The sequence below is a fragment of the Heterodontus francisci genome, chromosome 12 (assembly GCF_036365525.1).
Source record: "Heterodontus francisci isolate sHetFra1 chromosome 12, sHetFra1.hap1, whole genome shotgun sequence".
Taxonomy (NCBI): domain Eukaryota; kingdom Metazoa; phylum Chordata; class Chondrichthyes; order Heterodontiformes; family Heterodontidae; genus Heterodontus; species Heterodontus francisci.
In genome coordinates, this window is record NC_090382.1 from 90,622,433 (window position 1) to 90,694,521 (window position 72,089).

The 72,089-nt window shown below is 42.0% G+C and overlaps 2 protein-coding genes and 1 non-coding gene across 4 annotated transcripts; 2 read left to right on the forward strand and 1 right to left on the reverse strand.

Moving 5' to 3' along the window:
- The first annotated feature begins 16,015 nt into the window (after nucleotides 1–16,015).
- On the forward strand, nucleotides 16,016–22,888 carry sowahab (sosondowah ankyrin repeat domain family member Ab). 2 transcript variants are annotated; one of them, XM_068043837.1, is made up of 2 exons: nucleotides 16,016–16,112; nucleotides 16,197–22,888. In XM_068043837.1, the coding sequence occupies exon 2, from the start codon at nucleotides 16,213–16,215 to the stop codon at nucleotides 18,040–18,042; it is 1,830 nt and encodes a 609-aa protein (XP_067899938.1). In that variant the 5' UTR covers nucleotides 16,016–16,112; nucleotides 16,197–16,212; the 3' UTR covers nucleotides 18,043–22,888. The 2 variants fall into 2 exon arrangements, with proteins under 2 accessions (XP_067899938.1, XP_067899939.1); XM_068043838.1 differs by having other exon boundaries at nucleotides 16,202–22,888.
- An 8,740-nt stretch (nucleotides 22,889–31,628) lies between these two features.
- Nucleotides 31,629–56,756, reverse strand: shroom1 (shroom family member 1). The gene is made up of 7 exons (XM_068043844.1): nucleotides 54,132–56,756; nucleotides 52,929–52,996; nucleotides 48,664–49,407; nucleotides 46,879–47,373; nucleotides 42,632–42,752; nucleotides 38,777–39,049; nucleotides 31,629–31,883 (listed from the first exon to the last, which is right to left on the reverse strand). The coding sequence occupies exons 1-7, from the start codon at nucleotides 56,754–56,756 to the stop codon at nucleotides 31,629–31,631; spliced, it is 4,581 nt and encodes a 1,526-aa protein (XP_067899945.1).
- A 1,598-nt stretch (nucleotides 56,757–58,354) lies between these two features.
- trnal-uaa (transfer RNA leucine (anticodon UAA)) lies at nucleotides 58,355–58,436 on the forward strand. The gene has a single exon. It is a non-coding gene; the product is annotated as a tRNA-Leu (tRNA).
- Nucleotides 58,437–72,089: the final 13,653 nt, after the last annotated feature.

Consider the following 72,089-nt stretch of genomic DNA (forward strand, 5'->3'; position numbering starts at 1 on the left):
TGATTGAACTCCAACAACCACAACCATCTTCCTTTGCGCTAGGTATGGCTCCAGCCAGCGGAGGGTTTTCCCCCTGATTCCCATTGACCTCAGTTTTGCTAGGGCTCCTTGATGCCATACCCGGTCAAATGCTGCCTTGATGTCAAGGGCAGTCACTCTCACCTCACCTCTTGGGTTCAGCTCTTTTGTCCATGTTTGAACCAAGGCTGTAATTATCACCTAATTATCACAGACTAGTCAGAGCACTAGAGATAAAAGTACAGTGGACTGATGCAATGCTTATATAAAAACAAATCTCCTGTGGCATACTCACTCTAGGTTAAAAGATGCACTGTTTTATAAGCACAGGAGCATTTAAAGCATGTAGCGCACAATGTACACATTGTGCTGCTAAATTGCAGCTGCATGTAACTTGGCTATAGGGTGTAATTGTGCCTCCTCAGTGAATTAGCAATTACAGATGAATTATCAATCCATCCTACAAATGAGAAATGAAACCAAGGTCCCAACTTGATGTTCCGGTAGTTCAGATTTGTTCTTGGGATGTGGGCAACACTGACAAAGTAGTAATTATTACTAATCTTTGGTTACCCTGAGGGTATTAAGAGTCAATTACATAGTTTCGGTCTGGAGGCACGTGCAGGGCAAATCAGGCAGGAACAACAGGTTCACTTCCCCAAAGAATATTCGGGAACTAGGTGGATCTTTGTGACAAAATGGAGGTTCTCATGATCATTTACCGCAAACCCACAAATTACCAGGTTTGTTGAATTAAATTTTTTTCAACATATTATGGTTTCATTTTGAACTTATGATCTTGAGATCATTGAGACTAGTTCAGTCCCATGACTACTGGGCTACCATATCTAGAATGCATAAAAGATTATAAAGCACTACTTGAAGAACAGGGAGTTCTCTTCATCCTGGACATTATTCCTTCCTCAGCTACCACTATCACGAAAAGCTGGTCATTCATTTAAATTGCTATTATGAGGGCATTGCTGTGCATCACTTGTCTGCTATATTTGCTTACATAACCACAGTATAGCACTTCAAAAATAATTAATTGAATCCAAAGTGCATAATCTAAACACAAGATATTTCTTTAATTTTTCTTTGGCAGATCCTAATGTCAATTCGAGGTGATACAGTTTTGTTCTCTTTTTTTCTACCTTTTTTTCAAGTGTCTACTTCATACTGACAGTAATATTCTCTTGCCAATTTAAATGTATTATAAAACAATCTTACCATCTTATCTCGGCTTATCAGCCCTGAAGGAACCTGACCAATAAGCTATCCACAATATTTCTGTCATCAGGAGTATGCCAGAGATTGGAAGCAGGGGCACAGGGTTCAGCACCAGTAGCGGTGTTAGAATTTGGTATCAGTAGGTGTAGTCTTAGAGCACCAGAATGGTTCCTGGAATCAGGCAGCCGTCAGGGCAGGCCCTTGGGTCTGACAGCATAATGAAGGCAGAATGAGAATTAATGACCTGGCCTACCACTGGCCTATATTGTGGAGATATCCAAGCTGTATCCCTGGGAACACATAACCCTGGCAATCCATTTGCATTCTTGTGTGGTAGTTTGCCCTCTGAAATTTGTGGGCCTGGAGGTTTGGTTGAGAGGAAACCCTAGAAGGCCCAAGGAGAATCTTTGCTTTTGAAATTCCTGCTCCCATTGGGGCATTAGGGCCTGTTGGGGGACCAATCAATCCCCACAGGGATTAACTATCTTTACCACATGAAGTTTTGGGGCTTTTACAAGGCATTAAGTAGGACATGCCATCTTTAACATTAGAAGATTGCAGTATTCTCAGAGGGTTGTAGGGCTGGAGAAGATTACAGAGATAGGGAGGGGTGAGGCCATGAAGGGACAACTACAGGGATAAGAATTTTAAAATTTGAGGTATTGGGAGCTAAAATAGGGCAGCGAGAGCAAAGGTAATGGGTAAAGGGAATTTGGTGTGGGATAGGATAAAGGTAGCAGAGTTTTGGATGAGTTTAAGCTTTGGAAGACAGAGTGTTGGAATAGGTGAGTTTGGAGATGATAAGGGCATAGCTGAGGATTTCAGTAGCAGATGGGCTGAGGCAGGGTTGCAAGGGTATTTTTCTTTTTCTTAATCAAAATTTATCAGGCACTTTTTCTGGAGTCAGTGGCCCTTTAATTTCTCTCACTGTGCAATTGTGCACTATGACCTCCAAATCTTGCAGTTTCAATTCAGTTTAGTATAATGAGCTGCTAAGGGATAACAAGCTACTTATCATTACTGACCTTGGACATCTTACATGATCAGGAATTAATCTCATTTTAAATATATTTCCAGCAATTGAGATCAACAGCAAAGCAACAAAAATATCACACTGTAAAAATATAAATACTTACTTTGCACAGCAAATGAAGTAATTGTTGGTGATATCAAATTTAAAGTGTAGCAAGACAAATGTTCTGGCATTTATGAGTATTGTCAATGGACAATGTTCCAGATATTATGATGTTTTAATGGTTGATAGTACCAAGAAAGAGCAATGACACATTTTTAGATAAACATGTTTCTTTATTAGCTGGCAACATAACAGGGAGCAACTAGTGCAATTACAGCCAGTATAAACTGACATTGCAGCAAATAGCTGCTTTGGCTGATAAAATTACTGAATTGTAGGGAAATTTTAAGTAGAGCCTTGGACTGGGCCAAATATATGCTCCAGTGACTGTGGGACAGCAGGTGATGGTTAACCCTTTGTTTAAGATACGGCATTCAAGTGTTCCAAGCAACAAAACTGGCAGGTGAAGCAATGTTTGACGTTTAGCTACTAATATTCAAGAAGCACGGACCTAATCGGGATACCAGCAGTGTCAGCTGAGGATAAAAGACAGAGAGAGAGGTGGGGGGAACAGCATGGAGCTGATAAGAGACACCGGCAGCGGTGGCAGAGCATAAGAGAGAGAGAGAGAAGCAGCAGCAGCAGCAGCGGGGAATAAAAGAGAGCAAGCAAGGGAACAGCGCAGACCTGATCGGAAACAGCAGGTAGGTGATTGATTGGTAAATATTAGTTTTTAAAAAAAACTAGGGCAGTGGTTTAAACTAGGACTGGGCAACTATACAGTAGTGTATTAAATTTATGGCTTAACTAGTTAAACTAATTAATAAAATTTCAATCAGGATAAGTAGAACAGTAAGTGAATTAAAAAGAGTATTAGCACAGCAGGTCTAGAGACATTAATTCATTAAAATTAATAGTTTAAGCAAGATATTAACTAGATTCTAAGTGAGGAAATAGAGATTTATTTAGATCATGGATGGGCAGCTGAGACCTGTTGCTGCACGTGGAAACTTCAGACTAGATTTAGTCGGGCTGGCGGTCTCCCAGTGCAGGCCAAAAAGGTGAGAGGAGCCCCGCCTCGCCCTTTGGGGGGAAAAAAATCAACAGGCACTTGGAAAGGTTTGAGTTAATTAAGGAGAACTAGCACGGATTTGTCAAAAGCAGATCACGCTTGACTAATCTAGTTGAAATTTTTGATGAAGTAATAGAGAAGGTTGATGAAGGGAAAGCAATGGATGTTGTCTATAAGGATTTTAAGAAAGTGTTTAACAAAGTACTACTTAAAAGGCCGGTTAACAAAAACTGAAACTCATGGAATAGGAGGGTTAGTGTCAGTTTGGATAAAATATTGGCTTAAGGACAGAAAACAGCAAGTCACGGTACATTTTTTTTCAGACTGGAGATGGTAGATAGGGGTGTTCCCCAAGCTTCATTGCTAAGACCACTATTTTTGGGGGATACATATAAATGACTTGGATATTGAAATACAAAGTAAAATTACAAAATTTGCCAATGATACCAAAGTTGGAGGTGTGGCAGACAGAGAGGATGATACTAATCCACTGTAACAGGACATGGATAGGCTAGCCCTAGAATGGGCAGAGGTTTTCACCGGGTGCTCCAGTTTCCTCCCACAGCCAAAGACTTGCAGGTTGATAGGTTAATAGGCCATTATAAATTGCCCCTAGTATAGGTAGGTGGTATGGGAATTGAGGGAAGGTGGGGATGTGAGAGGGTAATGGGATTAATGTAGGATTAGTATAAATGGGTGGTTGATGGTTGGCACAGACTCAGTGGGCCGAAGGGCCTGTTTCAGTGCTGTATCTCTAATTAATTAAATAAGTAAGTGTCAGATGGAATTTAAGACAGAAAAGTGTGAGGTGATGCATTTTGGCAGAAGGGATAGGGAGCGGCAATATAGACTATATGGCACAATTCTAAAGAGTGTACAGGGGCAGGGGGACCTGAGGGTTCTTGTGCATAGTTCTTTGAACATGGCAGGACACATTGAGACAATAGTTAGCAAAGCATATGTGATCTTGGGCTTCATAAATTGAGATATGGAGTATAAAAGCAGGGAGGTTACGCTGAACAATTAAAAAGCTCTGGTTAGGCCAATAACTAGAGTATTGCAACCAGATCTGGTCACCACACCTTAGGAAGGATGTGAAGGTCCTTGAAAGGTTGCAGAGGGAATTTACCAGTATGGTTCCAGGGATGATGGAATTTAGCTACACAGTTAGGTTGGAGAAGATAGGGTTGTTCTCCTTTAGCAAAGGAGATTGAGGGGATATTTGTTAGAGGTGTCCAAAATTATGACAGGTTTAGATAAGGTCGACAAAGAAAAGCTGTTTCCATTAGTTGATGGTACAAGGACTAGTGGACAGAGATTTAAGGTTTTGGGCAAGAGATGCAGTGGCGATGTGAGGAATTATTTTGTTGAGTATTGCTGAAAAAAGAGACATGCTGTTGAAGCTTTTCATCTTGCACCCACCAGGACAGATAGAAACATAGAAAATAGGAGCAGGAGTAGGCCATTCAGCCCTTCAAGCCTGCTCCGCCATTCATTATGATCATGGCTGATCATCCAACTCAGTAACTTGTTCCCACTTTCCTCCCGATATCCTTTGATACCTTTCGCCCCAAGAGCTATATCTAACTCCTTCTTTAAAACATACAATGTCTTGGCCTCAACTGCTTTCTGTGGTAGCAAATTTCACAGGCTCACCACTCTCTAGGTGAAGTAATTTCTCTTCATCCCAGTCCTGAAAGGTTTACCCCATATCCTTAGATTATGACCCTTGGTTCTGGACTCCCCCACCATCGGGAACATCCTTCCTGCATCTACCCTGTCAAGTCCTGTTAGAATTTTATTGGTTTCTATGAGATCCCCCCTCACTCTTCTGAACTCCAGCAAATATAATCCTAACCGACTCAATCTCTCCTCATACGTCAGTCCCGCCATCCCAGGAATCAGTCTGGTAAACCTTCGCTGCACTCCCTCTATAGCAAGAACATCCTTCCTCAGATAAGGAGACCAAAACGGCACACAATATTCCAGGTGTGGCCTCACCAAGTCCCTGTATAATTGCAGCAAGACATCCCTGCTCTGGTACTCGAATCCTCTCGCTATGAAGGCCAACATACCATTTGCTTTTTTTACCGCCTGTTGCACTTGCATGCTTACCTTCAGCGACTGGTGTACGAGAACACCCAGGTCTCGTTGCATATTCCCCTCTGTCAGTTTATAGCCGTTCAGATAATAATCTGCCTTCCTGTTTTTGCTACCAAAGCGGATAACCTCACATTTATCCACATTATACTGCATCTGCCATGCATTAGCCCACTCACTCAACTTGTCCAAATCACCCTGAAGCCTCTCTGCATCCTCCTCATAACTCATCCTTCCCACCCAGTTTTGTGTCTTCTGCAAATTTGGAGATATTACATTTAGTTCCCTAAATATATATTGTGAATAGCTGGGGTCCTAGCACCGATCCCTGTGGTACCCCACTCGTCACTGCCTGCCATTCGGAAAAAGACCCGTTTATTCCTACTCTTTGTTTCCTGTCTGCCAACCAATTTTCTATGCATCGCAATTCACTACCCTCAATCCCATGCGTTTTAATTTTACACGCTAATCTCTTATGTGAGACTTTGTCGAAAGCCTGCTGAAGTCCAAATAAACCACATCCACCGGCTCCCCCTCATCAACTCTACTAGTTACATCCTTGAAGAATTCCAGTAGATTTGTCAAGCATGATTTCCCTTTTGTAAATGCATGCTGACTCTGTCTGTTTCTACCACTGTTCTCCAAGTGCTCTGCTATAAAATCTCTGATAATGGACTCTAGAATTTTCCCCACTACCGATGTCAGGCTGACTGGTCTATAATTCCCTGTTTTCTCTCTACCTCCCTTTTTAAATAGTGGGGTTACATTAGCTGCCCTCCAATCTGTAGGAACTGTTCCAGAGTCTATAGAATCTTGGAAGATGACCACCAATGCACCCACTATTTTTAGGGCCACTTCCCTAAGTACTCTGGGATGTAGATTATCAGGCCCTGGGGATTTCTCGGCCTTCAATCCCATCAATTTCCCCAACACCATTTCTTTACTAATACCGATTTCCTTCAGTTCCTCCCTGTCACGAAACCCTGTGTTCCCCAACATTTCTGGTATGATATTTGTGTCCTCCTTTGTGAAGACAGAACCAAAGTATGCATTCAGCTGGTCAGCCATTTCTTTGTTCCCCATAATAAATTCCCCTGTTTCTGACTGTAAGGAACCTACATTTGTCTTCACAAATCTTTTTCTCTTCACATACCTATAGAAAGTTTTACGGTAAGTTTTTATGTTCCCCACAAGCTTACTCTTGTACTCTATTTCCCCCTTCTTAATCAATCCCTTGGACCTCCTTTGCTGAATTCTAAATTGCTCCCAATCCTCAGGTCTGTTTTTTCTGGTAAATTTGTAAGCCTCTTCCTTGGATCTAATGCTATCTCCAATTTCCCGTGTAAGGCCATGGTTTGGCTACCTTTCCCGTTTTACTTTTGTACCAGACAGGAATAAACAATTGTTGCAGTTCATCCATGCGCTCTTTGAATGCAAGAATGCCAAATTTCAAAGGGAGCAACAATTTATACTGCATGAGCAAAGACTGCTGATTGGTTGGGCTTATTGCAATCTCATAAATAGAGCCCAAGCCGTTTGCTCACCGTGCAAGCATGATGCCGAAATAGAGCGCATCAAAACTATCTTGTGGGATAATGGCTACCCTGATCAAGACATTGGCTCATTGTTTTTCTTTGCTCGAGTCGCGCTGAACAGGCTCCAGAAGCTGGCCGACCGCGTCTACCCTGAGGCACAGTGTGGCTTTCGTGCAGAGAGATCAACCGTTGACATGCTGTTCTCCCTTCGTCACCTACAGGAGAAATGCCGTGAACAACAGATGCCCCTCTACATTGCTTTCACTGATCTCACCAAAGCCTTTGACCTCGTCAGCAGACGTGGTCTCTTCAGACTACTAGAAAAGATTGGATGCCCACCAAAGCTACTAAGTATCATCACCTCATTCCATGACAATATGAAAGGCACAATTCAACATGGTGGCTCCTCATCAGAGCCCTTTCCTATCCTGAGTGGCGTGAAACAGGGCTGTGTTCTCGCACCTACACTTTTTGGGATTTTCTTCTCCCTGCTGCTCTCACATGCGTTCAAGTCCTCTGAAGAAGGAATTTTCCTCCACACAAGATCAGGGGGCAGGTTGTTCAACCTTGCCCGTCTAAAAGCGAAGTCCAAAGTACGGAAAGTCCTCAGCAGGGAACTCCTCTTTGCTGATGATGCTGCTTTAACATCTCACACTGAAGAGTGTCTGCAGAGTCTCATCGACAGGTTTGAGGCTGCCTGCAATGAATTTGGCCTAACCATCAGCCTCAAGAAAACAAACATCATGGGGCAGGATGTCAGAAATGCTCCATCCATCAATATTGGCGACCACGCTCTGGAAGTGGTTCAAGAGTTCACCTACCTAGGCTCAACTATCACCAGTAACCTGTCTCTAGATGCAGAAATCAACAAGCGCATGGGAAAGGCTTCCACTGCTATGTCCAGACTGACCAAGAGAGTGTGGGAAAATGGCGCACTGACACGGAACACAAAAGTCCGAGTGTATCAGGCCTGTGTCCTCAGTAACTTGCTCTATGGCAGCGAGGCCTGGACAACGTATGTCAGCCAAGAGCGACGTCTCAATTCATTCCATCTTCGCTGCCTCCGGAGAATACTTGGCATCAGGTGGCAGGACCGTATCTCCAACACAGAAGTCCTCGAGGCGGCCAACATCCCCAGCTTGTACACACTACTGAGTCAGCGGCGCTTGAGATGGCTTGGCCGTGTGAGCCGCATGGAAGATGGCAGGATCCCCAAAGACACATTGTACAGCGAGCTCGCCACTGGTATCAGACCCACCAGCCATCCATGTCTCCGCTTTAAAGACGTCTGCAAACGCGACATGAAATCCTGTGACATTGATCACAAGTCGTGGGAGTCAGTTGCCAGCGTTCGCCAGAGCTGGCGGGCAGCCATAAAGACGGGGCTAAAATGTGACGAGTCGAAGAGACTTAGTAGTTGGCAGGAAAAAAGACAGAGGCGCAAGGGGAGAGCCAACTGTGCAACAGCCCCGACAAACAAATTTCTCTGCAGCACCTGTGGAAGAGCCTGTCACTCTAGAATTGGCCTTTATAGCCACTCCAGGCGCTGCTTCACAAACCACTGACCACCTCCAGGCGCGTATCCATTGTCTCTCGAGATAAGGAGGCCCAAAAGAAAAAAAAAGAAAGATCAGATCATTGGCTCATTGTTTTTCACACATACTCATGAATGGGCCTAAGGCCACCACTTTTGGACTTGAAAATTTCCCAGTCTACCTCAAATTACCCTGGAAGGAAGGGTAAGGTATCTCAAAAATTTGAGCAACAGCTGAAGCAATAGCAACACAATTGGTATTTTCCACTAACAGGATCCTGCCATCAAGCCAAAAATGACATTCTGCCTACCACACAAATGAATAATATGGTATATGAATTCTAATGCCAGAACGATGCCAAGTACATAGACCCAATGACTGGTGGATCGTATCAAACAGCCGTCCTTTCGGCTATTCACAATAGGCAGAATACTGACCGTACTCAACCAGACTGTACTTGCAAAACTCAGAACACAATGTTTAACGTTAGATGTGATTCCACAATTGGACAATACTTACTGAACAATCCTGAGTGTGCCTGGAATTGCACTAACAACCAATTTAAGATTATCAGTCAGGCTCACAATGTGGCTCACTTACTCTTGGTAGCAGCTACATATAATCATATGCAGGGACCTGTTCTCTGCAGGCAAAAGAACAGATCCAGGCGTTGCACCTTTTTGAACTAAACAAAATGTGGGGGACAGTAGTTCCCTGGTGCATTCTCCATGTCAATGCCTTGACCAATCAGAGTCGTCTTGCCAACCAATCAGCACCCTTTTCTCGTGCAGTATAAATTGTTGCACCCTTTGAAATGTGGCATTCTTGCGTTTGTCCTGATGAGTGCAAGATGAAAAGCTTTGACAGCATGTCTCTTTTTTCAGCAATTCTCAAGTCCTATACTACCAAGCAATTATTTAATTTGTTATGCAGCGGTAATGACCTGGAAGTTGCTGCCTATGAAGATGGTGGAAGCGGAGGCGATGAGTGATTACAGAAGGAAATTGGATGGACACTTGAGGGGAGAAAATTTGCAAGACTATGGGGATAGAGCAGGGGAATGGGACTAATTAGATTGCTGTACTGAGAGCTGCGGTGGAGTAGTTGGGCCGAATGGCCTCCTTCTGTGCTGTAATGACTCTATAACTCTATGAAGAAGGAAAATAGTTTGCATTTATAAGATGCCTTTAACCTAGAAAAACGTCCCAACCAACTTCACCAAGACACCATCACACAAAAATGAACATAAGAAAACAAAGGAGATGCGAAGAGAGATGATGAAAAGTTTGGTTAAAGGAGGAAAAGGAGGTGGAGGGGAGACAGTCAGAAAAACAGAATGTTTGTGGAAGACTGCAAGAGATTATAGTGATAGGGGAGGGCAAGGCCATGAAAGGATTTAAATAAGAGGATGAGACATTCAAATTTGACATGTTGGAGGACGGGGAGCTTATGTAGGTCAGTAAGAATAGCAGTGATATGTGAGGAGGATGGCGTGAGACAGGAAACTGGTATCAGAGTTTTGGATGAGCTGAATCTTACGGAGGTTGGAAAATGAGAGCCAGTGAGGAGAGCATTGGAATAGTTGAATCTGGCGGTCACAAAGGCATTTGAGAATTTCAGCAACAGACAGGCTGAAGTAAGGGCAAACATTACAGAGGTGGAAGTAGGTAGGCTTAGTGATGGAGAATATATGGGTCCTGAAGTTTAGCTTAGGGTCAAGAAGGCTGAGATTGCAAACAATCTGGTCCAACCTGAGATAGTAGTTGGCGAGGGGGGTACGATTGATGGCAAGTTTGTGGCGGAGGCCAAACACAATTTGCTTCAGCCTTCTTAATGTTTAACTGGAGGAAATTGCAGCTCATCAGAAAGTCAGAAAATGCTCATCAGACAGAGCATTCTGACAACACAGAGGCAGTGAATGGGTTGAAAGAGGTGGTGGAATAGTAGAACCATGTGAAGGTGACTTGGCAAATATTGGAGTGAAACCAAATGAGGGAGAAGAAAAGTTGGAATGGAATAGGGTTGTTTCAGTGCTATGGCAGGGACAGAAACCTGTTTAGACAGATTCAAACATGGAGATGTAGAAAAGATAGAAATGGATTTGGGAGGTGACAACACATTCAAGAAATTTGAAGAGGAATGGGAGATTGGATATGGGACAGTAGTTTGCAAGGACAGAGAGTTTAATTGTGATTTCCTTGAGGAGGGGGATTACAATGGAAGTTTTGAAAGTAAGAGGAACAATACCTGAGGAACAGGAACCATTTACAAAATCAGTGAGCATGGGGGCCAGAAAGGGAATTTTGCTGGTCAACTGTTCAGTGGGAATGGGCTCAAGGGAACAGAAAGTGGGTCACATGGACATAATGAGCTGGGAGATGACATGAGGGGAGTTCGGTGACAAACTGGAGGAAGATGGAAATTCATGTCTAATGTAGGTGGGAGCCTGGGGGAGGTTTGGTTTGGTGGGCAAAGGGAAGGGGGAAGCAAAAGAGGCTGCTGAATGGATGCTTTTAATTTTAGTGATAAAGAAGCCCATGAGGTACTTGCATGTTGTTAGAGGTGAGGATGGAAGGGGCAGGATAAAGGGGTTTAATGAGGTGGTTGGTGGTGGAAAAAAGAAACTTGGAGTTATCTTTGCTCTTTGGAATGATCCTGGAGTAATGCACAGTTTTAGGAGAGGACAGCAGAGCCTAACAGCAAAGTTATTGAGACAGCAACAACGAAACATACACATACGAGGATTTCCTGTTCACTATCAGTAGAAAAATCATAAACGTATCGGTTAAACATGTGTTTATGATTTGCAACAAATACAAGATCTTCATGTTTAGTCAAGGAGCAAATGTCACAAAAATAAAGCCATCAGGACTCAAGTTAGCACAGTGGAGTTGTAAGATTTATTGGCCTACTGATCTGGCAGCTATTCTAGGATTAAATATGACAACTTTTTCCTTTTTTGAGGAAGTAAATTCCACTTGTCATTTTGTGTAGCATCAGAAATGCATGAACATTTGCTCTGCTGGTATATTTGGTGACTGTGTATCTCAATTTACTATAAAACCAAAAAGGGTATATCTTCATGAAATAATTTACAATGTAATTACACATAGCAACGTACTCCTTGTTTTTTTAAATTTAAGATATTGACCATAAACTTGATCATTACTTGCAAACTTGAGAACAGCCTTGTGAGTAATGTGTGTGAGTATCGAGGAACAGAGAAACACAAAAGTAAAAAGGAAAACAAGAAGTGAACACAGGTTTCTACCAGTAAATAATCATTAATGTGAGTGAAAAGCGACAGGCAGAAAGTATTTTCTTCAAGGAGGAATTATCATTCAAAAATTTGACTGGAAGGGTTTCCAACCACATAGAAAATGTGGACTGAAATTTAAGCCTAATGTGGTGTAGGGGGTTGCAAAGATGGATGGGGTTAAGGGCATGGAAGAACTTATAAAGGAGGATAAAGATTTTGGAGTTGTTGTGCTGGGGTTCAGGAGGTCAATGGAGATTGACAGGATTTGGGTGATGGATACACAGGACTTAGCGCAGGACTGAATACAGGTGCAGAGTTTTGAATGAAGTGGGCGTTATAGAAGGTGAAGCTTGGTTGGTCGGTGAAGCTAGTGCTGAAGTTGAGTGGAAATGTAATAAAAATGTGGATAAGGGTTCCAATGTGGGGAGGGGGGAAGTTAAGGTGGAAAGGAGTGATGCTTCTGTAGACATGACTAGGGCCACATATACTTAGTGTCATTAAACTCAACTAGTTTATAAATGGCAGAATGTTTTGGAAGCCACATTCCCATGGTGACAAAACACCTCTCCACAGATCAAAATATTAATCATTTGAGCATTGAACTGATTCACCCATTTAACTATTCTAGATTTCAGTTATTTTTAAATTTGAAAATTGAGCACTATTTTAGTTCTTGGAAATACAATTTGATTTGTGCTGTTACAGTCTCTGTAATAAGTACACAGGATACACATTTAACAACATCACATAGAATTACAGCCTAGAAACAGGCCATTCAGCCCATCTGGTCTTTGCTGGTGTTAATTATCCACAAGAGCCTCCTCCCACCCTATATCACCTAACCCTATAGAGCCATAGAGTCATACAGCACAGAAACAGGCCCTTCGGCCCATCGTATCCATGCCGGCCATCAAGCACCTATCTATTCTAATCCCATTTTCAAGCACTTGGCTCGTAGCCTTGTATGCTATGGTATTTCAAGTGTTCATCTAAATACTTCTCAAATGTTGTGAGGGTTCCTACCTCTACCACCCCTTCAGGCAGTGTGTTCCATATTCCAACCACCCTCTGGGTGAAATTTTTTTCCCTTAAATCCCCTCTAAACCTCCTATCCCTTACCTTAAATCTATGCCCCCTGTGGTTATTGATACCTCCGCTAAGGGAAAAAGTTTCTTCCTATCTACCCTATCTGTGCCGCTCATAATTTTGTATTCCTCAATCAGGTCTCCCCCTCAGCCTTCTCTGCTCTAAGGAAAGCCTCTCTTCATAGCTGAAATGCTCCAGCCCAGCCAATCTCCTCTGCACCCTCTCCAGTGCAATCACATCCTTCCTATAGTCTGGCGACCAGAACTGTATACAGTAATCCAGCTGTGGCCGAACTAGCGTTTTATACAACTCCATCATAACCTCCCTGCTCTTATATTCTATGCCTCGGCTAATGAAGACAAGTATCCCATATGCCTTCCTAAGCACCTTATCTACGGGTGCTGCTGCCTTCAGTGATCTATGGACAAGTATACCAAGGTCCCTCTGACCTTCTGTGCGTCCTAGGGTCCTACCATCCATTGTATATTCCCTTGCCTTGTTAGTCCTCTCAAAATGCATCACCTCACACTTTTCTGGACTAAATTCCATTTCCCACTACTCTGCCCATCTTACCATCTTGCCCATCTATATCGTCCTGTAATCTAAGGCTTTCCTCCTCACTATTTACAACACCACCAATTTTCGTGCCATTTGCGAACTTACTTATCATACCCCTGACTTTCACGTCTAAATCATTAATGTACACTACAAACAGCAAGGGTCCCAGCACTGATCCCTGCGGTACACCACCGGTCAGAGGCTTCCAATCGCAAAAACAACCCTCGACCATCACCCTCTGCCTCCTGCCTCGAAACCAATTATGGATCCAATTTGCCAAATTGCCCTGGATCCCATGGGATCTTACCTTCTTCACCAATCTCCCATGCGGGACCTTATCAAAAGCCTTATTGACTCCCACTGGTCTGATGTAGACTTTCCTACAAGTAGCTGCTTCCAGTCCACTTTGGCCAGATCCTGTTTTATCATATTGAAATCAGCCTTCCCCCAATACAGTACCTTTATTCCTGGTCCATCTTTGTCTTTTTCCATAACTACCTTAAATCTTACAGATTTATGGTCACTATCCCTGAAATGCTCCGCCAATGACACTTCTACCAATTGTCCGGCCTCATTCTCTAGGATTAGGTCCAGTAACGCCCCTTTTCTTGTAGGACTTTCTACATGCTGGCTCAAAAAGCTCTCCCTTGTGCACTTTCAGAATTCCGCCCCCTTTAAGCCTTTTGCACTAAGACTATCCCAGTTAATATTGGGGGAAGTTGAAATCCCCTACTATTATTACCCTATTATTCTTACACCTTTCTGAGATTTGCCTACATATCTGCTCCTCTGTCTCTCCCTGACTATTTGGAGGCCTGTAGTACACTCCCCACCAAGTGAAAGCCCCCTTTTTGTTATTAAGTTCTACCCATATGGCTTCATTTGAGGAACCTTCGATGATATCATCCCTCCTTACTGCAGTAACTGACTCCTTGAGCAATAGTGCAATGCCACCTCCTCTTTTACAACTCCCCCCCCCCCCCCCGTCATGCCTGAAGATTCTATATCCGAGAGTACTGAGCTGCCAGTCCTGCCCTTCCCTCAACCATGTCTCTGTGTTAGCAATAGTATCATATTCCCATGTGTTAATCAAAGCCCTCAATTCATCTACCTTACTTGTAAGACTCCTTGCATTAAAATACATGCAATCCAGCCTTGCATTATTCGCTTGTGCCTTAACAGGTCTATATTTGCTCTGCCTTCCAGAATGACTTAATTTCTCTTCTATATTTGGCTGTGCATCACTCCCTACTGAAACTCCACCCTGTATCCCATCCCCCTGCCAAATTAGTCTAAATACCCCCAATAGCACTAGCAAACCTCCCAGCAAGGAGGTCCCATTCCGGTTCAGATGCAATCCGTCCAACTTGTACAGGTCCCACCTTTGCCAGAAACAGACCGAGTGATCCAGGAAACTATCAGCATATCCTTCTGTTCCTTTCTTCCTCATGTACATATCCAGTTTCCCCTTAAATGAATCAACACTATTGGCTTCTTCAACTCCATGTGGTAGCAAGTTCCACATTCTAACCGCTCTCTTTTATTTTTCTCCTGAATACTTCATTGGTTTTATTAGCAATTATCTTATATTTATAACCACTGGCTCCGAACTCCTCCTCAAGGGGAAACACCTTTTTCAAGTCTATCCTATCAAACCCCTTCATAATTTTAAAGACCTCTAGTAGGTCATCCCTCAGTCTTCTCTCCCCTGGAGAAGTGAGCCCCAGTCTGTTCAGTCTTTTCTGATAGTTATTAAACTCACCCCTAATAGTGCTTTTAGAGTACAATAATCTCAAGCAAACGTAAATTGGTGACCGCTTTGGAGAACACCTCCGAGAAGTCCAAAGCATGACCCTGAGCTTCAGGTTGCTTGCCTTTTCAACCGCCCAGCTCTCATTTCTGGCCTTGGCCTGCTGCAGTGTTCTGGTGAACGTCAACACAAGCTCGAGGAGCAGCACCTCATCTTTCGATTAGGCACTTTACAGCATTGTGGACTCAACATTGAGTTCAACAATTTCAGAGCATGACTGGCCTTTTTATTCAATTTTTCTATTTTTTAAATTGTTTTATTTTTTAACCATATGCCTGTTTTTCATGTGGACAGAGCTACTCATTATTCTGCGATTAACACCCTCTGGACTAATGTTTTGGCTTATACTACAACATTAACACACTCTTTGCCTTTGTCCCACGACATCTCTTGTTATTTAATCTCTCCTGCCCTCTGCCCTATCATACACCTTCCCCTTTGTGTTCTCCCTTCCCCCTTGCTTAAAAACTAAGTGTTTTCTAACCTTTGCCAGTTCTGATGAAACGTCACACAGACCTGAAACGTTAACTCTGCTTCTCTCTCCACAGATGCTGCCTGACCTGCTGAGTATTCCCAGCATTTTCTGTCTTTATTTTATATACAATAATCTCAGTTTTGAAGTCCACCTAATCTGTTTAATTAAAGATTTCAGAACTACAAATCCCAGAGCCCTATTCCAAAGCAGTCTCCGCCCTTTGGCTCTCACTTGCACGTAATATATGAAAAAATCTCTGGCAAGTGAAGTCGTGTTCCGGAAATAACAGGTACGCGGGGATAGACAGAACTCGGAGGGCAGAAGGCAGCGTTTATCCAATCAATCTCATGACAGTTTTGGTGAGTAGGGCAGTGCACTCCCTGTACACAGAGAAGCGGGGCAATCCCGAGAAACTGCAACCCACAATTTTTGTCTTCCATTAGCGCAGGTGAAGGGAGAATGGAGCCACTTCTGAGCCAAGAGGTTGTGATTAAGTTCCTAGTGGGAGCTGGAGGCAAAATCAAGAACTCCGAACTGCTGTACAACTTCAGGAATGAGCTGGCACAAAACGATCCGCAGCGAAAGCGAGAAGCCCGGGAGCTCTTCAAAAGGCTGATTAATAATGTCGCGGTGGTGCACGAAGAGGAAGGGGTCAAGTTTGTGGTCTTGAAGAAAAAAATGCAGCACCTGATAACTGCTCAGCAGACTTTCTCTCCGGCTGGAGAGCAAGAAAAAGAGGAAGGAAAGGTAGCGACGTCGTTAGGAAAGGTCGAGAGTTTGGGGAACTTGGTGGAAGCTGGCGAGGCTCGGGGGAGCTTCCAGGAGCCGGGGGTTAGGCGCAATTCAGCCCCTTCTGCTCTGACACCTGCTGAGGTGAGATCACTGACCGGCTTGTCGGCTCAGCTGCAAAACGAGAGTAACGCTGACACCAAGGCCGTCCTCCCTGCTGCAAGACATGGTGATTCGGTGGGGCAGGAGTGGGAGAGCTCGACTGAATTGCAGAGTATGCACAGTGATAGCGATAGCCTTGAACAGATCATGGAGAAACAACGTTTGAAATCCGAGTATCTCCCCCTGGAACAGCAAGATCCTGCTGATGGCTTTTTGAGGGAGGGTGTTTCAGCCTCCTCCTGCCCAAACCTACCTGCAAAAATTAGACTTACAGGGGGTAATGCTGTGCTCACCAATGACATTCTCCAGCCTGAGCACTTGGATTCTCTTCCCCCTTCCCCAACAGACGACAGCGCTTTAAGTTTTGAACAAAAGATTGGAAACTATGAAGCCAAATCCAGTGATGTCAGTTCTCAAGGAGTTCCAAAGACCTCAACCCAGAAGCCCAAACCATACATGTACCCACTTCGCCTGCCTCCAGACTCCAGTAATTGTCACAGCCGCCAAGGAAATAAGGAGGATTTGGAAGATGATGATCAAATCAAAAATAGGTGCCCACCAGTTTCGGGTGACCAAGATGCCCCTAAGATACCCAAAATGAAAAGGAGTCAACCAACAGAGACGGGCTCTAGTTCACCCCATTTAAAGAGAGCTTCAAGGCTTTTGAAATTGCCTGAAGATGCTCGTTTCTCTGATCAAGTCCCCCTGGATCCTATTGAGCATGAATGGATCGTGAAAACTGCCTTGGGTCACTGGACTCAAGTGTCAGGGCTGCTGCTGAGAGACAGTTATTTAGCTGAGAAGAAGGACTTCATGTCTGGCTTCACAGCTGTCCACTGGGCAGCGAAATCTGGCAACAGTGAAATTATGTGTTGGATCATTGATACTGCCGAGGTTAATGGCATCAAGATGGACATCAACTCCAAAGCATATGGCGGTTACACTCCCCTGCACATAGCTGCTATACATGGCAAAGAAAATGTCATTGTTGAGCTGGTACAAAACTATGGAGCGAAAACAACTCTAAGGGACTACAGTGGCAAGAGGCCATATCATTACTTAAATAAAGTTCATTCCTTCAAAGTGAGGCAATTGTTGGGGGACCCAGAGACTTTCATTAGTGAATCTATTCCTCATAAAAGGGGTTCAAAGGTGGCTTCTTCCATCCTGAGCGGCACTAACACTCTTCTAGGTGCATTTGCTGATGATATAAACTTCCAGGAGTTTTCCAAATCACTGAAAAAACCAGCTCATCTAAGCAAGTTCTTTACTGCTCCAACTGGACACAAGAAAAGGGCTAAAATGCGCACGAACTTTGCTTCACTGAATGAAGAGGCAGAAGAAGAGAGAGAAGAGATTGTTCTGAAACGTCGACCTGTGACTGAAGTGTTCTTCTGACCTTGTTTTAAAGTAATTTTTAAAATGGACATAATGGATCAGTGAAGAGCTGCTGCTTCTAGTGCTGTGTTAACGTATTAGATGATCTCCAATTTTTGTGAGTCTAAATGTAATCCTATGCAATAAACAAGTTTTGAAAATTATTATAGTGCCGCTCTTTATGCATAGCAGCAGCTCGCAATAAACTTGTTTCATCTCTAGAAGTTTTTTAATGGACAATTGGATATCTATCTGTTACATGTGAAAATGTTACAGTAGAAATACTGCACATGTGGAATGTGGCTCACAATTCTGCTGGTTATAAGTGCTCTGTGTTGGTAAGCAAACACCAACAGGTTACAATGTAGCCCCACAAGTTGCAGTCACGGCATGGTGCTGCTGTTTCCTTATCCCATTGTGGCTACAGCTGTTTTTATTTGGGCGCATCTGCCATTGTTCTGAGGCTACACTGGGGAATTCCTCCCATCCTCCCAGCTTGCCCTTTAGTCCCAGTATGGCACTAACATGATTTCTGTTGTGGGCTTCCTGAAGCCCACACATTTGGCCTGGACCCAAGGTATTCAATTCCAGAATGATCTTACAGCTGGCCTGCCATTCCTTCTGGGGAACTTTTTTTGTTAAAACTTAAACATTTAGCTGATTAATGACCTGGGCTCCCTGCCGCAAAATCATTTGCAGCAGCATTAATGTGTCAAGGTGCTCTGGTGGCAAAGTGGTCAGGCACTCAATATTTAAATGATCATGTCCCCGCAGTTTGGGTTGGCAGGGGAGAGCAGAAGCCCCCCTGACCCCCACCCCCAACCCCGCCCTGCTGCATTTCCACCACCCTGTATGGTTTTGCGGAACTTGTAGCCTCCTATGTTTAAGGATCTTCAACTCAAGCCATAAAGAAATAGTGTTTATTTGATTATGGAGTGCGTTGTATTATTAGGGACACACCTGACTTGCACAGGTCCAAGGAGCTTAAGTGCAAGTTGCCAGTAGCCAAGCTTATGGATCCTAAGCATGCACAGAGATAACTGTTGGTGTTTGCTTGCCAGCACAGAGCACTTGTGAGCTTGTCCAGTTAGGACCACCCTACCCATTAGGTTTTTGCTTTCATGGTTATTCTGAGCTGACTGGGAATAAATCATCCCTTTGATGAGTCAGTGCCATAGAGTGTTGTGGATCAGCCTGGCTTGTGTTGAATTACTAAATTCCCTAGACAGCAATGATTGAATTCCAAGCTTTTTATTGTAAACTCTCATTTTGGAAGTACCTTAATCCCAACGAAGGATATATATTAGACAATAGAGAAGTGGAAATTAAAAATGGAACTTTTGCCTTTTATAGGGGTATGTATCATACCAAATACTTCTTTGAATGATTTGTTTGTATGTTTATCCATTCATAGTTCAGCCCAGTTTACTTCGGTCAGATTATTTCTCATGCCTTCAAAGTTTGCTTGACTTAAATTTAAAACCTTGGTTTTAAACCTCTCTCTCTCTCAAACCCAATGTCAAATTTAATCATATTATCATCGCTATTTGAAAGGTTCTCCCTTACTGTCAGATTATTCACTAACATTGGTTCATTACTCATTGCTAAATCCAGTATGTCCTGTTCCCTTGTTTTTGATACTTCTAGAAAATGAAGAATAACTAGAGTGCAAATTTCAAAAGCATTGTTCAAATAAAGTTTACTTTTTTTAACCATATGGCTTTGCATGTGTGAAAGAGAGCTACAGAGAGAAAGCCTCTTCAAATATGACAGTCAGTGCTTATTATATACCTGTGGCAGTTTTATTTGAATCCACTGAGAAAAGTGAAATTGTCAGTGCATAATTTGTTTTTGTACTCAAAATAACTTTCAATCAGGCATTTAAACAGGTTTATAACTAAAAAAGTTACAAGTAAATGTTTAAATAAAGTTTTTTTTACTTCAGAAAGCATATTAACCTGAAAAACAAAGGAAGCCACGATGGTAACATGAAGCATAGAATAGACTTAATCATGTTATTGTAAAGGGGAAGGAGGTCAAGAAATCTATATTTTTTACTATGGATGGGTTCTTATTTTCTCCAAACCATGGGAAGATGCTTTACCTTTCTTTGGTGTACAACTAAGAAAGAACTTGAAAGTATTCAGTATTCTGAGGAATCCAGCCTGTGTTCCCTATGCCACTGAACCTCAATATTGAAGTAGTCAATTGTTCATTGCATTGTACATAAGAGTTAAGACCAAGTATAGTCCTAGGGTGAAGCAGGATAAGTGTACTAGCAGGTGTAAAAATAATTAATTCCCATTTGAAGTCATGCATTCCTTTATTTAAATAGAAGCTATTGAGCAGAAAGTGTTTGAAGTTAAAGTAAAAATATTATATCAACACAGTTAACTGGTATTGATGCATTGATGATAATTAAGCTCAACAAAATATTTTGACACCACCACGAAAATTCAGCTTATCAAGTTACAGCTCCAGGCAAAAAGTATAAACTATACCCAAGCTTTCAAGCTGAAAACTAATGAAGGACTAAAATTCAAAAATGACAATTTAATGGCTAAATTGAATTGTGTTTATGTAAATTTTTGTGTGAAATTTATTGAACATTTTGGTTAAACCCTCATTTTAGCATTAAAGATGTAAGTTTCTGGAATCATTTTTAGCAACTGTGGGAATCCAGTGGTCAGATTATCATGATAAAATAAGAGACATAGGCTGGCATGCAGTATGACACCTTTAACATTGAAAAGGCCTATCACAGGAGTGGCTTTTTGATGTACTTTGGTGAAGCATTTTGCGATTTTTTTTTTTCTGCATCAAAGGTGCCATATAAATGCAAGAAGTTGTTGTAACAGGTACTGCAGGTTACTTAGATTTTTGATGAAATCCCAGCCCCTGGTTTCAAATATATGTAATAGATAAACAGATATTGGTTTAATGTTTAACATGCTTCAGGAGCAGGGATTCTTTAGTTTAAATCTATTGATGAAACTAGTCTTTACATGGAGGAAAGGAATGTCACACAACCTGCTTTTGGTTTCATATTTTTGGGAATGCTCATATTATTCTGCCTGTACAAACACCACCAAAACACATGATTGTAACCTGGAGAGCAGTCTTTTCTCTTTAGGGCTTTGCATTTCCAGTATTTGCATGTTTTTTCCCCCTCTCGATCTTGTCTCTCAAGGTATTATGTGTGTTGATCTGCCATAATGTGTCTGAGAGAACAACCAATGATGGCCAATAAATGCAGCCTTACTAATATTGCCCACATTCTGTGAACAAGTAATTTTAAAAATCACCTGATCCGTTTAACCAGTTTGCTGAAATTGCAAGTTTCACATGAAAGAGTCAGGAATGTTATGTTCAGAGCAGTAGACTGTAGTCAAGCACTGAGGAAGGTGTGCTCTACACATCTGACAAAAAAATGTTGAATGGTTAAACTAATAAAAGATCATGGCTCAATGCCAGCAAGTGAGTCAGTGACATCAAAAAATAGCCAATTACTATCAACCATCAGGCTCATGGAGTCACCAGAAGAAGCTCTGATACCTGTGATGCCTGCAGAAGAAATTGTCGCTCAATATTGTTTTTCTTCTCCAGTTTCCCTTCCAAATACCCTAACTTAACTGTCCTCTTCTGAAAGTGGCAGTTCATGATGGGGCACAGTTCCATTCGCATCTCTTTGCCAATCTTCCTGTATGAGACTTAATGATGACTATTAGACTGTGGGTGCCATCATGCCTGAGCCCACTCGTGTATTTCATGTACAGCAGGAAGCACTAGTTAGAGCTAAGGAATGGAAAGCAAGGCCAATTTCTCCCTCCCTAGGTCAGAGACACTGATGTCTGGATGCAGATTGGCTAATTTAGTTTGACTAGGAATCAAACTGGGCCTTTCTGAGTCTGCATAGCTCAGTGTCACTTCATGCATTGCATTCGTCCATTGAAACATTGAAAAACTGACTAAAATTTAGACGAGAGTTTTGTTGAACACGAGCACAAAGGCTACCAGTAAACAATGATGGCATCAAGCAAGGACTTTTCGATCAGGTAGAAGCAGGTAGAAGAAGTAGGCTGGAGCATTTCCAAGTTAGTTGATTATTCGCACCAGTCAGATCCAGGTAATATTGTTCCAGTTTCTCAATGGATGAAGCCAAACAGAATTTCTGAGCTTGATGAAAAACAAGAAATTATCACATTATGAATCACCATGACTGATGATTTGCTGCCACTGCAAGTCTTTGGCACAGGTAAAACAGCAGCCCACCATCCAAATTATGTTTCCTAATAATTGGTGTATTGCACATGGATAGAATGATTGGATCAATAAGACTATGATCAACAAACCTATAATGACTTCTTTATTCTGTACATCAATCAGAAGCAAGAACAATTAGAAAACTAAAATTAGTCAGCCATAGAAAATTTTGGTGCTTTAGCTGTTCCCAATACACAAAGAAGGGAAACCCGCCTGGACTTCCAAACTCTGACATATCTGGTGGGATCGCATTGGAAATTGTCAGAAATTGTGGGCCTACTGCTGCCCCACCGCACTGAGTGGGATTTCACCATCACTACCCTACACTAGAATAGGCAGAAAATAATCAAATTTGTGTTGTAACTAAAAATCTTAAATTACTGAATATATTGTAATAGCATGTACAGGTTTCACCTATTTAAAGGGCTTTTAGGCATAGTGATCGGACCTTGTTCACATCTGTGCACAAATCAGACCCCCAGGGAATTATAAGCAAAAGAGACTATGCAGTGGATTTAACAATAATTGCTCTCTAGCACAGACATGTATGTTAAGCGATATAGTGTTCAAAGCAGACCTCCCAGTTCACACTCATTTTACGATGACACCACATTTCTGAAAAATCAGATACACTACGTATTTATCTCATTATTGTGCATTTTCTATCAGATTAAATAAAAAGTATTTGACAAATGTTTTACTTTAGAACTTAATTGTTTCTTCCATTTGTTCTTTTTACTGGGTACTTGACTTTTTTTTTGTTTCCAAGCTGATTTCTTCAACCCTATTGATTATTTTCGGTTTCTTGGCTGTCAGTTTTTTAAAAAGTGCTTTAACTTGTGATTTGTGAATTTAGCTATCTAGCATCCACACAGGAAGCAAAGGATTGCTGTGGAACCATGAATAGCCCAGCATCTATACCAGCAGGAAAAACAACAGGCTGTATAATTTTAAGAAGCTCACCAGAGATATGGTTCCATTACATTCTTTTGCTCTCCATTGAAAGAAAGCAAGAGTTGGCTGCGATTGTACCCCTGGCAAGGTAGAGAGATAGAAGCAGATAAACAGTTAGCAAAGGAAGAAGAAAAGGAGGTCAAGGGTGGAGAAAGGATAGAGAGAAGAAAATTAGATTAAAATAAAATTAGATTAAAAGGTAACAAAACAGAGAAGACAAATATGTTGTTATATGTTAATACTGCACTCGAGGTTGGAGTATTGGTTCAGTTTTTATAGAGGGTGCCAGTGGAAACCGCATATATACTAACTGTTCATAGCTGTGAAGTTAGGGAAGCTAAGGCTCCACAATGGAATGAAATGGAAACCTCATTAACCTCCTACCTCTAGCGCAGATTTTAATAAATTATTTGACCTGCTTATTTTTAGCTGTTTTGAATGAATAAAATATAAATGATGGTTTTAACTTCCATAGCTTACTTTCTTTGGCAAGGCTTTGTACCAAATTGCTTTGATGCCAACGACCATCCTTCCCATTGTAAGGCTGCATGTGCCAGCTAATTTCCAATAGATTAGCTCCTCCTCTATGCATGCGGGTCACTCTAATTAGCTATGTCATTGAAGCTGCATGAGGAGACGAAATGTAGCTCTACTCAAGTGACGCAGCTACCTCCATGGTATGAGTTGCGATCCAATCCCAACTTCTCCTCTTCAGATTTTCTTTATCAAGCATGCCATCAGTTTGGCAGAAAAGTAGTTCTCAATCACCTCAAGTGCTATTGGATGATTCTCTCACTGGTTTACTTTCTCCCGGGATCTAAGTGTGTGCGTGTGCTTTCAGAGTTTTGCGTGTCTGTGTTTGTGTATGTGTGCTTTATGTTCTTCTGGACTGTCTGCAACATGTCCTCTGTCCCCACAGTTAGGTGCGTGAAGGTCTGGAATGAATCCACAATTTCACTCTGTAGCACAGTCGATGAGGAGAAACCTTTTTAATTATCAATACCATCACCAAAGCAATTGGAAACACTGACACATTCCACAGGCTTTATCAACATGGTTTTGTCTTCCACTTAAACAGCAGCACTTCATGATTCCATAGTTTTAGGGCCATTAAATAAAACCACGATAATTTTATCACGTCAGTTCGATGGTCTGGATTTTATCTTAAAACACAAATATACATATACTAAATTACACATCAGCGAATAACAAAAATAGTCTAGTAGGATCTCTTTCTGTCAGTCTAGAGCTAGAACTGAGAAACTTTAAAATATCATACTGAACTTTGTCTAACATAGGGATAATACAAACTCATACACGGTCCCAAAATGATTTGGAAATGATATATCATCACTACCAGTGTCTTATTTTTCTCATAGCAGTTTCTTCCATCCTCTCTTGAAGGCTCTCATTGCTGGATATAGTTTTAGAAGTGAAAGTTGTCCTTTGGTTTCTTGTTCAAGTTGGCATTATTGATGTGCAAGACACGACTGTATTGGAAAACTATTCAGCATATTGGGGGACATCAGTGCTGAAACTGACCTTGTTCTCACTTGACAGCTCCACACACAAATCAGCAGCCAATTCACTATCACCTATTTTATACTATTGCAGAAAGTCAAAATTATCCTGAGAACTTTTAGCAGGGCTTGCTGTATAGTGGACAAGAGTGGAAACTCTAATTAATGTTACTTTCTGTAAATCAGAGACCTAAGTCTCCTATTAGTACTCTAGCTGAAAGTACTTAACTATGGGGTTTAATACTGTCAATATGGTTTGATTGCTCAGTGACTAAACCCAATGAGGCTTTAGGCAAGACCCCCAGCATTCATTTCTGGTAAAATTGGTTTGTAGCAATGATAGAAGTTTGATAATGGTTCTTTACAGATAAATTGGTAAATGCACTGAAATCGCACCATGCAGCCAAAGAAGATTGCAGGCTTGATCACCAGCTGTGTTGTGTTAACAGCTCTAAGTTACAATATCAGCAATTGACTTCAGCACCCCTGAATCAGTGAAAAGTAAATTCATCGATGTTTCTATCTCTTGACTGCTGCCCTGTGTGTACCCGCTGCCAGAAAGTGGATGTCAGATGGGAACAGAAGAGGCCCAGCTATGTGATATTTTTCCTTTCTCCCTGCCAAAGGAAAATCACCCACCCCATTTACTGTTTGGCACGTGAAGAATGATTTTTCCTAGTTGCCCAAATATGTGGCTGACCATTGAACTCCATGCAGAGACCCAAAATTACTTACCATTGTCATTGTTGCCTTGCTGCACAATAAACCCATCTCCAATGAAGGAAGCTTAAAAGCAGTGTTTGGTGTCACTGGTCCTTGAGAATCCACAGGCAACATGGAACCAAAAATACTAAACTGTAACAAGTAAATAATAAAACATAATGTAACCTGCTTACAATAACTGTGTCATAATAACTTAATTGTACTTTCTTCACATTGTTAAAGAATGCCCACTTCGGTAAGGTATTAGAGTACAACCAGTGCTTGTGAAACTATACCCCAGTACCTTCAGGACAGAATGGGAGAAAATGTGGAGGAAAGAGTGAAGAAAGTACAATTAAGTTATAGAACACAATTATTATAAGCAGGTTACATTATGCTTTGTTATTTACTTCTTACATTTTTATTATTTTTGGCTCCACATTGCCTGTGGATTCTCCAGAACCAGTGATGCCAAATACTGCTTCATGTTTCCCTTATTGGAGATGGGGTTATTGTGCAGCAAGACAATAATGACAATGGTAGATAATGTCAGGCCTCTGCATGGGCTTCAATGCTCAGACATATATTGGGCATCTTTGGAAAAATCATTCTGCACCTGATGGTACATTTGAATGTTGTGGACTGAAGGGAGTAAACCCCAATGTTGTACCAAACATGCTGAATCAATAAGCTAATTATTTAATTGTCTTTGAAATACACCTTCCACTGACTGACAAAGAAGGCTGTGTCTGTTAAAGGGGCACAGCCTTCTTCAAATAATATGCCTTTTTAAACTCATTTTCACAAGAAAAAATGATTGACTTAGACTTTGTGTCAGCATGTATCATAACTTGAAAAAGATCACCCTATCACTTGCAAGCGCCATCATGACAGAAAATGGTGAATGGTTTTCCAGCTCTTGTTGGTCAGAATAAGGAGAGTCCCTTTAAGAAAATGTTGCTTAGTGCTGAAATATATGGACACAAAATGTACTTTTACATATATATTACAAAGTACAATACTTAATTTATGACAGTATGATCGCACAGTATTAGAAGATAAAGCAAGAACAATAATTACTATATACAACTTTTTTACATTGATATAAAGAATAATAGATATTCAAAAGTAATTACAAGCCAATAAACTGACTGATGAAAGCAAAACTAAAGCAGTTTATAACCTTTATCAAAACTCTAAGATGAGGTTACAGCTTTAAAATCATTGAGTTGTTTTTAATAAACTGAAGTTCATGAGTGTGTTTGATATATCCTTTAAATTAAAACATTTGGATTTGGGGATACATGGCACAATTTCAGCATTTGCTTCTGATGTGACACTTGAACGTGTAGTAAGGACTGAGAAAGATAATAATAGACTTCAAGAGGACATAGGCTAGTGGAATGAGCAAACACATGGTAGATGAAATTCAACTCAGAACTGTGTGAGGTGATATATTTTGGTAGGAAGATTGAGGAGAGAAATACATGCTGAATGGTAGAATTTTAAGGGGGGGGGGGGGGGGGGATGCAAGAAGAGAGACCCAGGGGTGTTTATGCACAAATATTTAAAGGTGGCAGGACAGGTTAACAAAACAGTAAATAATGCATATGGGATTCTGGGCTTTATAAATAGAGGCATAGAGTACAAAAGCCAGAAAGTTATGCTGAACCTACACAAAACATTAGTTTGGCCACAGCTGGAGCATTGTATCCAATTCTGGGCACCACACTGTAGGAAGGATGCGAAGGCTTTGGAAAGGGTACAGAACAGATTTACTAGAATGGTTCCAGGGATGAAGGATTGGAGTTACATGGATAGACAGTATTAAAAGATAAAGCAAGAACAATAATTACTATATACAACTTTTTTACATTGATATAAAGAATAATAGATATTCAAAAGTAATTACAAGCCAATAAACTGACTGATGAAAGCAAAACTAAAGCAGTTTATAACCTTTATCAAAACTCTAAGATGAGGTTACAGCTTTAAAATCATTGAGTTGTTTTTAATAAACTGAAGTTCATGAGTGTGTTTGATATATCCTTTAAATTAAAACATTTGGATTTGGGGATACATGGCACAATTTCAGCATTTGCTTCTGATGTGACACTTGAACGTGTAGTAAGGACTGAGAAAGATAATAATAGACTTCAAGAGGACATAGGCTAGTGGAATGAGCAAACACATGGTAGATGAAATTCAACTCAGAACTGTGTGAGGTGATATATTTTGGTAGGAAGATTGAGGAGAGAAATACATGCTGAATGGTAGAATTTTAAGGGGGGGGGGGGGATGCAAGAAGAGAGACCCAGGGGTGTTTATGCACAAATATTTAAAGGTGGCAGGACAGGTTAACAAAACAGTAAATAATGCATATGGGATTCTGGGCTTTATAAATAGAGGCATAGAGTACAAAAGCCAGAAAGTTATGCTGAACCTACACAAAACATTAGTTTGGCCACAGCTGGAGCATTGTATCCAATTCTGGGCACCACACTGTAGGAAGGATGCGAAGGCTTTGGAAAGGGTACAGAACAGATTTACTAGAATGGTTCCAGGGATGAAGGATTGGAGTTACATGGATAGACTGGAGAAACTAGGGATGTTTCTAAAGCAGAGAAGGTGAAGAGGAGATATGATATAGAGGTGTTCAAAATCATAAAGGATTTAGGTAAAGTAAATAAGAGAAAATGTTTTCAATGGATACGGGGTTGATAACCAGAAGGCATAGATTTAAGGTGATTGACAAAAGACATGAGGAAAAACTTGTTTATGCAATGAGTAGTTAGGATTTAGAATGCATTGCCTGATGGCGTGGAAGATACAGATTCTTTAGTAGCCTTCAAAAGGATAAAAAAATTGCAGCGATATGGGGTAATTATGGGGAAGTGGGACTAACTGAATTGCTCTTTGAAAGAGCTAACATGACCTCCTTCTGTGCTGTACGATTCTAGAATTCTGTGATCCACTAAACATTAGATTTCTGCTGTCTGCGAGATTTCACATTCGCACTGGACGGCATCTCCACAGTAACAAAGGAATATGCCTTTCTTTGCGGGCCTGAAAAGTGCCTACAGTTTACTAATGACATCGTCACAGCAGCAGACTTGACCATTATTTTCAGACTTCATGTCTCATTCATCTGAATAGGTTGTAAGTGTGCTGAGTTTAAAATGAGGCTCTATCTGGAGCTTTAAGTACTTTTTCCAACTTTCAGAGCAGTAAAGTAAACATATGTTCTGAACATGTGGGTGGAACCATGTCATTACAAACTCCCTTTAATAAAAAAAACTTTCCCCTCCCACCACCACTTCTGGCAGAAGTTCTATAACTGTTGAGCGACGGGTTCAAATCATGAGGTTTAAGAATTCTTGGTAAAAAGAACTACTTTGCTGCTGGTACCCCGCGATGTTATACTATATAAATGACCCAGAATTGGAGGCACAGATGATACAAAAATAGTAAGTGTGGTAAAGTATGAAAAGGATTGTGGATGACGTCAGGAGGATACAGATTCATTAGTAGATTGGGCATGCATGTTTGATGACATTTAGAGGAGAAATATGGGGTGAACATGTTTGGAGGGAGAATAGGGAGAAGACATATATACTAAATAGTAAAACTTTCAAAGGTGCAGAGCAGCAGAAAGACTTATGGGTTCAGATATACAGATGGGAGGACAAGTTAATAACGCTGAAAAAAAAACCATGAGTTTCTAGGTCTTATTAATAGGCATATATAGGTCCTCATGATTTCTGAATGGTAGCAAGAAGACCAATCTTGGGACACAACATCCTTTGCCTGACTGCACCTGCATTATTGGCCATATTGGTAAAGAGAATTTTGCAGGCATTCTGGACAGCCACCAAAAATAGACATTAGGTCCCTTACATATGCAGGTTATTGAAATGAGGCCTGCAGATAAATTTTGGGCCAGTTTTCAGATTCTTAGTTGGCACACACACTGCCTACACAGCCGTGTTCCTGGTCGTGAAAACAGGCCCAGACAAGTTTCTACTGCATAGAATATAAAAGCAAAGAGGTAATGCTCAGACTAATCAAATCATTGGTTAGGCTGCAGTTAGTATATTATGTCATATTTTGGAGGCCTTACTTTAGCAAAGGTGTCAAGGCTATGAAGAGTGTGCAGAAGAGATTCACTAAAACAATATCACGGATGAGAGACTTTAGTTATAAGGGCAGATTAGAGCTACAGTGGCTTTTTCCATTAGGAGAAGGAAGGTTAAAAGGAGATCTGGTAGAGCTGTTCAAAATCATAAAGAGTTTTGATAAGATACATCGGGTCAAAATGTGGAATTGATTTTCAACCAGAGCTGGTTTCGGGCCGTTGGAGAGAGGCAGGATGCGTGTGAATTGCAAGCCTAAGTTTTAAGCTCAATTTCAACTCCTGCGCCTCATTTTCAATGTGGCTGCTCCACTTCCGAAGAGGATGCAGAGCAGTTGCCAGCAGGGAAAGTGACGGGGAGGGAGTCTTGGGAGGGTCTCTCAGGCAGAAAGGGAATAGTCCAATGCAGAGCAGGCCAAGACATTCCTTGTGAAAATGTAACCATTTTACCCGAAGACTCGAAAAGGAAATAAACCAATTTAGATGTCACAACACAAATATCTGAGGGATTCAACTAGATTAGAAGATGAAAAGGAAATAGGTGAAGGGTGGGGTAGAGTGGTGGTTGAACTTTGACATGTCCTTACTCCTGCTGTTGGTCAGGCTAGTAAATGGGGTACAGGAGTGCAGATGGTTGTGGTCAGACCACTTGGATGGAAGAAAGGCAATTCCCCCAGCAAAAGAAAAAAAATTGGAAGGTTGGCCAACACAGTAGCACTTTCAGACTGGCTATAAAACAGCCTTACTATCTGTTGGCTGAATGAGTGGTTAGAGGGAGGAGCCATCCAGAAAATTACTATATTATAAAAATTAATAAGAAAATAAGTATCAGCCAGTGAAGAATTCAGAAGAGTTCTGGGCATGGAAATATTGTATAGACGTGCACCTATTATATGTTAATAAGCTATATTGTGATTGTGTATTAAAGGGGAATTAATTGGGCAGGAAATCAACCTAAAAAGAGTCAGGTATCAAAATGATGACATGCATGAGCATTGCAAAGGCAAGCTGTGATGAACTTTTACGTTTTTGCAATGAAAACAGTTTCACATGATTATGAGTGAAATTGGCCCACATTTTGTGGTGGTAATAATGATATTTGCTGTCATTACACCACTGAAACCAACAACTTCTGGAGTCCATGCGTGCGAAGTTAAGAAGCTATTGACAGTGATTCTACGCTTCTCCAAAGGTGCACTTTTGAAGTCCCTGCAAACTGTAATCAATTGGAAATCATTGAACTGACAAGAACTTCCCTTTTTAGGCTATTAGTCTCGCTGTAAAAACCCTTGAGAAAGTTAACCTTGTTGAGATGTGACTGGGTTTTTAACGCATACCAAGTTCATAATTACTGCTGAACAACCTCTCTGGCACTAAAAGATAATTCTATATGTGTGGAACATCAAGTTTCTCCATTTTGATAAAAATTCCATATTTTAAAAAGTTAGTTTACGGTATTTCAGCTTCTACCTTAATGCATGTGTAAATCCCAATCTTTATTTTAGTCTGTAAAATTATATTAAAAAATGAAGGATAATCGGTGCATTTTACGTCCTGTTTGCTGTCTACGTGATTGGGTCCTTACATGAGTGTTATTGGATGCCTAGCGATCCCCTTGACTTGGCACCAGATTCAAATTAACATTGAGAAAGCTGGAATTCACACCACAGAGATCACTAGATCTTTGTGGGCAGCTTTCTTCAAAGTCAGTGCTGTCACTTCACTGTTGACTACAAAATCTGGGCTCTTGTGTTTCATGATTATCAACTTAAAAGCTTTTAATTGACCGGGAGCAAGAATGTGCTATTATTAGCTATTACTACAGCATAGCTCCAATTCACTGTATTTAATTATCTATTTAAGTTATTTCAGGTGCAAAAAATAAGAAATGTACAGTTAACATTTGCTGATTTTGGAATGATTGTTTTAATCTACCTTGTAACCTGGATTACTTAATCTATTTTAAACTATAGTGGGGGTCTTTTTGGGAAACCAAAGATTCAGGGTTTTTTCTAAAAAAAGAAGCCAAAATGAAATCACATCTGAAGCGTGTTTTCGAGAAATTCCAGGTGTTCCTCAGTCAGTCTGAGATTCTCTTCAAGTTCTTTTTGCTTGATTGGTAAAGCTTTTCTCATTTGGACAAAGTGTTGACAGTGCTGAAGCTGCTTCTCAGTGAGGTAGTTTGTTAGGATACCGAAGATCACCCGTTCCCGGTGGTCTTGATGTTCCTTCAGTCCTCTGGCGTCTTCATGTTGGCGGGAGAGGGTCCGGTGCCTTTCATTTAATGATTGCTAAACAAAAAGAACATGCATCGTAACTAGCACAAACCTTCTCAGGCACTGGCTGCAGTAATTTTATAAGGGCAGAAGCATTATACCATGTGAAACAGAAAATATTATTCTGCCTTTAAAGAGCAGTTGTCTTAAAGTATGATGTCTCATCTAAAAGGTGGCACTGCTGCCAATGCAGTACTCCTTCAGCACTGCACTGATTCAGAATATTTACCAAACATATTGCTGTCAGAAGTTTGATAGTAGTTCACTGGGATTTTGGAAAATGGTGGGAGTTCCATGGGTATAGTAGCACTGTGAAGGGAGATCCAGGGCTTTGCAGAAGAGTGGGTTACAAATGTGAGGTTGAGCTGATGATGGAGTTTTTCTGGGGTATGGAGGATGTAATGACACTAGGTGGGTTACCAGGGTATAGCAACACCATGTGATGGAATCACAGGATTTTTCCTCTGTGCAATGGTTCTGGCAATATTGAAAAGGGACATCTCAGATTCTTTTGGCAGTGGGGAAGGCACTGGGTCGTGGTCAAACTTGGTGAGGGATTCTCAGGGTTTGGATGTGGGGATGTCCAGTATTTGCTCACCATGCTCTTTTAAAAAAAATATATAGTGCTATGGAATCTTTTATATCTACCTGAAATGATAGACTTGTTTCAATGTCTCGTCCAAAAATGATTATGCCATACTCTCTCTTAATACTGTTTTAAAGCTTGAATATTTACCAATATCAGCATTTTGTAACTTTACCCACAAAGTCAATGATCTGTATTCTGAAATCTTCAAGTCTTAAATATAGTTTCTTCCACATGTGCAGCATATTACACATCACAGTTATAAAATTCAGGAATCTTTCAACTAAATCCCTACACCTTCATGGGTAACTAATGGGCTGGCCAATGTGAGAAAGACCAGAATGGCAATGAATGAATTTGAATTTGGTTTGTTTTACTTAGTCTTGTCATCAGATTTTCTGGAGATCAGCTGAATAAACTTATCATAAAAGGTTGAATAAAGGACTCAGATTTTCTCAGCCAGCATTTTCAAATTTGGCAATAAGCTCTAATATGCATGAATCAAATCAGCTGATGAGTTCTAAGCAGCCTAAGAATTTGCTACTTTAAGGTGACCTTTTTGTTCATTCTTGCCCTGGAATGTTAATCACTTCTCTAAGCAATTGCTGCAACATATTTGAGCTATTTTCTTCACTAAGATTCAGCATTGTACTGTTCAATAGACTAGGGGAATCAACACAGTCAGTTGGATCTGATGATGAAATAGGAGCTTGTGCTGATTCAGCTTGAATATCACTTTCAACGCTGTCAAAACATTCTAGAAGTGTAATGGCAATTTTCTCAGAAATAGATGACAAACCATTCGATACCATCAGAAAATATCTATATTGCTCCTCTTTATCACTTTCACTTTTTAAAATATACTTTGCAGTTCCAGGTAATTGAGGCTGAAGCATGTTTTTGATTCAGCTAGAATGCAAGCACTTACATGCAAAAGTAAAAGTCATTTCTTAATAATTTAACAAGAAATGTTCCTCATGCCCATCCATTTTTGCAGCAATGATCGATTTATTCAGTTGGTGGGGTGTATGCCATTTGACTCAATAACTCCTTTTATACCTTCACTAAAATGTTATTTTAATCTTTTATGTTATATCACAGTACCGAAATGGCTCATATCAAAATTACAAATGACAATTTGTGTGTCTATGATAAAGGTAAACTATACATCCTTGTTCTTCTCAACCTGACTACAGCCTTTAACATGATTCACCACACAACCTTCTCCAATGCCTCTCAATTGTCATCCAGCTTGGTGGAACTGTACTCACCTGGTTCCATTCTTATCTAATGTTGGTTAGGCCGCATTTGGAGTACTGTGTGCAGTTCTGGTCGCCGCACTACAGGAAAGATGTGATTAAACTAGAGAGGGTGCAGAAAAGATTCACAAGGATGTTGCCTGGTTTGGAGGGCTTGAGTTATAGAGAGAGATTGGATAGGCTGGGTCTGTTTTTCCTGGAGCGAAGGAGGCTGAGAGGGGACATGATAGAGGTATATAAAATTATGAGAGGCATAGATAGGGTAGATAGCCACAGTCTGTTTCCCATGGTAGGGTTGACTAAAATGAGAGGGCATAGATTTAAGGTGAGAGGGAGGAGTTTAAAGGGGATCAAAGGGGTAAATTTTTCACACAAAGAATAGTGGGTATCTGGAATAAGCTGCATGAGGAGGTGGTGGAGGCAGGAACAGTAGTGACATTTAAGAGGCATCTGGACAGGTACTTGAATGAGCAAGGCATAGAGGGATATGGAATTAATGCAGGCAGGTGGGATTAGTATAGATACGCATTATGGTCGGCATGGATGCGGTGGGCCGAAGGGCCTGTTTCTATGCTGTACGACTCTATGACTCTATGTAATCGCCAGAGTGTCACGTGCAATGGCTTCTCTTCCTGCTCCCACACTGTTACCTCTGGTGTTCCTCAAGGATCTATCCTTGGCCCCTCCTATTTCTCATCCACATGCTGCTCCTCAGCGACATCATCTGAAAACAGCGTTAGTATTCACATGCACACTGATGACGTCCAGCTGTATCTCACCAATACCTCTCCTGACTCCTCCACTGTTGCTAAATTGACAGAATGATATTCAGTACTGGATGAACAGAAATTTCCTCCAATTAAATATTGGGACACCGAACCCATTGCTTTTGGACCCCACTCCAAACTCTGTTCTGTAGCTACTGACTCCATCCTGCTCCCTGACAATTATCTGAGACTAAACCAGACTGTTCACAAACTTGGTGCCATATTTAACCCCAAGATGAGCTTCCAACTACATAATTATACCATCACTAAGACTGCCCAGTTCCACCTCCGTAACATTGCCCAGTCACACCCCTGCCGCAGCTCATCTGCTGCTGAAACCCTCATTCATGCCTTTATTACTTCTAGACATGACTATTCCAATGCACTCCTGGCTGGTCTCCCACATTCAACCCTCCATAAACTTGAGGTCATCCAAACCTCTACTGCCATGTCCTAACTAGAGTTCTGTTCAACTATCACCCATGAGTTCACTGAGCTTCATTGACTCACAGTCAAGCATTGTCTTGATTTTAAAATTCTCATCCTTATCTTCAAATCCTTTCATGGCCTCATCCCTCCCTAACTCTGTAATCTCCTCCAGACCTACAAGCCTCTGAGATGTCTGCACTCATCTAATTCTGGCTTCTTGAGTATCCCTGATTTTAATTATTCCACCATTAATGTCTTCAGCTGCCTAGCTCATAAATTCTGGAATTCCCTTCCTGCACTTCTCTGCCTCTCTACCTTGCTTTCCTCCTTTAACACGCTCCTTTAAACTTACCTTTTTGACCAAGCTTTTGGTCATTGATCTAATATCTCCTTATGTGGCTTGGTGTCATATTTTGTTTTATAACACTCACATGAAGCACCTTGGGTTGTTTTATTATGTCAAAGGTGCTATATAAATATAAGTTGTTGTTATATCTGCAATTTGTGTCATATCAGGATAAGTGCTACTGCCACTTGCATGCATGAAACAATGAAAGTCCTACATTTTTCACATCTGCCAAATATTCATCAATTCTGCTCTACACTCATATTATTTTTGGGAAGCTAAAACATTGACCCTAAAGTTATTACTAATTTAGGTCCTGTGGCAACAGAGCATCAAGTCTAACAACAACAACGGGTTCGATTCTGGGTACTGCCTGTGCGGAGTTTGCAAGTTCTCCCTGTGACCGCGTGGGTTTTCGCCGGGTGCTCCGGTTTCCTCCCACAGCCAAAGACTTGCACGTTGATAGGTAAATTGGCCATTGTAAATTGCCCCTAGTGTAGGTAGGGATTATGGGATTACTGCAGGGTTAGTATAAATGGGTGGTTGTTGGTCGGCACAGACTCGGTGGGCCGAAGGGCCTGTTTCAGTGCTGTATCTCTAAAATAAAAAATAAATAAATAAAACCCTGACTAAATTGAAGTGAAGTTCTTCTTTGTCCCCAATAATCATTTCTACTTTTGTTTTTGAAAAAAACATCAGTGAAATGGCTTATTTCCTTTATCAGTTGTGTGGTCACAAAGCCAAGAGAGGCTTGTTGCAAAACCACTCACTGAGCGTGGATACAGCGTGACCCTCGAGCATTTATCTGAAAAGGACAATGTGCAGGGTTATGGGGAGAAGGTGGGGGAATGGCACTAGGTAAATTGCTCTTTTGGAAAGCCGGTGCAGACACAAATCGCTGAATGGCTTCCTTCTGTGCTGTAACAATTCTGCGATTCTGTAATTCTGTAAATGATTAACCAAACTCACTTGTGGAGAAGGAAACCTAAGATTAAAGTTCACAGTCATAAACACAGATTCCTGCAAAATCTCTGGATCCACATCTCCCATCAAATCATGCAGCCAAGGCAGAGCCAATACAACGCACAGGTAATCACCAGTCAAACCCATTTTTTTCCTGCAATGTCCACTCCTCACAACTGATAAGGTAAAGTGCTTTTCACAAAATTGCAAGATAATTATGGGTGAGGATGGCTAATTGGCTCATTTTACTTCATCCATCCAGAAAGATATAAAGTCCTCCCATTGTAGCATCCAATGGCTTCATAAGATTTTTGCCTACACTAGTCAACCTGGAAGTCTATTTCACATGCTAATCATTCCTTGTGTGAAGAAAATCCTGATGGCAATCTTTTACTAGTTTGTACTCATGTCCCCTTGTCCAATTCCTGCTATATTATTTAATGTACTATTCCGGATTTTCTGCCCTGAATTCTACTTGCCCCCGGGTGCTATGAACAGAGGCGGGGTGGGGGTGGGGGGTGGTGGGGTGCTGGTAAAATAGCAGGGAGCTGTGTCAGGCTGGCTCCCCAACACAGTCCCGCCGCTGGGGACGTTTCCCAGCAGCGTGCAGGAGACAGGCCAAGGTGCCTGCTCCATGGAGGTGGGAAGCCGATTTGCATAATTAAGACCCCTATTAGGGGCTATCAAGTTGGGCTGCTGGCATTTTACCCCCTACCACGTGTGGAGACTGCCAGCTTCATGGAGGTAACGTCTCTGTGACGGCCTGGGGGGCCATCGAAGGCAAAGGCTCCATGGCCCAAAGAAGGGCTGCCAACAGGAAAAGTAGTCCCCATGGCCCTAACAATCCCCTCCCCCAACCCCAGGAGGGGTTTCCCCTCCGATTGGTGGTGCCTTTTGCCCTCAGCCATCCTGAATTTATTATATCTCCTTACCTGTCCGGGGGCACCTCCATTTTGAGGTGCCCTACAGGTCTCCTACCTGCCTCAGCAGTGTCTTTCTTTCCTGGTGGGGCTGTTGAGGCTTCAGAGCTGCCTGCCTCTGATCGGGCCTGCAGCACTGCGAGCCTGCCAGCCATCCTTTATTGGACAGTGAGCTCAGAGGCGGTATTTAGGAGGCCGCCGCTAGTTAACTCGCCAAGCTGGTCCTGCTGCCAGCAAGTGTGGGCTCGGGTCCCCCATTTGGTCCTGACATCAGGCTCCTGAGGCCCATGGTAAAATTCAGCCCACTGTTTCTATTTTCTTAACTACCTTATATATCTCTACAAAATCAGCAGACAAATGCGTTGCTTCTAGGCTGAAAACCTGAAGTTTCTCCAAACTTTCCTTATAGTTCAGAACTTTGACAATAGGGATCAGCCTCATGGCTTATCGGTGAACTGCCACCAGCACTTGAATGTCTGTCTTGAGTCTCAGTCACAGTATTCAAGATGCTATCTGACCAGAGGACTGTATAGTTTCATCACAACTTCCTTTGACTTGTATTCTACTGATTCAGCTACATAGTTTACATTCTGTTTGCTTTGTTAAATGGTATTTTATATTGGTTTGATATATTTAGTGTTGGGTTTACTAAGGCCCCTAGGTCTTTTTCAATTTTATCTGTATCTATTTCAACATGTCACCTATTTTTCCTTCCTGTGTTCAGTATTTTCCTCTTACCCACATTAAATCTCATCTGCCGCTGTTCTGCTCAAAAGCATATTTTGTCCAACCGATTCATTAATTTCAGAGTTGCCTGTTCTGATTGCACTGTCCTGTTTCCACTGCCCCGCCTGGTTTGTCATCAAGAACTTGCTTGTATTTAGTGCCTTCTCATATCCTGAAAATGTCCCAAAGGGCTTCAGGGTCAATGAATTAATATTGTAGTGTAGTCAGCTTTTATGTGAGCAAATGCAGCAGCCAATTTACACACAAGTTCCAACAAACAACAAATGAGATGAACGATCAGTTGATTTATATTTTGGCAGTGATGGTTGAAGCAGAATTGTTGATGCTTTTCTTTGAACACTTTCATGGGATCTTTTACATCTACATGAGCAGGTAGACTGGGCCTTAGTTTAATATTCCACCGGACAATATAGCACTCTCTCGGTGTCAGCCTAAATTATGTGTTCAAGTCTGTAGTAACATCTAAATCCACAATCTTCTGAATCAGAAGTGAGTGTGTTACCAATTAAACACTAGTGCTAAATTTAGCTATTGACTATACACAGGAAATTCCTTGCAGGAGTGAAACATTCTCTGTGATACCCATTGTTCACCGTATTTCTGTGAAAAAGGGGTGCTTCCGCACCTGAATGTTTTCCTTTAAGTGCAGAATCACTGGAATGTTATTTCCTAAAATGCAAGTCTACATTAATGTACATTAATCTAAGGCACATGCTTAGATTAGTACAAGAAGAGGGCCCCAAAATCCACACGAATCAACAGCTGAAATCATTGGGAAGTTTCAAACATTCAGGCAGTAACAATTAAAATATTTTGGCCCCCTGGTTCTTTTCAGTAACGTCAGCACTGGTAAAATGCCAAGCCGAATACAGCTGGATTATTGTAACAAACCTTCTCTTCCAAGTCAGTGGCCTCGTTGACTTTACGCAGGGCAATTTCTATTCGCACTAGACGGCTTGATAGGGACAGCAACAAGTTCATCACCTTGTCCAAATCCTCAATGAAGGTCTTGTATTTCTGGATTTCATTAGGTTTGCAGACATCATTGATCCAGGCCTCAATGTCTTCACCTAGCGTGCTATTCATTTTAATATCTTCATTTAGGCCAGCTTTAGCTTCCTGAAGCTTTTGAAGTTTACACTTTATTGTGTTAATTAACTCCTTCTGGAAATCAAAGCACACGTTCTCTTTAAACACATTAGCAATTTCATGTTTGCCTTAGAGATGGCAGGCTGATTTTAACTTGGGGCATAAGAATGACAATTGGGGGCCAAGGCAGGTGACAAATTGTTTGGTTCCTGCAACGTGAGGCCTGGGAGATTTTAACTCTGACTCCTGGCTGACCCCGGCAGTTAAAATGACAGAGGATGGGAATGCATCAACAACACAGCAAGAAGCACTACCTGCCTGTTCAGTTCCTGCTGAGCAGGCATGATTAAAATTAGGCATTGCAATACTGTTAAAATACATCCCAACAAGAGGCAATAATATTGGGTGAAGATATCCTGTACAACACAATCGTGAACCTATTTATAAATAACAGATTTATAATTTAGTTGTACAAAGGATATCTTCTCTCCAAATTTGCAGCACAAGTTCAAGAGTGTGCTCATACTGCCCAATATCAAATTATATACATAGAAATACATAGGAACATAGCGAGACAAAAAAGGACCAATCTAATTGGCCTTCTACTAACCTGGAAGTCACATGATACAACCTGACAGGAATGGGGAAACTCAACTCACCAGTCTGTGATTGGCAACTGATAGAAACTATGTGATCCATTATTGAGAGTATTTTGTTCATATTATGTATTAAACATTGGTGCATGTTTTTTCCTGAAAAAATACGCATGCATTATTGAGTACCTCAATGTTCATCAATGTGCAGGATTTGTGTGGTGCATTTACTACTTTATACAGTCTGGAATTCCATATTACTGCTTAATTAAGATTAGAAACTTCAGTGCTTGATACTTTCTCGTTTATTATGATGAAAATTGCTGGGAAGCCATGAGGTTGGTGTTCTGCTGAACGAAAGTAGATTAAGTGTCTTGAGGTCTGACATTTGTTAAGGGCTACAAGCCAAATGAGTTGCTATCTTTGTAAAATCCCAGCACTTTATGTAGAGTCTCCAATCCTGACAGAGAAATCTGTAATGTTTTGAGTTTGAGGTCAAACTTTGAACTGTTTGGGCAACATTGGGAAAGTGTGCAATACTGTGCTGTTGCTGACCATGAGTATAATTTTATGTGCTTGCAGTAGTGGCATATATGAACTACTGTGAGGTAACTTTCCTAAGCAGGAAAAACATTTCATTGCTTGTTGCAGTTGGACTTTTTCTTTGTTATTCTGAAAGCTCCTTGAGCATTGAAAATTCAGTGCTATCTAAAAATAAACTAGACCTCACTGTGCAGAAAATGCTGGAAACAGTCAGCAAGTCAGGTAGCATCTGTAAGGAATGTCAATGTTTCAGCCCTATCCTTTTGTGTAGGCATTATAAATCAACAGAGTAAATCGACGTGGAAAGGGGGAAAAGGGACCTGATGAGAAAAGAAATAACAGGAAATGTCATGTGATCAAAGGCCACATGATTAAATCTCCAAGAATATGTCTAACCAGAATTGACAACTCAATAACACAAGGGCATACCAATGGCATCCCATCATGATCTGAATTAGATATTGTGTCTTCACGTGTGATTTCAATATCTTTTGACGGCAATTCGAGAAATACATAGTAGGACAAAGTCAGACAGGGATTGTTAAGCTGCTTCATTTCAGAAATGGCCAGTGATCATACAAGAGTCACAACCAAATAAAATTCTGCTTCACTCAATCTCACTTCTCTCCTTGAAAAATGTAAAAATTAATAAATCATGTGTCCAGTTCCTTTCAGGGGCTGACTTACTTGTTTTTCTTTCTAGGTAAATATAAACTATCAAACCTAACTTCCTGAATTGTTGGCTTTGCAGTTCAAGGCCAAGAATGTCCCTGACAGTCCTACGTTCAGAACCTAACTACTCCCAACCATGGGTTTTCCTAGCTATTTCTGTTAATTCTGACCCCAAGAAGCAGAGGGCTTGTGTCTTTGACATATGCAGGGGTTCTCCAGCAAGCCTGTCAACTAAATGGACTGCCTACTCTCCCAGGAGTATGTTCTCCACAGGCACCACACGTCATGGACAAGTGAACAGATTTGTCCTCCCACAGTGATGGGGATACTTGTTAGCCATCTGGGATGAGAGGACTAATTACTTAAAGTTCCCCAGTCATCCTGGCTAATGGGATTGGGATAAGACAATAGATCCTTGTATCAATTTGAAATACGTTGTTAGCTATGATAGTCCCCATATTGGCTCATCTAGTTTTAATACATATTGTCATGCCTGCAGCCTGTGGCATTTCTTCTTAAAATCAACGTTTTAAAATACAACACTAAAAACAGTGTATCCCAAAAAATTTTCCATGAAAAAAAAAATCAAAAAATACTAAATGTGACAATACCATGTCCCTGAAAGGCAGTAACAATGTGATGATGTCCTCTATGTGCAACAAATTTATAAGCCATTTACAAAGAACACATTTATGATTTTGTTGCACAGAAGAAATCTTTTCTCTTTGTTGCAAGAGACAGTAATACTGTTGCCTGGAAGAGAGCAATAATATTATATATATTAGAATGTAGCAGAGTTTCTCCAGCTAGTAGGCCATTACCCAGAAGCAGGGCATTGGAAGATTATCACCTTTTGAAAGGGCATTATCCACCATTGTGAAAATTCTTCTTAAGCACAGATGTGGGTAATACAAAAATAACATATTAGAGTGGAAATAGCATTAGTTAAAGTCTGTTGTACTGAACGCATATGATACTGGAATGCAGCGTAGAAAATACATGCCGGTGCATGTAGAACACTCAGTGAATTTTATGCTCTCCCCGCAGTGGATTTTGAGGCGGAGAGAGGATAAAATTGGGTGGGATGGTGGTGGGGTGGGGGGTGGTTCCCACCACCATCCTAACTCCATCAAAATTTAGTCCGGGGTGGGAAGGCCTTCCCGCCCTGCCGCCAATTGAGGCCCTTAACTGGCAATTAACCCCAATTAAGGGCCTCTTCCTGCCGCAGCCTCAATTAGTCGTGCAGTGGATGGCCCTGTTGCCGCACGGGAAGCACGGCACGAAAAAATGGCTGCTTCCCAGCTCTGACGGTGTGGGTGGGGTGGTGGTGCCTGCTAAAAGGCAGATTGCCTGAATGAGGGGCCCAGCATCGGGGGGTGGGGGGCGGTGGACCCACTGAGAGCTAAGCCCATGCCCTTGCTAGCAACCCCCCTCCCTCACGACCCCCACCCCGCGAGACTCCTTCTGCCCTGACAAACCTGTGGCCTGGGCCCAGCCACGCTCCTCGGCCTCCAGTAGGTGCTCCTTCAGCAGCAGCCACCGCCTCCGCGGTGGGTCTGCATTTTCCAGCCTCTGATTGGCTGGCAGTTCTCCAAGGGCAGGATTTCTAGTGGCAGGGTGCTTGATCCTGTGGAAGGCCCACCACTGACCACTTAAATGCCTGATCGGCACTAGATTTGTGGGGCCGTCTGGAGAAGAGATGGCGCGGGGATCTCAGCATCGCTTTTCCAGGCGTCAAGACTCCCGTCGTCAGAATAAAATCCCAGCCTCAGTGTTACCTCATAGCTCACCTCCAAAGCTGGTTTCAGAGGAACAGAGCTGTACTGGGATTTCATCATTAAAATCTCACCTTCTTCTGTGTGATGTCACGTGGACACTTGTTGCTTTCTTGTGTCTGATTGATGATGATTGGTATTTCAGATTGGGAATCTGCTTTTGCTGAGGATGGGAATTGAGAATCTTGCTTGTCTCTAATGAAGAGAAATGAAAAACAGATCAGGGATTATGTTTCCAATGGGTTGTATTAACACTGCAGAATATCAGGCATCAACAAGCCCAGCACTATTCCACTCATTCTTACTGATATTCCACCACAAACAAACTACCACTTTAAAATATATCATTTGGAAAAAAAGAGACTGGGCAATACTGAGAGTTAGCAGAATATGGTTTCAACCCTGGGACACTGGTTCAGATCCTTCCCAAACAGTTGCAACCAATATATCCACTCTCAGGAGGCATAAGCGTCTTAGGTTAAATGAGATTGAGGGAGTCCCAAACCAATAGGTATGAGTCCACAGCATAAAACTGTTGGTGCGTCACCACAAATTCTTAATTTCACTCAAACAGGGAATAGGAATAGATCAGGTGGTAATTTCTTTGAACATAAGGACATAAGAAATCGGAGCAGGACTAGACCATACGGCGTCTCAAGCCTGCTCCATCATTCAATACGATCATGGTTGATCTTCTGCCTCAACTTCGCTTTCCTGCCCGGTTCCCATATCCCTGATTCCCTGAAAGACCAAAAATCTGTCCTTTAGGGCCAGAATTGAGGTAGCACCTCTGTCCATTCAACTGTACCTGTACCCAAACCCATTTTCCTGAATCAGAGGTAATCTTCTATACAAGGCATAGAATGGGAATTTTGTACATAAAGGAGTAAGGAATAGCAGGATATGCTGAATGGGTTAGATGAAACAGAATGCAAGTAGCCTTACATGCAGCATAAACACTGGCCTGGACCTGTTGGCCCAAATAGCCTGTTTCTGTGTTGTAAAATCTATGTAATTCTATGTAAGATAGGCGACCACCAGGATTTCTGCCACTAAAAGGAAACCTGTCAATGCTGATCAGGAAAGTTGGCACTGTTTACAGCATGACTTCCACAGTAGCGCCAGAAGAGATGGCGAGAGAAATCAAGTGGACACTACCTGATTAGGGGTGACTGCCCTTGCTGCCTGCAGTATCAAATTGCAGTTGGCCAGATCGGGGTGGGAAAGGAGTGGCTAAGTCCCTCACTCCATTTTAACTGGCTCCATGCCTGGTTTATGCCAGGGGTCTGGGTTATCCTCCACGATCTCACCTGAGATCATGCTAGATTAAGGTGGAAAATGGGACAAAATTCAGATGAGCAGGCCTGCTGTTGCCTCATCACCCTGAGCTCCATTTTCCTTCTGTTGGAACTACCGCCAGCTGATCATACCCTGTCTGCCACCTTTAAGTGCTGAGGGAAGGAACGGGTTGGGGTAGTGTGGCCTGTCTTGCTGACCCATTTTCTCTCCAGTCTGCCCATCACTCCCCAGGATCTATAGCACTTACCTTGTGCTGGGTACCATATCCCTGGATCACCAGCAGTGTACCCCTGCTGCCCAATTTTAATGGGAACGTCCTGCCTGTTTTGGTCAAGAAGTTGGAAAGTGGCATGCTAGTAAAGCCTGGCTGTTAAAATTGACCAAGCCTCCAACCTACTGCTCCTGGACAGGCCAGTCACTCACTTTGCTGCATCCTGCCTGTGAGTTTAAATTAGCCGATAGTGTGAGAATAATGTCATACCAGTGCAGAAGGATGTACTCTTCTGAGGTTAAGGTTAAGGCTTTAAATAATTTGCACTATATCTGAACTGATGCTTTTAGATGACATTTGGTGCTAGAAAATGAAAAGCTGATATGCTTTATCTTGACATTGAATTCTACACAAGAGTATATGGAGAATGTAACACTTTTTTATACAGTGCTCTGACCTGACCACACATTGGTCTTTATATCCCTGAGACATAAGGGTAACATTCAAGCCCTGAAGGTGATGCAGAAAAGAATAAGGATGCTGATCTTGAGAATCAGAGAACTGGATTATCACACAAATGTGTTACAAATTTAGCGTCTGCCTTATTCTCTTTGGTGCAGCATTGTCAGTCACCTGCTTAAGTGGTCTGAATGTTCTATGTCCTGGAGAGTGCCCAATATCTAATTTTACAATAGTAGATGTAACAGTAGGACGTCCTTGTGATTTGAATGGATATTGTGTCTTTCATATATACCCTTCACCAATTTCAGAAGCCAAATTGAGAAACACTAATGAGGCAAGGCCTGATGTAAATCATTAAACCGTATTATGTGAATGTACAGAGTGGCAATTGTAAACAAACCTTATCTTACTCAAGAAATTAGAATAATAATAAACCATGTTAATTCAGCCTGGAAAGGAGACAACTATGTTTAGTTTTTTGTTTAGTTTAGAGATACAGCACTGAAACAGGCCCTTCGGCCCACCGAGTCTGTGCCGACCATCAACCACCCATTTATACTAATCCTACACTAATCCCATATTCCTACCACATCCCCACCTGTCCCTATATTTCCCTACCACCTACCTATACTAGGGGCAATTTATAATGGCCAATTTACCTATCAACCTGCAAGTCTTTGGCATGTGGGAGGAAACCGGAGCACCCGGAGGAAACCCACGCAGACACAGGGAGAACTTGCAAACTCCACACAGGCAGTACCCAGTATTGAACCCGGGTCGCTGGAGCTGTGAGGCTGCAGTGCTAACCACTGCGCCACTGTGCCGCCCCAACCATATTGAGGGAACCATATTGTGGTATTTAAATAGTAAGCAGGATGGAAAAGGTAGATCCAAATCATCACTTCAAGCTAAACCATGATATTAGTACAAGGGGCCCAAATGTTAGTTAGTAAAAGACAAAATTAGGTCTAATAGCAGGAAACTCTTCCTCACACAAAGATTGATTAGTACAAGGGAGGGACTTCTCCCTAGGATAGTGGAGACAAGAATCATGGAATCATTTAACAAACAAATGTCACGATGAAGGAAACTGTATGTTCTTGCTGGGTGGATGAGATTAAATAGGCTGAGTGGCCTTCCTCATACTGGTATCCATCCTGAGAGTAGCACATAAAATAGCCAAAAATGATATATTTGAGATAAAATTGCTTGCCAACGGTGTTGAGCAGAGTGCAGCTGCATGTTCCTGCCCACTTGCTGCAGTCCATTTCCTCAGCAGTTTGTCAGAGTGATCAATTAACCATGCCAATGTCACATCTCTCTCTTCATTCACAGTGAAGCAAATGAAATAAGGGACTTACCGATGGATCCAAAAATCAATGATATCTGACAGTTTTGTATTAAATTCTTAATGCTAAATAAATTGGAATGTTCGTTAGTATGGCTTGCTGTGCACCATTGTTTGAGTAGCTTTTTGCTACGTCTTTCCTCAAACGTATGTGATGTTATATGTTGAGTAACACGTAATGTCACTGTTGGCTCTCCTCATCCTCAGCCTGTTGCAGCAGCTGGTCTTTACAGCAGTTGGGGCACAAAAGTACTATCTTTTCCAGTTGTTCCCTGGTTCACAATACATACTTCACTGTCACATTTGTAGGACACAAAGTTGGGGCAGAGGGATACATGGGGCAGAGGGATAGTGAGTGAGTTTTTCTGTATGCCGTGGGTTGTTGATGACCCTGGGCACTAATCAATAATTATTATGTATTTGAACAACTTCAAAAGCACTTTTAACACTGGAGAAAGGGAGTGTTGCCAATATCAATGTCGCTTAAAAATATAGCAGTAGACTTCTTCCCATTGTTTACCCATTTCCATAACTGTTAAAATTGGATGTTAAGGGACATGTAACTAGTGTCTGCACAGCCATTCTTGTTCTGAACCCATTTTGTAATGCATCAATACATGTACCACTCTGCTACTAAACCCTGTGCATAGTTATCCTCTTCCCTGCCCCCGATTTTGATGTCACCCACGTGAAGATGTATTGGTGGCACCTGACTATTTACCCGCAGAAAAGAAGTGAAAAAATTGGAAGGGGAATCATTCTGATTCATTCTTGCACAGTTTAATACAGCACTGATGGAGACCTAAGAGCAAAATTTAAAACTAAAATCACTTTTCTGACAGCATTAAGTATGATGGAATGTGTTCCAAAATCATTATTAACTGATTTTGAGACCTTAAAGATATAATTTTGCTCACATCACTTTTCCTTCCACGCTATAATTTATTAGCAGGGTACCTGTGAACATTCCAGCAAAGTTTCAGTGTATTTAGTCTACTTACTTGTTCTCCACTGTCTGACTGTACATTTGCTTTCTCCTATAACATGCCTCAAGCACCAAGGTATCCTTTTGAAACAATCCTTCCACAAGATCCATTATAGTTTTTCCTGTGGGGCTGGGGTCAAGGACATCCGCTAGTGAATGATCCTCATCTATAATTTCCTTCATAAGCTCCTCCATTCTTAGGTCTTCAGGGGACGTTGTCTTCATCCTCAGATAGACAGAGGTGGTCCCTGGGTCTGTTGAAAGTTGCTGAGATGGTTCTTTTCTGTTATCTTGATGGTCTTTTACTGGAAATGTTTTACTGTTCTCACTTTTGTCCCCAACAGACTTTGCAACTTGTGCCACGGTGGTTGGCGTGAGCCTTTCAAGACTGCTGTCTGAACAGTTTGGTGAAGATGTCAACTCTATTGGCATGTACCTGTTATGATATTCCTTGCCATTTCCTATGGGATTTATTTGAACAAAGTCCCTTGTTGACATCAAATTCTTTCCACTGGAAGAGAAAAGCACAGAGTCATGTTTAATAGCTATCAATAAGGAGACATTTGAAACACATCTCAGATTCACAATAGAGAAGTTAACTTGCAGTTGGATTAGGAACTCCTTCTTCTCTACCATCCACCCAGTGTCTGCATTGCATTTTAGACCCTTAATTGTAACTAGGCTTCTGTCAGGGAGGGAAAAGAAAGGAAAAATGTGCTGGGAATGGTGTTTTCCAACATTGTTCTTGGATTTTTCCTGGTGAGTCAATAAAGGAGTTTTGCAAGGATATTGCCAGGACTGGAAAAATGCAGCTTTGAAGAAAGATTGGATAGGCTGGAGTTGTCCCCCTTGGAACAGAGAAAGCTGAAGGGAGATCTGATTGAAATGTATAAAATTGTGAGGGACCTGGATAGAGTGGATGTGAAGGGCCTATTTAGCCTAGCAGAGAGGTCAATGACTAGGGGGCACAGATTTAAAGTGATTGGTAGAAAGATTAGAGGGGAGATGAGGAAAAAAAATTTCTCCTAGAGAGTGGTGGGGGTCTGGAACTCACTGTCTGAAAGGCAGAAACCCTCAACTCTGGATATGCACCTCCAGTGCCGTAACCTGCAGGGCTATGGACCAAATGCTGGAGGTGGGATTAGGCTGGGTAGTTTGTTTTTTGGCCGGCGCAGACACAATGGGCTGTGGCCTCTTTCTGTGCCACAATCTTTCTATGATTGTCTGATTGGTATTGATGAGGACTGTTGACAGAACCCTAGACTAACAGACTGCTACCAAGCAGGATTAGTTCATGGAAAATAAGAAAAATTATTAGAACATTTAGTATGTTCTTGGAGCATTATAGGCTTGTGCAAAAATGTAAATTGTTTTATAATTATTTTCTTAAATCAGCTCAAATAATATAGGCTTTCCTCAAAAATAATACCTCTCATAGTTGCAAGTGATCTATTGGGTTATAAAGAAAGATTGATCAGTTCACTTACTGGCATTTTTTTATGTCATGCTCACAGTTATGCAGTCTTCATTAACTGTCGTTTTTCACAGGTGGAGCATGGAGATATTGAATATATTCAACTGAGTCATCTTTTCCCTAATACTGTGTTTTATATTTGCTGCTGAAACTTTGAAATACTTCCACTGCAAGTTACATTGAGACACTTAACCTTACCTGGTGCTGTGAGTTTATGCAACATAAATGGCAGAATATTAAAATGGTGCAATACGTCATAGAAAAACTAATTTACAAAGAATAGTAAGAATTTACTGAGAACAAATAAAAGTGTTTTTGCTGTCTTACCTGGTCAATTGTGTAACCGCCTTGGTTTCTTTGTTTTTTGATATTTCCATGGATGAAGATTTGAATGTTTTTGACGGAAGCTGTTCTGTGAGGTTGAATCGAACAGAAACATTTTCAGAAGCTAAGCAAAGGTCTGTCTTATTGTTTTCTGATATTGCAGAGGAATCCTCAATAAACACATTATCTTCCCAGCAAGACTGGGAGGAAAGCGAACACGCTGGATCTCCTGATTTCTTGAGTGGTGACAACATCCTGGAATGTGGAGAGGGGGATCTAAGAGAAGGAGGTTCTGCACTAAATGAACTTGTATGAGCCTTGTTCATATTAGAACCTCTCTCATACACAGTGACGGCTGAAATCTGGTTGTTTCCTGACTTAATATCTTCCCTCTTCAATTTAGTCCAGTTTTGTTTGGAAAAAGTCAATCTAGGTGGGGGTGAGGGTCCTTTCAATGTCAACACTGCATTATTCTGTTTAGGTTGAGTTCCACTGGGTCTTCCTTGAGATCCCACAGTTATAGTTTCAGATCCTGGTTCACCATCAGTCACTGAGCGGTGGAGCTGGTCAGAACTTCTGCTCAGTCGTATGGGGCTTTTGACTATTGATGACTCCAACTCATCCAATGACTTTCCTCTTCGTCTTTCAAGGCTGCTTTTGTTGGGTGCCATGTTATCACGTTTGTTTTCATGACATTTTGAGTAAGAAATAGGTTCAGTTACAGAATTGATTTTAGCAGTAATGGGCCTGAAAAAGAACATTTTGAATTGACATGATTTGGATTGTGAATTAACAAGTTTCAAGCAAAACTGAGATTAGAACACTTTGCCACCCCTACTCCCCACATAATCACAGGTCAGGATTTTATCTGGGCGACAGGGGTCTCGACATCTGGCAAAAGCGTGCCGAGAACCCTGGGTCAGCTCTTCTGTGGGAGGCCTGCCCAATTAAGTGCCAATTAGGCACTTAACTGGACAGCAGCGGGCCTTCCATGGGATCAAGGATGCCAGAGATGGAAGTCCTGCTCGCTGAGAGATGCCGACCAATCAGAGGCCAGCAGCTCTTTAACTGAGCACGCCACCGTGTAAGCAGTGGCTGCTGCCGGTGGAGCACCCACCCGAGGCCAAGAGTGGTGCTGGACCCAGGCCACAGATTTGTGATGGCGGGAGGGGTTCATGGGTTGAAGGTTGCAGGGAAGGGGGTTATTGGGGGGTCGGCACAATGGATAGCTGGGGGTTGGCTCTCAGCAGGCATCCCTCTCCCTGATGCCGGGTCCCTCGTTCAGGCACTAAGTGCCTTTTAATGAGGGACACCCCCACCCCACCCCTGAGCCGGCAAGCAGCCTGCACGGTTTTTCCTGCCATGATTCCTGTACGGCGACAGGTCCACAGGTGGACTGAAGCCCTTAATTGGACATTACCCATTCACAGGCCTTCTGCCCCGGACTTAATTTTGGTGGAGGCCCCCACCACCATTCCACCTGATTATATGCTCTTCCCCCCACTCCAAACCCACTGCAGGGGGGAGCATAAAACTCCCCCCACAGAATTGTTACAGCACAGAAGGAGGTCATTCGGCTCATCGTGTTTGTACTGTCTCTCTGAAGTAGCAATTTACCTAGTGCCACTGCCCCACCTTCTCCTCGTAGCCTTGCACATTCTTCCTCCTCATGTCACCATTGCTTCTTTTGCCAATTACCTTAAATCTGTGCCCTCTTGTTCTCGATCCTTTCACCAATGGGAACAGTTTCTCCCCATCTACTCTGTCCAGACCCCTCATGATTTTGAATACCTCTATCAAATTTCTTCTCAACCTTCTCTTCTGTAAGGAAAACAGTCCCAACTTCACCAATCGATCTATGTAACTGAAGTTCCTCATCCCTGGAACCATTCTGATCAATCTTTTCTGCATTCTCTCTAATGCCTTAACATCTTTCCTAAAGCGTGGTGCCCAGACTGGACACAATACTCCAGTTGAGCCGAACCAGTGTTCTATACAAATTTAACATAATTTCCTTGCTTTTGTACTCTCTGCCTCTATTAATAAAGCCTAGGATGCAGTATGCTTTACTTAACCGTGCTCTCAAACTGTCCTGCCACCTTCATTGATTTATACACATGTACCCCCATGGATATATGGAACAAAACTCTAGCTAAAGCAGTTAAATGGCTTGTCCTTTAACATTTCCAAAAACAGCTGGAAGAGTAACTGGCTAGGAGCAGAATTGTGATATATAAGCATAATTACAGGTGAAGAGGATCCAATTACACATGGAACATGATGATCCAATGAAAATGATCCACATAATTTTTTTCACAGGGATGTGTTAAGACAGAGTTTACAGCATCCTCTGGTGGTCAATGAGTGAATTTCACCAGATCACTGTAATTATTTTCTGATCAGAGAATGATAGCTCTCTGCAAGAGCAACTCAGCTAGTCCCACTCCTCTGCCTTTTCCCCGTACCCCTGCAAATTTTTTCTCTTGTGTTCCTTTACTGCAGAGGAGGAAGACCATCTCAGATTTTCTGACCAGAAAGACTATACATTTTCCCCTCAGCAGCATCCAATTAATGTTTCTGAATTAATTCCATGTCTCCCCTCCTCCATGACTCTATCCAGCAGACGATTCCATCTGAGGATCACTTCCTGTGCAAAGAACCTTCTGATAATGACTTCAATTTACCTTTTACTGATTTGAACCTACCCTCACAGTTTAATTTTAAGTAATATTAAGGACTCACCTTTTCCATTTCCTTAATTATTCTTATATACCTCAACAAGATCACCTCCAGCCTTTCCTCATAATTCAAAACTTTGACACTATGGATCAACCTTTTGGTTCTTCTCTCTACTGCCTCAATTGCTTCAGCATTTCCCTCATTTCTCAGCAACCAGAACTAGATACAGAACTCAAAGTGCAGTCTGGCCAAAGCACTATACAGTTTCATTGTAACCTCCTCAGACTTGTATTTATCGACCATCAATATAATTTTTTTCAAATTTCCACTGCTAAATTTCCAAATGTTTTTCAGGTGATGAATTGGTAAAAAAAACAAATTTCATCCTAACTCTTGAGGTAAATGCCCCTCACCCCACCAAATAATTTCCCACTGTTTTCTTACCAGAAATCTGGTCTGGAGATGTATGAAGAAGTCAGGTCCCCCATCAGAAAGAAACTATAGCTATCCTTCAATGTTCCCCCTTGTAATAGCCCAAGTTACAGCAACTGTTTGTGGAATGGCTGCAGAGTTTTGGGGCCTATATCCCTATGTAGAATAAACCACTGAATCACACAGATGTCATTATATGGTTTCTGTCTGCAGTCACTGCCTTAATAGGTTATGATCTTTTCAAAATATTTATCATTGATATTTTCACCTTGTATTCATCATACAATGAGAATGATGGCTGGTTATCCAAACAGTCCTTGTTATACAAATACCTTTGTTGTTTGAATTGTAGGCTATTTCCAACCTAACAACTAATGTAGAGAGATACCATCTTTAATTAAAAAGTGTTTGACAAGTTATTTTTCATCAGAACATGACATGATGATGTAAAGTCATGCCAAAGCAAGTTAACACATTGCTGATCATAATATACCCATCCATTGGCTCTCAACTCCTGGCTCTTCTCAACATTGGCTTAGGATTTCCTCCTTTGCCCCAATGATCTTATTGTTGGATCTCAGAGGCAGAGGTGGAAAGCAACTTGGGGATGATCACTACTGTGTGACTGACTGGCCACTGTTTACTGGAGGCTGGTTCCAGCAGTAGAAACTGTGGCCTCCCATGAGACATGTAAAAGAGGCAAACAAGGCCTCTACGATAGTCCTTGCCATTTGCATTGCAACAGTGGACACAGGGACCACCTGTCAGATCTTAGAAGTCACCGGAGGGGGCAGTGGGAGAGGACTGAAAGAGCGGCCTACATAAGTACTCTCTGAGTGCTGCCATACACAGGCACCAGGAAGAACGTCTTCAATTTAAAAATGTTAAAACTTTTTTGCATCTTGTCTTCTCCTTGCTGCTATGGCAAGATCTGGGGTAGAGTGTAGGGGGCCTTTCCAAACGTGGATCCACCCCAAGACGGCACAACTCTCTGAAGGAAGACACAGCTGGCAATGATCTTCAGGTTTGAAAACAGGGTCAGGAGGACATCGCCAGGGTGGGGACATGTGCCCGCTCACCTCAGTTCTGCCTGTGCAATGTTGGAGCTTAAAGTCCAGGACATAGTCTCTTAAAAGATAAGATGTCTTGCCACTCACCTGGAAGAGTTGTTGCTTTTGCACATTTGCCTCGATAATTCTGAGCCTAGACCAGGGGTTGAATCCTTCTGCAACAGAAAATAGATTGAATCCTTCTGCAACAGAAAAAACTTCTTAAAATCAACTGCCATACTCTTTGACTTGTTTGATTTAAATTCAATGCATTTTAAAAGTCATATGTGAAACTTGCATAGGACCCTAGTCAGGCAATACTGTGTAGAGTTCTGGTCTCCATGCTGGACATAAAAATACAGAAGAAAGTGCTAAAAGATTTACTTTTACCAGAACTGAGAGATTGCACTTATAGGGAAAGAGAAGACAAGAGTTAGAGCTGACCTGATAGAGGTCTTTAAAATTATGAACGGATTGGACAGAGTCAATACAGAGAGAATGTTTCCACTTGTGGGAATATCCAAAACTTGGGCCATAAATAAACATAGTTACTAATAAATCCAATAGGGAAATAAGGAGAAATTTCTTTACTCAGAGAGTGAGTAAATTGTGGAACCCGCTACCACAGAAAAAGGTTGACACAAGTAGCTTAGATGTTTTCAAAAGGAAACTAGATGAGTACATAAAAGAAAAGGGAATATGCTGAAAGGATTATGTTGGTAGAATGGGATGGGACTCATGCAGTATAAACACCAGCACAGACTAGTTGGGCTGAATGGCCTGTTTATATGCTGTATATTCTATGTAATTCTATATAAAGCTGTTGCCATGGTAAAAATTGTCACCATGTTTGTATGCAAAAGAATTGTAACACTGGCAATTCTTAACAAACCATGCAACCAACATGTGTACTACTAATTCGTTTAAACTCAGATTTTTTTGTGGTTAAAGATGAAAATGCAAAACTAGTTTCGCAAAAGAGACGGCATTAGCTAAAGCTTCTCCTGAGGTTCACATGGTGACTTGGTAACAGAAACTTTTGGACCAAGAGATTCCTCTTTGCTTTAATTACAGAACATTTCCAAACTCTCAAATTCTATATTCAAATCATTCTACAATCCTCAGCCATTGCAGCAGAAAGCTCTCACTATCCTCTGCTTCTGACTCTCATCCTTATTCACATCACATAGGCTCAGAATCTGTTTGAAAACCATTTGGTTGGACCTGGAATCACAGGGGCCAGTCCATAGAAAACCAGTAAAGCCAAAATGAGAATGACTCAACCACAGCTAACTTACTTTGAGTACGTACCTGTGTAGACAGTGGAGATGACTTTGATCTTGCCCGCACACTAAAACGAACAGATTCTGGTTGGTCCAGCAAATTATCAGTGGAGGCAAACTTTGCAGTAATACTAACGCCATCTGCCTGCTTTTGAAAATGTTGACTCTCAAATGGCTGGTTTACCAGGTACATGGGAGATATCTTACTGCAGGCTGCAGGAATTGCCGACGAATCATTCCAGGGTTCCGATAGCTTCTCTGCAGAATTGTGTCGCGATATGTTCCATCCTTTGGCAGGGTTGAAGCTGGAAGATGGATTGTAACTCCACTCCGAAAACCTCCTATGCTGGGTAGACTTTATAATTTGCCTTTGGTCACAAATGAGTTCCGTGCTACAGGGTTTCTGACTTCTCTTGCGATCCAAATACTCAACTAAAGCCTTCTGCTGAATTTGCTTTAACCCCACTGGTGACACATTTGCTGCTGATGAAGTTGTTTCAAACCGTTGTCGCCTTGAAGCTACAAAACCCCTCTCGCCGTGCATGTTTGGGAAGTCGAAGGTCTTTTCCTGCTCCCATGAAGGAGTGCATTTCCTTGAACTACTCAGCACACCTAATTGATTTATTTTTTCGGGTTCTGAATGATACATTTTCTTCTGTTGTGATGTCAGTCTTTTCCTGCTCCCTATACGGGCGGCCTGGTACTGGCCTGTCTGATCTTTAACTCTTCGGTCCTCCTGCAATACTTGTGATGATGGGGACATGGTTGTTGAATGATCAGGGATATCACTCGGATCAGACAAAGATACTGTTCTAAAATGTGTAATGCTTGGCCTCTCAATGGGCTTCTGCTTACCTCGGTTTGGCCAACTAAGCTGCAGATCTCTGCGTTTAAAAGAGGTCGCCCTCAGGACCTTAGTCTGTGCATGCTTTACTTGATTTCTATAAGCAGCTTTAGAATAATCAATCGATGAGCCTGAGGTGTCTGGGGATTCTTCATTCAATCGGTTGAGTTCAGTAGCTTCATCTAAAAGCTCGGAAGAACTCTTGCACTTTCGAAGTTGCGTCATTTCGTTCTGGAACCCCTTGCGCAGGCCTTGGTTTCCTTCTCTCTGTCTGTATGCCTCCTTTGGCCCCTCAGCAAGTTGCCTTTTCTGTTTAGCATTCATTGCTGCATATTTAGAAGCATTCAAGCTTTCAAAGGTAAGACGATGCAACATTGGTGTATTTTCAGCATTGATTACGCCATCAGCACATGACTCTCTTGCTAGCCTTGACCAGTGGTTCTCTAGAACAATGCAATTATTCCTTGCATCAGAATGTGGAAGTAATCGAAGTCCTCCATTGTCAATGTAATTTTTCATTTGCCTTTCATTTATATACTTGCTCTGCATTGATACCTGAGCAAACTCTGGCACTGTAGGATGTGGTTTAGGGTTGTGAGAATTTTCACTGGGTCCACAGTAGAAGACCTGGTTACTTCTGGTGTTGTTACACCCTCTAAACCCAAATTCTCCACTCATAGGTTGCAAATCCAGACCGGGTGACTGAAGTACTAAATGACTGGCACTCACCTCATTCAAAGATTCTTGTCTATCTTTACAATCTCTAGCTACATGAAACTTATAACCTACCTCAAATTTTTGTGGTTCTGTAGTGCTCTCTGGGTCTTTTGCTTGAATGGGGCCTGAAAAGCCTTCTGCAGGCCTAGACTCCCTAGTAGGTGTATGTGTGTACGTGCTGGTGATGTAAAAATATGGTGCTGCTTTCTGGTTGTTTTCATTAGCACTACTAGGAGCTTTTATAGATGGTAGCTCAATGTGCTGTGGACTAACAGAAAGTGGTTTAATTCCGTGTGTCAATGGAAGGTTGCAGATTTGCTCTGATTCTGCACAGTCGAGTGTGACATCTGAGCTGCGATGGATAAAGGAAGGAGATGTGTCAGTTTTGTTGTTCTGAGGTGTCTTCTCACCCCTTTTGGGAGTAAAATTGTCTTTACTTTCTAGTGAGTGACTGCACTTCTCCGGCACAAAACCAGTAACGTTTAAAGTAGGTCTAAACCAGGTGGCCTGGGAATAGGTTTGTCTAAGATTAGAAGGGGATCTATCAAGGGACAGGTTTGTTGTCTCTCTAGATTGGTGATTACTTTCCATAGTCATCTGCTGTGTCTTGCTCTCAGTTGATGACTTCTCAGTCACATTCTCTGGGTACAGCCCATCATAGCTGTAATAGTTGCCAAGGCCATCATGCTGCCTGATAACTAGGAAACTATCACGGCGTGTTGGTGGAGGAGGTGGGTTTGACCAATTATACATCCCGTCATCACTATTTTCCTTTTCCATTGATGGGAACACAGGTCTCTCTTCAGTACCCATAACACCAGCATCACAGACTATTGATGTCAGCTTTGTGTCAGTATGTTGCAGTGCCTCTGAATCAGGACCCTGATAGAACACCTTTCCTAACTGCCAAGGACTCCCACTATAATGAGCTAGAGATGGGTACACTGGAGCATCGAAAGAAGTAGAGAAGGAGCTATAACCAGAGTCCTCTTTGCCACAATGGTGGTTGATCTGGTCTATGTGGCCAGAGAGCCTGTCAGCAGAGTAGCAACTTGTGGAGTACGACGCTGCTGTCTGATCCAAGCTGTCCATACTTCAACTGTTATTCCATAATCTGATCTTCATCTTTTCCAAATAAGGCTGCAAAGCTTCATCTACTTTCTTTGGACGACACAATTTCTGAAAGCAAATTAAATACAGTTAAAGCACTTTCTACTGGGTCAAAGAAAGAATGTGCATAAGCTTATCATAATGTTAGGACATCCCAAAGTGCTTCTAAAGCTGTTATCGTGTAGAAAAATGCAACAGCCAATCTTGCATACAGCAAGGTCCCACAGACAGTAAATGAGACCAATGACCAGTTAATCTATTATTGGTTGAGGGAGGAAGGTTGACCAGGATACAGGAGAAATCCCTGTGCTTCGAAAAGAGCCATTCATCTTTTTATGTCAACCTGAACAGACAGAGGCTCCACTTTTAACATGTAACTTGAAACATGTCACTTCTGTCAATTGAGCATTCCCTCAGTATTGCATTAAAGGGCCTCACTAGATAATATGCCCAAATCATGAAGTGGGCTTGAACCCACAACTTTCTAACTCAGAGACAAGAGTACCACCAACCTAGCCAAGCTAATACTTGGTGTGACATATTTATGGGCATGTTGTACTTTAGAAATTTAATATACTGCACCAAGTGTCAGGGTTTGTAGCTGAGATTCCCAATACACGAAGTTTCAGAAATTAGCTGGTCCATTGAGGGGAGGCGCTTAGCAAAGTCCAAATATTTCCCAACAGAGAGGGAGGAAAAGAAGAAGGAAAATTTTCATGTATGGGGGATAACATGTGGGACAAGGAGACCAGACGATTATTTTCTCTCTCAGTCAGTCATTTAGGCTAAGTAAATTTCCTTAGTTGAAGGAGCAGATGAGTTGCCTGGGTCAGCACCACTAAGAAACCAACAACTAATTTGAAGTAAATGAAGGAAAACTATAACTAATAAAGAAAAAATACATAGATTCTTGTTTGCTCATCTAATTCAGGGTGAATTATATTTTATTTCCACCAATAATTTTACTATTTTCTCCTCCATTCTTTTAGGTCTCTCTTTTGTATCCCTTTGGCAATGGGATAACTTTCCTCCCCATCGGGGTAGGGGAGGGGGTGGTCAGAAATTGGCTCCAGCACTTGCCACACTGCAGCAAAAAATTTCAATGCTCTGGGATTAATTGCATGAGGCAATCCCTTTAGTAAGGCTGGATACCAGGCATAGAGGTGAAGCTCTACATTGCTAAGTTATCAACGACAGGAAATATGGCACAGCCGTACACCTCTCAATGATCTATCATTTGAATGTGCTCATGGAAGTACGGGACCAGTTACTTTAACCGTGATAGGCTGAAGGGTCTCAGCTTTTAACATCTCATCTGAGAGACAGCAGCAGCAGCAGTGGGAGTAAAGGTGAGAGGTGGGATATAAAGATGGGTGCCCTGAGGCCTGAGAGCAGCAGCAGCAGCGGGAGCGGAGGCAAGAGGCAGGGATGTAAAGGGCTGCGACCCGAGGCAGCAGCAGCAGAGGGCACAGAGGTAAGAGGAGGGGATATAAAAAGCGGTGGAGAGGGAACAGAAAAAAATCAATGAGCAATGTCTCAAAGAACAGCAGGTAAGTGATTGGTGAGTATTATTTCTTTATGCTGTGATGGCCGACTGGTTAAGGCGTTGGACTTAAGATCCAATGGGGTCTCCCCACGCAGGTTTGAACCCTGCTCACAGCAATAAATGTTTTCTATATGCTGTGATGGTAAGTATTATAGCTTTTTTGTCTCTCAAAGCTAGGACAATTGCACAAACTAAGAGCTGGAGAAATATATTTATTATTTTATTAAACTGAAGGAGTTCGGGGCAGAGCAGCAGAGTGGCCTGAACCCAAAGGCAGCACAAGCGTCAGGAAGCAAGGTAAAAAAACCTAAGTGATGTCAAAAGAGGGGAAGGTGCTGATTGGTGAGTAGCTTGTGAGTTTTTTTTATAAGTGTTTAGTTTACATCTGCTAAGTTTCATTAGTCTGATAAATAGAAGTATGGCAGAGCACCTCTGCAGAGCACATGCTGCACCATGTGGGAATTCCTGGATGCCTCTCATATCCTGGACCACCACATGTGCAGGAAATGTTGTCAGCTGGAGGAGCTAGAGCTCCCAGTTTCGGAGCTAGAGTCACAGCTGGCATCACTGCAGTGAATCCACAAGGCTGAGAGCTATGTGGATAGCATATTTCAGGAGGTAGTCATCCCCCAGCTTAATGATGTGTTTTTTATTTATTGTTATATTATCTAGGAACTAATTAGCTAGGAACCAATTGTTATTTGTCAGTGTTTTGGGGGCCACATTCATGGCTGCACTGGAGAATCATGTGACAGGTAGCACTACATCTGTCTACAAGCAGTACTTAGCAGGCAGCATGGTGAGCTGAATGAAACAAAGAGCCCCAGCATTTTTAACCTAATGTGTGATTATTTCTAACTTATGGAAACCAGAAGATATAATATGGTGGCAGCAGGTATCTGTAAGCCTAAAACATTTTAAATGAATTTAATGCTGAATTAGATTGAAAAATTGACCCAAATTAATGTCAGAGAGAGAGAAACTGAGCAATTTGTGCATAAACTAAATGGCCATAGCAATGAATGCACAGCTACAGCCTGTAATGAAGTGAAAAGCTGATGATGTTGTCGAGGCTTTTGAGAAGTTTAAACAAAAGTGCAGATTGATAGTCAATAGTTTTCTAAAAGGCACGAGTGAGGAGGAAAAGTTCAGCTATATCTTTCAGTGGGCAGGAGATAAAGGATTAAATTTGTTTAATAGCTAGGAGCTGAGTGAAGAGGACAACAGAAACCCAGACAAAATTTTTAAAAAATTCAGCACCCATCTCTAGGCAAAATCAAATCATCAGATCCACAGAAATGAATTTCAAGGCCTCAGACAGGAATTAGGTGAGCCAGTTGACAATTTCATAACAAGATTGAAAAATGCAGCCAGAAAATGTAAATTTAAAGATACAGCTGAAAGACTGATAGATCAGCTGGTTTGGGGTTCTGCACACCCTGAAATACAGAAAACTCTCATCAGAAAGGGCAAGCTCACAATATGGCAGGCTGTAGACACTGCCAGAGCACAGGAAGCCACATGCAAACACATGAAGACACTGACTACTGTCATGCAGGCCCCATCTGCCATAAATGAGGCATATCAATTTCACCACATGGACATTAAATTTCAAATTGTTGTTGGGAAGAAGAGAAGGCCTGTTACAAGGACTGCCAGACCTTGGCTGGAAAAAAAACATTTACATACTAACAGAAATTGAAGGCAGGGAAGGGCACTCCATTCCCTGCTAAGATGATACAATACATAGAGCCAAGACGTGGTCAGACCAGTTAAACACATGACTAACTTGCTTGGCAACCTGGGGGTTTCTGTATTGTATAGTTTGACTGAGAGTCTGCAGAAAGCAAAATGCTCCTGGGTTGAAGAAGACCTCCTGTCTGTCTGCTCCCATCTCTTTCTCACAAGCCTCTAATCCACTGAAGACACATGAACCCCAAGAGAGAAAAGACCCCTACAGCGAATAAGGTTTAAGAAGAATACTGGGCCCCAGTGAAAAGCAAGATCTACCTCCAATCAAGAACTCTACAGTGAGCTCGAAGAACCATAACAACAACTCTTCAGATGTTGTCTCAAACTTTTTCACTTTATTTTTCTTCTTTTCTGTCTCTTCCATATGTGTATCGTGTATGCATGCTAGTGTGGGTACGTCGTGTATCCGTAGGCATTAACCGAACTAGAGTTTAAGTATAAATTTAATAAATTTCAACTTTTCTTCTTTAAACCTAAGAAAGCCTGTTTGTGCTGGTTTCTTTGCCTTATAATTGGAAAGCGGTGAGCAAGGATTCACCAAGGGAGAGCTGAAAACACGGGGTGTTTAATAATTAAACCCTGATACAGCAAGACCAGGTGAAGGCTGAAAGGGAACCCTAGACCTCTTTCTCACCTGGTCGTAACACTACCCAAATGGCTAGCCTTCAGTTAAGCCAAGAGAAAGGCAGCAGGGCTGATGCAGTGAAACAACAACAAAAGAATGCACAACAGATAGAGAGAAAGATGTGCGGGAGCTGTGGGCGACCACATGGATTCACAGACAGAAGGAAATGTCTCGCATATGGATAAAACTGCAGAGCTTGCGGAAAGGCCAATCATTGGGAAAAGATATGCAGAATAAAGGAAGAAGGTGGTAGACAAGTCACCACAGACAGAGCAACAGGGTGAATGAATATCAAAAGAAACAAAAACATCCATACCCTGGAAGATGATGATAAGTTTGAGAACATGATCGATAGAGGAACCATACAACTGCATGAAATGTCTTGATGTAATAGTACCCAGAGAAAAGAAATTCACACGACCATTCAGATCAGAAAGAGGGTGAGAAATAAGCCCACAATGATAAATCTGAAGGTGAAGACTGATACCAGAGCACAGCGTAACATCATCTCCCTCAGACTATACCAATAGATCTTTCTCGAAAATTTGGAAGAAAATGGTTATCCAAGGAAAGGTGCTCTGAATCTGAACAATGTCATCCTAATGGCAATATGGGGGAACTGAGATTTGACAGCTAGGAACATCCAAAATCAGAGGAGCATACAAAGGAAAAGATAGTCGTTTGAGAGTACAGAACTTGAGTATTGCTGAAAATAGAGACATGTTGTCGAAACTTTTTGTCTTGCAGTCATCAGGACACTCCACAAGAATACCAATGTAAGGGAAAACAACAACTTTCTAATGTATGAGAAGAGAGCTCTTGTCATACAGCATAAAGTTGTTGTTTTCCCCCTTACATTGGTATTCTTGCGGAGTGTCCTGATGAGTGCAAGACGAATAGCTTCGACAACATGTCTCTATTTTCTGCAATGCTAAAGGAAAAGATGTTAACTGTATATTATACGTCACTGAACCAGATTGTCCTGCTATCCCAGGGTTGAGCAGTTGTGAGAAATTGCAGATTATCTCAGTAAATCATGTAGTATACGGATGTAAAGGGTTAATACAGAAGATGGAGAGAGGGACCCCTCCCACTGTAAGAGTGATGATGCAACAGTCACATAAGATAGCCTGGAGAAGAAGAAGGAGCAGCACAGAGGCTGCTAGTTTAGGTAGCTTGAGGAGTAAATAATAAACAGTTCTGAGTTTACCTTTACCTGAGCCTGAAACTTTCTCCAGATCCTCCCTGAAACACTACTGAAGAGGCTACTATTAACAATACAACAACACGCAATAAACCATGAGGTGAAGGAGGCAACACGGAGTGTTGAAAATATTACACCCATTGAAAAGCACCCTCTGATCAGAAGAAAAGCAGATCTAGATATAAAGATTCATCATCTGGTGAATATAACACCACCAAAGTTGAGTCAAACTAGATGAGACCAACAAAGATGAGGAGTTACAGATGCTCTCTCAGCAAGTGATCCAGGAATGGCCTGATATGATACAGGAAACACAACCAGCAATATGACAATACTGATCTATCAGAGATGACATCTCACTAGAAGATGGTGTTCTGCTAGCCGGGTCCAGAATAATCATACCTAAAACAATGCAGCAAGAACTTCTCCAGAAGATACATGAAGGCCACATGGGAAAGGAGAAATGTAAGCTCAGAGACAGGTCAGCTGTTTTCTGGTTAGGCATTTACAAAGACAGCAAAAATATGGTGTCTGTAGGCAATGTATGCCAGAAGTACAGAAACACAGCAGAAAGGGGAGGTGATAGCAACTGAAGTACCACCCAGACCATGGCATACTGTAGCAGCCAATTTATTCACACACAATCAAGAATGGTATCTCACAGTCACAGACTACTACTGAAATTTCCTTTTTATCAGGAGGTGAAAGACTTGAGAGCTACAACAATCATCTCAGCAGTACGTGTTCTGTTCGCTGAGCAAGGGATTCCTGAAAGATTAATATGTGAAAATGGCACCCAATTCACCGCCAGAGAATTTAAGGAATTGCTGAACAGCATGGGTTCAATACCTTCACCACATTACCCACGGGGACACAGGTTTATAGAAAGACACGTCCAGACGGACAAAAGAACCCTTGTGAAATGCTGAGAAACAAAGGAAGACCCAGACCTTGCCTTATTGTCATTCCAATCCACATCTCTCAAAGCTGACATGAAATCACCTGCAGAATGGAAGAAAGTATAAGACAAGTCTGCCCAGCAAAATTCATCCTGCAAGTGACCAGGAGGAAGTGAGGCAATAACTCACTGAACCATAGGTAAGAGGAGATCAACAGCAGGCTTGAGTGGCCTACTCCTGCTCCTAATTTGTATGTTCGTACTTCAACAAGCATGATAAATCCCTACCTGAGCTATTGAAAGGACAAACTGTACATGTACAGGATCCAATCATGAAAACCTGGAGCCCAGCAAAAATAATGACTGAAGCTGAGACTCCAATATCATACATAATTGAGTCCATAACCAGTAAGCAAATGAGAAGGAACAGAGTCCATATTTGACCTACACCTGAGAACAGGCCATCAACAACACTGGTAACATCACTATCTAGCGCAATAACATCAACGTCACCAAGTCACACAACATTAGTAACAGCAAGCATGGCTCCTATGACACCAGGAGCAACACACACAACATCACCTGTGCAGCGTGGCAACTCACATTTTTCCACCTAAGCGATACTGTGAATAATATATTGTGAATAATAGTTTTAGAAAAGAACACACGCTGCAAAATACTCTAAAAGGAGTTCAGTTCATTTCTAAAAGTTGATTGCGAATCTTCTTTAGTTTAGAAAAAAAGTTACTGATTGGAACAGTTAGATTGATATAGAGGCGTTGTGTTTTTTAAAGAAAGAGAGATGTTATATTATCTGTAAAGTGCTGGGAACTAATCTTTTTAAAAATTCTTTCATGGGATGTGGGCATTGCTGGCAAGACCAACATTTGTTGCTCAACCCTAATTGCCCTTGACAACTGAGTGACTTGCTAGGCCATTTCAGAGGGCAGTTAAGAGTCAACCACTTTGCTGTGGGTCTGAAGTTACATGTAGGCCAGGCTGGGTAAGGACAGCAGATTTCCTTCCCTAAAGGACATTAGTGAACCAGTTGGGTTTTTACAACAATCGATGATAGCTTCATGGCATCATTACTGAGACTAGCTTTCAATTCCAGATTTATATTAATTAATTGAATTTAAATTCGACCAACTGTAGTGGAATTTGAACCCATGTCCCCAGGGCATTTGCCTGGGGTTCTAAATTACTAGCTCAGTGACATTAACACAACACCACCATCTCCCCCATGTTCCAGGGGGCCATATTCACAGCTGCACTGGGCAGTTATGTGACATGTAACAGGACACCAGTCTACAAGCAGTTCTTACCGGGCAGCATGACAAACTGAATGAAATAAACAAAGAACTTCAGCATTTTAAGCTTATAGTGTGATTATTTCTAACTTATGGGAACCAGAAGACATAACAGAGAGTGTAAGCAGAGAGGGACTGGATGACAGCCAGACAGTCAGGCAGGACCAAGCAAGTAGTGCAGGAGTCCCCTGAGTACATCTTGTTTTTCAACCGGTATTGAATATTATTAACGGCGATTGTTCCTCCGGGGAATACAGGCAGAGTCAAAGTCCATGGTACTACAGGAGCTGCAGGAGCAACTGCATTTTATGTACCCATCCTTCCACGAAAATGGAGAAAAAAAGTTGGGAAATCTAAAACTAGATTGTCGCCCTTTACTTAGGCAGAATTCTAAATCAGGAAAACAATGGTGATGAGTGGTGACTGGGATTTGTGTTTCAGTTACCTAGGGAAACTGGCTTTTACGTTTCTGCAAATACATTACATCGTTAGCTGGAATGTCAGATTGGGTTAAGGAGTGCCAGCTTTACCATGAGACACTGGCGAGATGCCTACTTTTATTGGAAATGATCAGAGCAGTGGTTATACTTTGTACCAATGTAATGAATGATTTACAACTTTTATGTGCATAATAGAAACAGATTTGCAGTGGAGGGTAAGATTTGTTCTGTGCACTATGTGTGACAAAATTGTAAACTTGCTTCTAAAGAACATGATTCCACTACACTACACATGAAGCACAATAGAAATCTTCTCACAAGGTGATCCAATAGTACTCTCAGTGAGCAGTCAGTAGTGGAAAGAAACTATTGGTTGGAGTAGAACTATATAACTCAAACACAGTGACTACATTGGTGAGACATGACCAATTTTTTTCTATAATCCATAGCAATTGTGCCGTTTATATAATATGTCCTGGTGTGTTTGTTTTAAATATAAGAGTTAATGTCACGATCCCTTGGCAAAAGAGAAAGCTAAAATGAATTTAGTAGAGGCCTTCAATATTATGAAGAGTTTTGATAGGATGAATAGGGAAAAACTATTTTCTCTGGCTGTGGAATCAATAATGAGGGGTCATCTAATTAAAGTGGTCACTGAGAGAGTGAGGATAGATATATAAAAAGGAAAAAATCTAGCTAAAGTGAGCATTGGTCCCTTAGAGGGTAAGACTAGGGAATTAATAGGGAAACGAGGAAATGACAGAGACTTTGAACAAGTATTTTGTACCACTAAAATAAAAGCAAAATACTGCGGATGCTGGAAATCTGAAATAAAAACAAGAAATTCTGGAAATACTCAGCAGGCCTGGCAGCATCTGTGGAGAGAGAAGCAGAGTTAACATTTCAGGTCAGTGACCCTTCTTCAGAACTGGCAAATATTAGAAATGTAAAAGGTTGTAAAGCTGGGGTAGGGCAAGAGATAACAAAGGAGAAGGTGTAGATAGGACAAGGTCACAGAATAGCTGACCAGAAGGTCGTGGAGCAAAGGCAAACAATATGTTATTCATGTGTTGAAAGTCAAAGCATTAGTACAGATAGGGTGGTAACAGACTGAAAATTGAACAGCAGCAAGTACAAACATGAAAAAACAGTGGGTTAGCAAACTGAACAAACTAAGATGATATAAAACAAAATAAACACAAAAAACAATTTAAAAAAAAAGGAAAAAGAAAAAAATAAGTAAAAATAAAAGTAAAATGGGGGGCCCGTCATGCTCTGAAATGATTGAACTCAATGTTCAGTCCAGCAGGCTGTAGTGTGCCTAATCGGTAAATGAGATGCTGTTCCTCGAGCTTGCGTTGATGTTCACTGGAACACTGCAGCAATCCCAGGACAGAGATGTGAGCATGAGAGCAGGGGGGAGTGTTGAAATGACAAGCAACCGGAAGCTCAGGGTCCAGCTTGCGGACTGAGCGGAGGTGTTCCGCAAAGCGGTCACCCAGTCTGCGTTTGGTCTTTCCAATGTAGAGGAGAGCACATTGTGAGCAGCGAATACAGTATACTACATTGAAAGAAGTACAAGTAAATCGCTGCTTCACCTGAAAGGGGTGTTTGGGGCCTGGGATAGTGAGGAGTGAGGAGGTAAATGGGCAGGTATTACACCTCATGCGATTGCAGGGGAAGGTGCCATGGGAAGGGGATGAGGTGGTGAGGGTATTGGAGGAGTGGACCAGGGTGTCACGGAGGGAACGATCCCGTCGGAATGCTGACAGGGGAAGGGAGGGGAAGATGCGTTTGGTAGTGGCATCACGCTGGAGGTGGTGGAAATGGCGGAGGGTGATCCTTTGGATATGGAGACTGATGGAGTGGAAAGTGAGGACAAGGGGAAACCCTGTCGCGGTTCTGGGAGGGAGGGGAAGGGGTGAGGGTAGAGGTATGGGAAATGGGCCGGACACGGTTGAGGGCCCTGTCAACCACAGTGGGGGGGAATCCTCGGTTGAGGAAAAAGGAGGTCATATCAGAAGAGCTGTCATGGATGGTAGCATCATCAGAGCAGATGCGCCGGAGATGGAGAAACTGGGAGAATGGAATGGAGTCCTTACAGGAGGCAGGGTGAGAAGAAATGTCGTCGAGGTAGCTGTTGGAGTTGGTGGGCTTATAATGGATATTAGTAGACAGCCTATCCCCAGAAATGGAGATAGAGAAGTGGAGGAAGGGAAGTGAAGTGTCGTAGATGGACCATGTAAAGGTGAGAGAAGGGTGGAAATTAGAAGCAAAGTTAATAAAGTTTTCCAGTTCGGGGCGGGAGCAGGAAACGGCACCGATACAGTCATCAATGTACTGGAAAGAGAGTCTGGGGAGGGGGCTGGAGTAGGACTGGAACAAGGAATGTTCGACATATCCCAGTATTTTGTACCCATCTTCACAGTAGAAGACACAAAATGCATCCCAAGATTAGTAGAAAATCAGGAGGCAAATGGGAGGGAGGAATTTAAAACAATTACTATCACTAGAGAAAAAGTAATGGGAATCCTAATGGGACTAAAGGCTGAGGTCCCCTGGACCTGATGGCCTGCATCTGAGGGTCTTAAAGGAAGTAGCTGCAGAGATAGTGGATGCATTGTTTGTAATATTCAAAAAGTCCCTAGATTCTGGAAAGATCCCAGTGGATTGGAAAACTGCAAATGTAACACCTCTGTTCAAGAAAGGAGGGAGACAAAAAGTGAGAAAGTATAGACCAGTTAAGCGGGGAGATGATGGCGTGGTGTTAATGTCACTGAACTAGTGATCCTGAAGTCTAGGCTAATCTCCTGGGCACATGGTAGCTGGTGGAATTTAGATTAATTCAATTAAAAAATCTGGAATTAAAATCCAGTCTCAGTAATGGTGACATGAAACTATCATTTATTGTTGTAAAAACCCATCTGGTTCACTAATGTCCTTTAGGGAATGAAATCTGCTGTCCTTACCTGGTCTGGCCTACATGTGACTCCAGACCCACAGCAATGTGCTTGAGTCTTAACTGCCCTCTGAAATGGCCTTGCAAGTCACTCAGTTGTCAAGGACAATTAGGAATGGGCAACAAATGTTGGCCTTGCCAATGATGCCCACATCTCATGAAAGAATAAACAAAAAGTTAGCCTAATATCTGTAGTTGGGAAAATGAATAGAATCCATTATTAAAGAAGTAGTAGCAGGACATCCAGAAAATCATAATACAATCAGGCAGAGTCAACATGGTTTTATGAAAGGGAAATCATGTTTGACAAATTTATTAGAATTATTTGAGAATGTAACAAGCATAAAGGGGAACCAGTAGATGTAGGGTATTTGGATTTCCAAAAGGCATTCGATAAAGATGCCATATAAAAGATTACTACACAAGAGAAGAGCTCATGGTGTTGGGGGTGATATATTAGCATGGATAGAGGACTGGCTAACTAACAGAAAACGGACAGTCGGGATAAATGGGTCATTTTCAGGATGGCAAACTGTAACTAGTGGAGTGCCACAGGGATCAGTGCTGGAGCCTCAACTATTTGCGATCTATATAAATGACTTGGATGAAGGGACCGACTGTATTTTAGCCAAATTTGCTGATGAAACAAAGATAGGTAGGAAAGCAAATTGTGAGAAGATACAAAGAGTCTGCAAAGAGACATAGTTAGGTTAAGTGGGCAAAAATTTGGCAGATCGAGTATAATATGGGAAAATGGGAGGTGCTTCACTTTGGCAGGAAGAATAGAAAAGCAGAATATTATTTAAATGGAACAGAATGCTGTGGTACAGAGGGACCTGGGTGTCCTTGTATATGAATCACAAAAAGTCAGCAAGCAGGTACGGCAAGTAATTAGGAATGCAAATGAAATGTTGGCCTTTATTGCAAGGAGGATGGAGTATAAAAGTAGGGAAGTCTTGCTACAACTGTACAGGACATTGGTGAGACAGCATCTCGAGTACTTTGTACAGTTTTGGTCACCTTATTTAAGGAGGGATATACTTGCATTTGAAGGGATATACTTGCATTGGAAGCAGTTCAGAGAAGGTTCACTAGGCTGATTCCTGTAATGAGAGGTTTGTCTTATGAGGAAAAGTTGGATGGGCTGCACCTGAATCGGAATGGGACAAGCATCCTGGCTGGGAGATTTGCTAGTTTTGTTGGGGGGGGGGGTTTAAACTAATTTGGCGGGGGGATGGGATACAGAATGGAGGTACAGTAGGGGGCAATATAGAACAGAAAGTGAGTCTGCCTGGAAGGCAGAGCAGATATAGACCTGGTAAGGCACGAGGGAAAAATGCAAGGTTGGATTGCATCTATTTCAATGCAAGGAGTCTTACTAGTAAGGCAGATGAATTGAGGGCGTTGATTAGCACATGGGATTTTGATATGATTGCTATCACAGAGATGTGGCTGAGGGTGGGACAGGACTGGCAGCTCAATATTCCAGGGTATAGAATCTTCAGGCGTGACAGGGGAGGGGATAAAAGAGGAGGTGGCATTGCACTGTTGATCAAGGAGTCAATTACTGTAGTAAGGAGGGATGATATTTATTTATTTTGAGATACAGCACTGAAACAGGCCCTTCGGCCCACCGAGTCCATGGCGACCATCAACCACCCATTTATACTAATCCTACATTAATCCCATATTCCTACCACATCCCCACCTTCCCTCAATTCCCCTACCACCTACCTATACTAGGGGCAATTTATAATGGCCAATTTACCTATCAACCTGCAAGTCTTTGGCTGTGGGAGGAAACCGGAGCACCTGGCGAAAACCCACGCGGTCACAGGGAAAACTTGCAAACTCCACACAGGCAGTACCCAGAATTGAACCTGGGTTGCTGGAGCTATGAGGCTGCGGTGCTAACCACTGCGCCACTGTGCCGCCCTTAGAAGGTTCCTCAAATGAGGCCATTTGGGTAGAACTTAAAATCAAAAAGGGGGCAATCACTTGGCTGGGTGTGTACTACAGGCCTCCAAAAAGTTAGGAAGAGATACAGGAGCAGATATGTAGGTAAATCTCTGAGAGGTGTAAAAATAATAGGGTAATAATAGTAGTGGATTTCAACTTCCCCAATATTAACTGGTATAGTCTTAGTGCAAAAGGCTTAAAAGGGGCAGAATTCTTAAAATGCATACAGGAGAGCTTTTTGAGCCAATATGTAGAAAGTCCTACAAGGGGCAGTACTGGACCTAATCCTAGGGAATGAAGCCGGTCAAGTGGTAGAAGTATCAGTGGGGGTGCATTTCGGGGTTAGTGACCATAACTCTATTAGCTTCAAGATAGTTATGGAAAAAGATAGGACTGGTCCTCAAGTTGAAGTCCTAAATTGGGGGAAGGCTAATTTCGATGGCATCAGATAGGAACTCTCAAAAGTTGATTGGGAGAGGCTGCTTACAGGTTTAAGGGATGTCTGGCAAGTGGGAGGCTTTTAAAAGTGAGATAGGAAGAGTTCGGGGCCAGCATGTTCCTGTTAGATTGAAGGGCGAGGCTGCCAAATTTAGGGAACCTTGGGTGACAAGGGATATTGAGGGTCTGCTCAGGACAAAGAAGGAGGCATATGTCAGATATAGGCAGCTGGGATCAAGCGAGTCCCTCGAGGAGTAGAAGGGATGTAGGAGTAAACTTAAGAAGGAAATTAGGAGGGCGAAAAGGGGCCATGAGATTTCCATGGCAGATAAGGTAAAGGAGAATCCGAAAAGATTCTGTAAGTATATTAAGAGTAAAAGGGTAGCTAGGGAGAGATTAGGTCCCCTTAAGGATCAGTGTGCTAATCTATGTGTGGAGCCACGGGAAATGGGCAAGGTCTTAAATGAATACTTCTTGACTGTATTTACCATGTATAAGGTCATGGAAGCTAGTGAATTCAAGGGAGGGAACAGCGATATCCTGGAGCATATCAACATTACAGAGGAGGAGGTGTCGGAGGTTTTGAAGCGCAATAACGTGGATAAATCCCCAGGGCCTGACCAGGTGTATCCCAGGATGCTATGGGAAGCAAGGGAGGAGATTGCTGGGTCCCTGGCAGAGATTTTTGTATCATTGTTAGCCACGGGTGAGGTACCGGAAGACTGGAGGATGGCTAATGTTGTGCCTTTATTTAAGAAGGGCAGCAGGGATAAGCCAGAGAATTATAGGCTGGTGAGCCTTACATCAGTGGTGGGAAAGTTATTGGAAGGGATTCTGAGAGACAGGATTTATATGCATTTGGAAAGGCAAGGTCTGATTAGGGATAGTCAGCATGGCTTTGTGCATGGGAAATCATGTCTCATGAATTTGATTGAGCTTTGTGAGGAGGTGACCAAGAGGATTGATGAGGGCAGGGCGATAGACGTTGTCTACATGGACTTTAGCAAGGCCTTTGACAAGGTCCTGCATGGTAGGCTGGTCCGGAAGGTTCGAACACATGGGATCCAGGGTGAGCTAGCCAATTGGATACAAAATTGGCTTGGTGATAGGAGGCAGAGGGTGGTGGTGGAGGGTTGTTTTTCAGATTGGAGGCCAGTGACCAGTCGTGTGCTGCAGGGATCGGTGCTGGGCCCTCTGTTGTTTGTCATGTATATTAATGACTTGGCCGAGAATGTAGAGGACATGATTAGTAAGTTTGCAGGTGACACCAAAATTGGTGGTATAGTGGACAGTGAAGAAGGTTTTCTAAGGTTACAACAGGATATAGATCAACTGGGAAAGTGGGCAAGTGATTGGCAAATGGAATTTAATGCAGACAAGTGCGAAGTGATGCATTTTGGGAAGTTAAACCAGGGCAGGACATATACAGTGAATGGCAGGGCCCTGGGGAGCGTTGTTGAGCAGAGAGACCTTGGGGTGCAAGTACATAGTTCCCTGAAAGTGGCAACACAGGTAGACAGGGTGATGAAGAAGGCATATGGCATGCTTGCCTTCATTGGCCAAGGCATTGAGTACAAGAGTTGGGACGTCATGTTGCAGTTGTACACAATGTTGGTTAGGCCGCATTTGGAGTACTGTGTGCAGTTCTGGTCGCTGCACTACAGGAAAGATGTGATTAAGCTCGAGAGGGTGCAGAAAAGATTCACAAGGATGTTGCCTGGTTTGGAGGGCTTGAGTTATAAAGAGAGATTGGATAGGCTGCGTCTGTTTTCCCGGAGCGAAGGAGGCTGAGAGGGGACATGATAGAGGTATATAAAATTATGAGAGGCATAGATAGGGTAGATAGCCAGAGTCTGTTTCCCACGGTAGGGGTGACTAAAACTAGAGGGCATAGATTTAAGGTGAGAGGGAGGAGGTTTAAAGGGGATCAAAGGGGTAAATTTTTCACACAAAGAATAGTGGGTATCTGGAATGAGCTGTCAGAGGAGATGGTGGAGGCAGGAACAGTAGCAACATTTAACAGGCATCTGGACAGGTACTTGAATGAGCAAGGCATAGAGGGATATGGAATTAATGCAGGCAGGTGGGATTAGTATAGATACACATTATGGTCGGCATGGACGTGGTGGGCCGAAGGGCCTGTTTCTATGCTGTGCGACTCTATGACTCTAGGTTGGGCCTATA

Coding starts and splice junctions, on each gene's coding strand:
- sowahab (XM_068043837.1), top strand. CDS start 16,213: ATGGAGCCACTTCTGAGCCAAGAGGTTGTGATTAAGTTCCTAGTGGGA.
- shroom1 (XM_068043844.1), bottom strand. CDS start 56,756: ATGGACAGCTTGGATCAGACAGCAGCGTCGTACTCCACAAGTTGCTAC. Junction 49,408..52,928: donor AAAAGCAACAACTCTTCCAG/GTGAGTGGCAAG, acceptor GTTCTTTTTCAG/GCCCATTACTGCTAAAATCA. Junction 39,050..42,631: donor GTGACATCACACAGAAGAAG/GTGAGATTTTAA, acceptor TTTGATTTCCAG/AAGGAGTTAATTAACACAAT.